The sequence below is a fragment of the Gossypium hirsutum genome, chromosome D04, assembly GCF_007990345.1.
Source record: "Gossypium hirsutum isolate 1008001.06 chromosome D04, Gossypium_hirsutum_v2.1, whole genome shotgun sequence".
NCBI lineage: Eukaryota > Viridiplantae > Streptophyta > Magnoliopsida > Malvales > Malvaceae > Gossypium > Gossypium hirsutum.
In genome coordinates, this window is record NC_053440.1 from 14909229 (window position 1) to 14981317 (window position 72089).

The 72089-nt window shown below is 34.5% G+C and overlaps 4 protein-coding genes across 4 annotated transcripts in view; all 4 read right to left on the minus strand.

The window, feature by feature from the left end:
* The window catches only part of LOC107948573 (potassium transporter 4), a 5262-nt gene extending 2002 nt beyond the window's left edge, over nucleotides 1-3260 (minus strand). Inside the window, exons 1-7 of the mRNA XM_016883177.2 lie at nucleotides 3027-3260; nucleotides 1980-2220; nucleotides 1641-1886; nucleotides 866-916; nucleotides 478-738; nucleotides 316-368; nucleotides 1-100 (exon numbers count right to left, since the gene is read on the minus strand). The exon at nucleotides 1-100 is cut by the window's left edge and continues 15 nt beyond it. Of these exons, the coding sequence (XP_016738666.1) occupies nucleotides 1-100; nucleotides 316-368; nucleotides 478-738; nucleotides 866-916; nucleotides 1641-1886; nucleotides 1980-2220; nucleotides 3027-3080 (1006 nt within the window). The 5' untranslated portion in view covers nucleotides 3081-3260. The remainder of the gene's footprint in view (nucleotides 101-315; nucleotides 369-477; nucleotides 739-865; nucleotides 917-1640; nucleotides 1887-1979; nucleotides 2221-3026) is intronic.
* A 15957-nt stretch (nucleotides 3261-19217) lies between these two features.
* On the minus strand, nucleotides 19218-20714 carry LOC107962087 (uncharacterized). Its single transcript, XM_016898359.1, has 3 exons — nucleotides 20680-20714; nucleotides 19729-20475; nucleotides 19218-19647 (listed from the first exon to the last, which is right to left on the minus strand). Exons 1-3 carry the CDS (start codon nucleotides 20712-20714, stop codon nucleotides 19218-19220), a joined length of 1212 nt encoding a protein of 403 aa, XP_016753848.1.
* An 11379-nt stretch (nucleotides 20715-32093) lies between these two features.
* Nucleotides 32094-32765, minus strand: LOC107962004 (uncharacterized). Its single transcript, XM_016898249.2, has 2 exons — nucleotides 32375-32765; nucleotides 32094-32140 (listed from the first exon to the last, which is right to left on the minus strand). Exons 1-2 carry the CDS (start codon nucleotides 32763-32765, stop codon nucleotides 32094-32096), a joined length of 438 nt encoding a protein of 145 aa, XP_016753738.2.
* Nucleotides 32766-34658: 1893 nt separating this feature from the next.
* Nucleotides 34659-41836, minus strand: LOC107961842 (uncharacterized). The gene is made up of 2 exons (XM_041092032.1): nucleotides 41489-41836; nucleotides 34659-40548 (listed from the first exon to the last, which is right to left on the minus strand). Exon 2 carries the CDS (start codon nucleotides 40159-40161, stop codon nucleotides 38947-38949), a length of 1215 nt encoding a protein of 404 aa, XP_040947966.1. The 5' UTR covers nucleotides 40162-40548; nucleotides 41489-41836; the 3' UTR covers nucleotides 34659-38946.
* Nucleotides 41837-72089: the final 30253 nt, after the last annotated feature.

Below are 72089 nucleotides of genomic sequence, written 5' to 3' on the forward strand. Positions count from 1 at the left end.
AAAAACTGTTAAGAACTTTTTGTGGGTTTCTTGACAAGAACGCAGCCTGACCCATGTATTGGACAACCAGACATGGGTATACTACAAATGCAAACGCAAGCTGCAGAATCAGGAAAAATTATCAGGTTTCTTCCTCATACATCAGTCAAAACAAAGGTTCATTATCAAGTTCTACAGATGTAGCTTAATATGGCAAGAGGATTAGACATGTATGTCAAGAGAATAGAACACTTTCACCTTCAATCCAAAATTTACTATCACGTGCTAGGAGTGGGAAAAAAGAGAGAATACAAACAAAGGAGGAACTACACTCACCCTAATTGATAAGGCAGTGAAATGACCAAGGTCTGCAAACATAGCTTCGGTGCCTGATGAAACCCAAAAATTGCACATGATCACTAACTCAAACCAACAACCATCTAAGTCAATTAAAATAAAAGTTATGCTGTAATCTGTTGATATTCAAATGCAACCTACCAGTTACTGAAAGAAGGATCCCTCCTAGCGAAAACCAGCCATCTTTACCTGTCTCTCTAAAGAACTTGATAATATAATATGGGGAAATTGCACGAACAATCTTTGGGTTCCAAAATATTATGTTGTACAAGCCAATGGAAAAAATTGATACCAGCCAGATGATCACAATTGGTGCAAACATAAAAGCTACCCTGCGTGTTCCAAAATGCTGCAGGGCAAATAGGCCCACCAATATGACACAAGCAAGCACGACAATTTCACCTAGGTTAAAAAATAAAGCCAATTCATTAAGCACTACAGGAAAAACGAAACATCAAGAGAACTTGTGAACCCAAAACTTAGTAGAATTAATAAAGGAAAAGAAAACCAAAATTGAGAACTGAATTACCACTAGCTAATTTCTTTTCAGTAACTTGAAGTCCTGAAACTGATGACAGAACTGCAAACATAGAAACATTTAACCCCTTAACCATTGGAAGAGAGAAATCAATTAACACAGCGAGTTGAAGACAAAAGGGCACAAGTACAGCAACAAAACAGAGGGAAATTTTACTTAGATGATGAAATATCAGAATCTGACAAACAGGATCCACCACGAACATATACTATAGGCAGGAGGATTCGTGCAAACACTTGACAAAAAGAGCAAATATGGAAGTCCAGGATTGCACTGCTATGCTCATGAAAGTATTTGTGATGATCGGTCCCCATAATTAGATCATTGGAGATCAACTATGTCAATAGGCACATTGAATGAATCAACATAGTTGTGAAAATCCTAACACGACATGCAAAGTTGCCACACTGATTGCATGGTCTGGCAAATGGTTCAAACAAGAAAATTGAGGAAAAGCATTGGCTTCACCATCTCCTCTAGTTTTGGGTCATATAGTTGTTGGATTTTGTTTTGTTCATATGCAAAATCCAGCAGAGCTCTTCATCAAAATTTCTTCTCAAGCTCAGAACCTTAATCCACAATCATTTACTAAAGTAATGTAATAAAAGCTAGCATCAATAGCTTTGCTTATTGTCCCACATGCCACATATGATAAAGAGGAAATTCCAAGAAAGAAAAAGTATTAAAACTTTATAATCCACAGCCACAAAGATGTTAACCTAAGAATTTGCAATATTAAAATTTAGTTAGCCATATAAATATCTACCTGATATTGCTGGAGTGAGCACACCATCACCTATGACCATAGAAGCACCAAAGAGTACCACAACAAGAAGGGCTGTCCTTAACGTTTTATGCTTCTCCAAAAATCGCTTCAATGGAGAACCAGTGGCCACCTGCATCGAGGGCCCATATTTGTAGGCGGAGAGTTCTTCATCAGCTGCTTGCTGATTGGGAAGCAAGCTAAATTTTGCATGCCTACAAAGCAGCGAGTAAAGAGCAAAAGTGCCACCTGATAAGAAATCATGTAAACATGATGTTAAATGGTTAGCCAAAGTTTTATAGGAGAGTAATATCCATTATGAAACTTAATGATTCACCACACCTTCACCGCTATCATCTGCACCCAGCATGATAAACACATATTTAAGAAGGGGTATCAATGTAAGGGTCCAAAAAATCAAGGAAAATGCTCCAAATATTGCATCTTCATTCTGATGATCCTGCAAGTTCCCTATGAACGTGCTTGAGTAGACATAAAGAGGTGAAGTGCTCAGGTCTCCATACACCACCCCGAGGCTCTGGTATGCTAATATTAGGTTCCTGGAGAGATTGACCCATGAAAGCTGCAAAAGTGATTCAGGTACTTAAACAATTTTGAGTTTCAAATAAAAAACAAATGATAATACCACGATTAATGCCGGAACATACCTAGACCCAAAACTCCAGCAAAAGCAGTGGTCAATATAGAAAATATTGAGTAGAAAAGGAAATATCCTTTTTTTTATATTAAAAGAAAAAACAAGAATTAAAGAAATTCAGGGCAACATTTGATTTTACTAGGAATTAACACCAAAGTGATCATATGCATGTCATATTGGTTTTCAAAATGCGTTTTTTGATAACAGTGGCCATTAGATCAATGATTTTGCTGCAGTGATTTACATGTATAAGACACACTGATTGAACTGGAATCCAGAAATTGGTTTACTACGTATAAGTACAACATTCTAGCCAAAAAAAAAAAAGTGACCTTTATTCAACCTTCCGATAATAGAGGTGCGGATCCATGAGGAGGATAAAAAATATTTGAAATTTATGTTATAACTATATTATATCAGAAGAAAAGGTTGAAAGAAAGAAAGAAAAAAGATGACATGGAAAGTAAAGTAATCTGAAAAAAAGGCAGAGGTTGGGTTAGTAAAAAACTAAAAGCCTAATAGAGTGACGAAGCTACTAGAGCAGCTTAATTGAATTTGAAAGTAGAGCTGTGACAGAGAGAAAGAGGTAAGTTAAAAACAAGGGAGATGCCATCAAGATTGTAAAGCATCGGAAACCGAGCAGATCGCAGATAAGAAATGAAATGAAAATTGAAAACCAAACACACAAGAACAAGATTCAAAAATCTTAAAATAAATAAATGAACTCTAACCGAGGAAGGATTTCGCGGAGGAGAAGGAATCGAAATTCCTGATTCCGGCCCCATTGAAAGCAGGCTCAGAGAGAGAGTGTGTGAGTGTTCTTTCAATTATGCGGCTCCCTAATCCTAATCCTAATCCTAATCCGAATCTCACCTCCCTCTATTTTTAATTTCATCTTACATTTCCATCTCCATTTTTATTCCATCTTATCTAATGAGCGTCCCTTCCAAATAAATCTAAAACTGCTTATGGTTCATTTATCTGGTCTTTATATGTTATGATAATGACTTGTCTCATTCAATGACTCCAGTCCAGTAGTGGTTGGTTTGGTTGGATGGACTTGTACTCTTTTCCTTCTTAATTTCCTTTTTATTTATCTCTAACGAAAATCTAGTAAATAAAAAATATCACATTCGAAAGATACCTACTCAATGTTCAAACAAAAAAAAGATACCTGCTCCTTCATTAATACTGCTTTTACTTTTTAAAATTTTTTTTTATAATATCTTATAAAATTTTTACCCTACTGCTTTTTAAATAAAATTTAAAAATAAATTAATATTCTTTTTTATTTTTTATTTATGCATGTGCCTCTTTACTTTTATATGAATGAAAAATTCATATAAAATATATTTATTAAAAATTTACTTAAAAAATAAATAGAAAGAGATTGTTAAATTCATGGTCTCTTACTTAGATTTAAATCTTATCGTATGTTAGATTTTATAATTTTAAAAAAAACTTTTAAAAGATAGAAAAAACACTTTTATAATTATATAAATTTATGAAAATAATAAATTTTTAGTTATTTTAAATTAAATTAATGCTTGATTAACTTATAATATCAACTCAATCAGAAATTTAAATAATAATATATATTCATTTTTCTATAAGATTATAAGGCTTCCTTTTGGATGCTCGTTTGATCTCATTTCAGTGCGTTTGGAGGACTTTTTGGCTGAATCGCACTGTACCAATCCGTTTAGATTGTAAAAAGTAGAACGATTGGAACATCACTCAACACACTGACCACCAATTTCTCCACCGGAGCTTTATGCTCTAGTCAAATGTTCCAACATCCCATTGGTGGTCATTTTTCATTTTACGCCCTTACTCTTATTTTTTCTCCATTTTACTTTTTTTTTGTTTCTTTCTTCATTTTACCTTCTACTTCAATAATTTTGTATTTTCATTTGTGAGGTAATTTTATTAATTTAAAATAATAAACATTTCCCCCATTATTTTATAACAAACTAATATACGTTATTATCAAAAAGAAATTTTAATTTACCATTTCTTGAATTAACTACTTTTAGATTATTTATTTTAATTTTTAAAATTTAATTATTTTGATTTAAAAATGTTAAATTTTTTTATTTTATATAATAAAATATCAGAAGATACATTTTAATATTTTATTAAATGAATTTATAAATTCACATATTTTAAATAATTTCGTAAAAGTAAAATAATTTTAAAAACTTCTATTATATATTATTTCTAATCTAGTGTTCTTAATAGTCCTTTTCTATTATCATTTCACCGCTACAGCTACAATATCCAATCTTACCATTGCATTAACTAATCTCACCACCACCGCTGTTTTTAACCTCACTGGAGTTAAACACACCGTCCATCCAAACTAAGCCTAAGTACCCAACTTCGAATCTCACCAAATGCAATTATTAGGTGTGAGTTTTTGATCTCATCATGTATAGTTATCATAAGTGAGCAGCCCAGCCTTGGGGGTTGTTTCAGGATGGAACTGCCTAAGGTTTAGGGTTAGAAGGGGTTCAAAAAAAAATATTTTTTCAGTTTTTAACATGAGAAAAAAAAATTTCAAACTAAAATAAATTAATTAAATGCCTACAGCTTTCAATTTTTCACCTTAAATGCTTATCTCCTAGGGCATTAAATTTTTTTCAGCTTTTATTGTATTACATTTTATAATTTTTTTAAAAGGATCCAATTTATTGTTTCACCTAGAGCCCAAAAATATCGAAAACAAGCCTGTAAGTGAATTTAATTCTGTAAATAAATTTTATTCGAATTATTCTTAATTCTTTATTTTATGTTTTGTATTGATTTGATATACTTAATAGTTATTCAAACATATATTTATAGTTATATTATTATTGTAGTTGTAAAATTAAAATTTAAAAAAGGAGGGGGGGATTAACTAGAGTACAAGACTACATATTCAAGTAAGTTATTGACCATAAAATTGCAATTATCGACTCTTCAAGGACCGAAAGCGTACACCACGGCCTTGGTATGTGGCCCTCATCCTAAACCAAAAAGCAACTTGACTTTGTACTTGTAGTACGAATAAATAAATAATGGTTAATTATTAAAACTCCTCCAATTATTATTCAAAATTTAAAATATTCTATCAATTAAATCCTTCTATCGATCTAATCATTAGTTTGGATATTAAACATATGTACAAATCTAACATGAAACATATTTAAAACATATAAATTTACTACATGAATAATTTGGACATGACAAGTTTAAAAAAAAAAAAGAAATCCCGATGGCACTATTCATTAGTTTAACACATTATATCCAAACTGTCAATGAAGAAGGTATACAAATATTTACAATCTAATCTATGTGTTTTAAATATGCTCGATTTTATAAAATGTAAGGTGAAGGAAGGATCTGACTGATACAGTACAATATATTGAGGACTGAAGTGGAATATTTTGAAATATAGAGGCTGATTTAAAATAAGACAATAAATGAATATATTCCCACGGTTTGGACGCGGGACATGAGAAAGTAAATCAAAAACCCAAGAAGTCAGACATGAACAGGCAGGGCCTAGGAGAGGTATTATTATTCATTAGCATTTTAAATTTTTAATACGTGTTACGTATCAGCATGAGGCAAGAAGGCAGGCTTATGTAATCTCAATGTATAAGTAAAATCAATTGACTTGAATTTATTAATATAAGGACATAGTCATGCACACCAATGGGGGTGAGGATGAAATACTAGGTATGATTCCATTTTTTTTTTATCTTTGTTTCTATTGATTTATGCCTTATCTATATTTTATATTCTATAATCATCATTATTGGTCATTTATAAAAAATCATATTTTACTCATTAAAATTGGTCGCTCATCCGTTAATAGTTGTTATAATCCTAACAGAAAAATGAAACGACACATTAATTCATAGGTTAATATCCAATTCGATCCCATAACTAAAACTAAAAATTCACTTTAATACTTTTATAACATTTTTAACTGTAATTCTAAAAAAAAATTAAAAATTGTATAATAAACAAAAAAAATTGTAAATATTTGAACATTGTATCGCGGCAGCTCTCGCATGCATTGCTCGTACTCATACCGTGGAGGAGCCCTTAGTGAAACAGAGATGATAAATAATATACAAACAAGGGGAAATGGAATAGGCAGATGAGAAAGAAAGAGAATTGAATTTAAAGGCAGAGAGGGTTGTGTTGATTGCCTGCCTCAGCTCAGCTCTAATGAATTTAATTTTAAATCAAACAATGGAAGAGCTAAACTCAAGTTGGTAGAAGATTTGTGGTAAAAATTCATAATTATGTTTCTCAAATATGGTAGTGTGAAGTTGATAAAGCCTTGTCTGGTAGTGTTTACAACATAACTATATAAATATTCTTTTTTCATATGTAACTATGTGTTTTGTTTATTTATATATTTTGTAGAAGTTTTTATTTTTTACATAATTATAATTTTAAAAAATATTTTTATAATTTCAAAAAATAAACAATAAATTTTCAGAATTTTTAATATTTTTTTCAGAATTATTGTTAAAAATGTTGTAAAAGTACCAAATTGAATGTTTTAGTTTTAGTTCAGGGATCAAATTAGATATTAACTCTTGAATCAATGTGCCACCTGTAATGACCATTAACAAACGAGTGACTAAAAAAATATAAGTCGATAATTTTAGTGACCAAAATGTAACTTTTCATAGTTTAATGACAAAAAAAATTACCAAATTTAGTGGTCATTTTTATAGTTTGCCCTTTTCATAATAGAAAAAAGAGTAGGTTTGATGCGATAAAAGTACCAAGGAAGCCCCTGTACTTAGGGGCGGATTGCATTTTAGCTCTTCTACTTAAAAAATGTGTAAATTAGCCATTATATATTTCGAAACATGCAAATTAGCCTCTCCGTTAAAATTTTCTATTAAATAATGCCGAGGATTTTTTTGAAACCATTTTTTTGAAAAAAACAAAATTTTTAGGTTGTCGACTTTAAAAAAAATGAAAATTGGGAGTCGCCACCAATCTTTTATTAGGGCGTGATTGGATCACCTAAAAACAGCTTTGGTCTACAAGTTTAGAAAACGGGTTCGGGAGTCAATTACGTACGAGGAAGGATTAGCACCCTCGTAACGCCCAAAAATTGGTACCTAGTTAATTAATTAATGTTTTAATGTCGAAAATTTGAAAATATAATCTTTAAAAAAACTTAAAACGTTGCGTATTAAGACCCTTCTCAATTTAGAGAAGCAAAAATGTCACACCCAATGCGTTAGGGCACAACATTCTAATTTCCTCCAAAATGAATTGGGCCAAAATACTAGTGCAATAAAACTTTAAAAGAACATCCACTTATCCAAGATTTAAGAAATCACACCCAATACGTTAGGGCACGATTCCTCTAAAATCCCAAACTCGGAATATTTCCTTTACTTTAAAAGAACATCCACTTATCCAAGATTTAAGAAATCACACCCAATACGTTAGAACACGATTCCTCTAAAATCCCAAATTCGGAATATTTCCTTTATTATTTTTAGAAAAAAAATCTTCATTTCGAGAAATCAATGCGTCACATCCAATACGTTAGGACACAACGTGTTGAATTCCCAATAATGAACTCTTATTTTTGATTAAAGAAGAATGCTCGAATGTTAGATTTAACGAGAAAATCGAAACCCAATACGTTAGGGCTCAATTTTCTTGAAAACCCTAAATACAAGCATTATCCCCATTTTGAAAAAGTTTGATTTTAAAGATCGAGTAAAAAAATGTAATGTTATGCTACATTAAATATATATTGCGATAATAAATACTACGATAATGTAAATATATGAACAAATAAATAAAATAATAGCATGCAAAATATCAAATAAATGGGCAAGATAATAATAAAAATTATGTAATCCTAAATTAATAGACAAATGATTGAAATAAACAAAAAAAAATGTATACATGTACCCATAAAAATATATAAATTTAAAATAATATCAAAATTAATTAAATAAAATATGTGTCTATAAATATATGAAAAATATTAGTTTTTAAGGTATAAATACCTAATGTACCCATAAAAATATGTAAATTTAAAATAATATCAAAATTAATTAAATAAAACATGTGTCTATAAATATACGAAAAATATTAGTTTTTTAAGGTATAAATACCTACAAAAGAAACATATTTATATATATAAATAATAATTTCAAAAAAAATATCAGAAATACTGATTTTAAGAAAAATATGGAAAAAGGACTAATTTGGGTCGCAAGTAAAAAAATAGGGGTGAATCCGCAAATAAATAAAGTCTGGAGGACCAAATTGAACGCGCGAATTACATAGAGGGGCTGGAAGGAAAATTTTCCCTTCTCCTCTAAAACGGCGCCGTTCCAAAAGGATTAAATTGGAATTTAAAATAAATTAAAGGTCAAATTTAAAAAAATAAAAAAACCTAATTGAAAATATGTTAAAAGGCGGAGGGGCTAAAAGCGCAATTTGCCCCTTCGCATAAAAACACGTGGACCCTAAAGTGGATCGGGTCGGACTCGGGTAGGGCACTCAAAACGATGACGTTTTTGTGCGTCTGGAGGCTTTCCAAAACGGCACCATTTTGGTACCGTATATATGCTTCCCTTCCTCCAAAAAAATCATTTCAAAACATTTTCAAAAAAAACAAAAAAAAAACCTTTTAAAACTCTCTCAACCCCTCTGTCCTCCGGCCATTGGCCGGTCACCGGACGGTTACCGACCACCGATCTCCGGCGCCGGCACCACCGTCTGCGGTGGCCGGGAAAAGGGAAAATCTCTCTTTTAGCCTTCTCAACACCCTTATGCCTGAATCCGGGCTTAAATCTTGCGAAACAATAAAGAAAGAGCCCCTAAAAGCAGAGAAACCTTTCGGCTTCCTGTCGTCAATCCTCGGTGACGACTTCCTCAGCCATCCACAACGGTTAGGGCTCGAAAATAGGTTTTTTCCTTCCTTTTATACTTATATTATTTATATAAATAATAAAAAATAGATATAATCGGAAAAATAAAATAGAAACGCAAGTATCAACCTTTATTCGCTTATGCCTCCGTTTGTGTTGTAAAAATAGGGCCTTTTTTATTGATTTCGAAAAATCGGATCCCGTTACAGTGTGTTTATGGCTTTTTTATAGCCAAAATAAGAATAAATCAAATCCAAAATCAAAAGAAAATCTGTTTGATTTGCAAATCTTTGATTTTCTTTCCTTTTGTTGTTTGTTTCCTTGCAGGTGAAGGCGATCGGGAGAGGCGGCTGCGGCGCAAGGCTTACCCCAGAAACCCTAGGGTTTCTGAAACTGCTTGGGGCCTGGGACTAATTTTGGGCCTCTGTTTACTTCATTTTGGGCCCTTATGGCCTATTTGCAATCGGGCTCTGTATTTATTTTATTTATTTGGGGCCGGGTAAAAATTAGGCATTACAGCTGCCTCTCTTTGCTCGTTATCGTGTAACGGGAACAGAGCAAAGACTTTAAAACGCCCGATTTTGCCCGGTCATTCTAGATCTTGGAATTCTTCTTTTTCAAGTAACCTCATTCCTTCCTACTGCATCTTCAGAGGTATAAGAATTAGTGCTTCAATCTACTCCTCTACAACTTTAAGGAAATAAGACTTGTAGCTTCAACCTTCTCCACTGCTGCTCAGGGAGACAAGGCTTGGTGGCTTTAATCTGCTTCCCACTATCTTGGAAAGATAAGATTCACCGTATTTGATCTGCTCCACTGCAACTTAGGGAGATAAGATCTATAATCTTCAACCTTCTCCGCTGCTTCTCAGGGAGATAAGGCTTGGTGGCTTAAATCTGCTTCCCACTATCTTGGAAAGATAAGATTCGCCGTCTTCGATCTGCTCCACTACTGCTTAGGGAGATAAGATCTATAATCTTCAACCTTTTCCGCTACTGCTCAGGGAGACAAGGCTTGGTGGCTTAAATCTGCTTCTCACTATCTTGGAAAGATAAGATTCGCCGTCTTCGATCTGCTCCACTACTGCTTAGGGAGATAAGATCTATAATCTTCAACCTTCTCCGCTACTGCTCAGGGAGACAAGGCTTGGTGGCTTAAATCTGCTTCCCACTATCTTGGAAAGATAAGATTCGCCGTCTTCGATCTACTCCACTGCAACTTTAGGGAGATAAGACTACTGGTTATCGATCTATTCTCTAGGGAACATGACTTGTAAAAACTTGTTCTATGAACTTAATTATGCCTAGAGATTAGGATGTCATAATCAGAATGAATCAAATGTTCCTAACTAGACGTGTATGAATGACATTTGAATGCATGCAAAATGTCATTTTTCGAGAATTATCATTTCTGCTTTGTCGTTGATGCTTTTTGCTTGGCTGATATCTCCAAAGAAATACTTAATCAAATTGCCTCTATTGTGCACTTTTAAAGCACAACCCTTTAGAAGGCAGAATTTGTACTACATTCCTTCCACCATAACTTAAGAGTAGGAAAATTTGACTCTTCTCAATCTTCTCCTATAGATTATGAAATTTGTTTACACCACTCTCAGGGTGTCCTACCAAATGCTCATGCCCAAATGAAGAGCTTTCTTTCCATAGGGGATTTCTTCCTACCTCCCTCCAGACTTCTTGCTGTCTCATTCACTATCCAAATCTGAAAAGGCGGTCTTAATTTAGACTTTTGAATCCTGGGGCGTTCTAACCAATAGTCCTGTTTCAGGTTACTAAATTATTTAGAAATTCCCAAAGTAATATACAAAACTTTTTTTGTGAAAGTTTATTAGTCCATCAATCATTATTCTAATGCGACATGTTTGCGTAAAAATAAAAAATACTGAGTAAGAGATGAATTAATTCAAAAATTTATTGATAGTAAGTGTCCTGAAAGAAAAAAGTATTCAAGAACAGCGAAGAATGAAGTTTTTTACAAGAACCAACAATCTTGGTACAAATATTATAAAGGCTAGGTGCTTTGGATATTGCCGCTTGAACTTCTCCGTGCAAGCTAAGAACCATTCTGAACTTAACATGTGTTTAGGGGATCTACAGTACTTTGTCAATGCCCCCAAGACGTCGTACATCTTTTTATTGTTGACTTTAGCGAAGCAAGATCACCATATGCCCCCAATCTGACAATGTTTGAGCCGCCCTTTTTAGGTTTTCAACTCAAGCCCCCTTTGGTCTTAAGGTGCCCTTTTCGGGTTTTCACCTTGGCCTCTCCTTTTTTTTTTAGAAATCAGAGCGCCCTTTGCGGGTTTTCACTTTGATTCCTCCCTTTCTTCAAGTGAAATATTTCTTAACAGAGTCTGAATTTACAGGATTTGGAAGATTTTTGTTATCCATTTCACTCAAAATCAAAGCGCCTCCAGAGAAAGCTTTTTTTACAACATAAGGTCCTTCCCAGTTTGGCATCCATTTCCCTCTGAAATCTTTTTGTAAAGGGAGGATCTTTTTCAGAACCAAATCCCCTTCATGAAATTCTCTGGGACGAACCTTCTTATTATAAGCTCGCATCATTCGCTTCTGATACATTTGGCCATGACGAATGACTTTTAATCTTTTCTCTTCAATCAGGTTCAGTTGATCATACCGAGATCGGATCCATTCGGCCTCATCCAATTTTAATTCGGCCAAAACTCAGAGAGAAGGAATTTCAACCTCAATGGGTAACACTGCCTCCATTCCATAAACCAACGAAAAAGGTGTTGCCCCAGTAGAAGTCCTGATAGATGTTCGGTAAGCAAGAAGAGCGTAAGGTAACTTCTCATGCCAATCTTTATAAGTTTCAGCCATTTTCGCCACGATTTTCTTGATATTTTTATTCGCCACTTCCACTGCACCATTCATTTTAGGGCGATACGGTGATGAATTTTGGTGTCTGATATTGAACTATTCACAGACTTCTGCTATTGTGTTGTTATTCAAATTCAACGCATTGTCTGATATGATCCTTTCAGGCATTCCATATCGACATATGATCTCCTTCTTCAAAAACTTACTGACTACTGACTTCGTGACATTAGCATATGAGGCTGCCTCTACCCACTTAGTGAAGTAGTCAATAACCACAAAAATGAAACGATGTCCATTAGAAGCCTTCGGTGATATTGGTCCAATGACGTCCATACCCCACATGGAGAAAGGCCATGGAGAAGTCATAACATGAAGAGGAGAAGGAGGCTCGTGCATTTTATCCCCATAAATTTGACATTTATAGCATTTCTTGGCATGATTGATGCAATCTCCTTCCATAGTGGACCAGTAATACCCGAATCTCATAATTTGTCTAGCCATGGTGAATCCATTAGTGTGCGTTCCACAAATACCTTCATGGATTTCTTCTAAAATTTCCTTAGCCTCTACAGTGTCCATGCATCTTAACAGTACTCGATCCTTTCCCTTTTTGTATAGGATCTCCCCATCTAAGACATAATCAATAGCTAGTCTCCTCAATATCCTCTTATCATTCTCCGTTGCCTGATCAGGATATTCGCGATTCTTTACATATAGCAAAATATCTTGGTACCAAGGACTATTATCTTTCTCCACTTCTTCAATGCTGTAACAGTGGGCTGGGATCTCATAAATACTAATTGGAATGGGCTTCATATCCTCCAACTGATTCACTTTAATCATGGAAGCTAAAGTAGCAAGAGCATCAGCCATCTGATAACAGAAGGTAATGTTGTCAAACTCTTCGATCAATCCCAAAACCAATCTTCGGTAACGGATCAATTTAGGATCCCTCGTCTCCCATTCCCCTCTTAGCTGGTATATTACCAATGCTGAGTCTCCGTACACCTCTAATGTCTTGATTTTCCGTTCTATGGCTGCTCGTATACCCATGATGCAAGCTTCATACTCAGCCATGTTATTAGTGCAATCAAAGTCTAATTTACTGGTGAAAGGATGATAATCTCCATTCGGAGACACTAGGACTGCCCCAATCCCATTGCCTAATGCATTCGATGCTCCATCAAAGTTTAATCTCCAAGAATGATTCTCTTGGGGATCCTCTTCAGCATTCGCCACATACATCAAATTTTCATTCGGGAAATCAAAGTCTAGAGGCTCATAATCTTCCAGAGCCCTGCTAGCCAAGAAATCTGCTATCGCATTTCCCTTGACGGCCTTCTGACTTACGTATACGATATCAAACTCAGAGAGCAAGATTTGCCATCTAGCCATTCTTCCATTCAATGCTGTTGACTCCATCATATACTTCAAAGGGTCTAATTTTGAAATTAGCCAAGTCGTATGATAGAGTAAGTATTACCTCAACCTTTTGGTCGTCCAAATCAAGGCGCAACACAATTTTTCAATAGGCGAATATCTCATCTCACAATTAGTGAATTTTTTGCTAAGATAGTAAATTGCCTTTTCCTTCCTTCCAGTCGCATCATGTTGACCCAGCACGCATCCCATGGAGTTGTTGAACACCGTTAAATACAAAATCAAGGGTCTATCTGGGTTGGGTGGTGACAGAATTGGGGTATTGGATAAGTATTGCTTTATCTTTTCAAAGGCTTTCTAACATTCTTCATTCCAGACATCAGGGTTATGTTTCTTCAAAAGGCGAAATATGGTATCACATTTCTCAGTCAACTGTGAAATGAACCGAGCAATGTAATTCAGTCTTCCTAAGAAACCTCGAACTTCTTTCTAGGTACGTGGTGGCGATATATCTCGTATTGCCTTGACTTTGTCTGGATCAATCTTGATTCCTTTTTCACTAACTATAAAGCCCAACAATTTTCCTGACCTGGCTCCGAAAGTGCACTTTGTCGGATTATGCTTGAGCTGAAACTTTCTTAATCTTAAGAACAATCTTCTCAGGACCTGCACATGTTCATCCTCTGTTCTGGATTTGGCAATCATATCATCAACATACACCTCGATTTCTTTGTGCATCATGTCATGGAACAAGGCTACCATGGCTCTCTGATATGTTGCTCCCGCGTTCTTTAATCCAAATGGCATCACCTTATAGCAAAACGTTCCCCATAAAGTAATGAACGTAGTCTTTCCCATATCTTCTGGATGCACCTTTATCTGATTATATCCTGAGAACCCATCCATAAAAGAAAACAACGAAAATCCCGCCGTGTTATCCACCAGAGTATCAACATGTGGCAATGGGAAGTTGTCCTTTGGGCTTGCTTTGTTCAAATTCCTGTAATCGACGCACATTCGTACTTTTCCATCTTTTTTAAGGACTGGGACGATATTGGCTACCCACTCAGAATATTTGACCTCCTGTAAAAAACCAGCATCAAACTGTTTCTTAACCTCCTCTTTTATTTTGAGCACTATATCCGGCCTCATTCTTCTGAGCTTCTGTTGTACTGGTTTGCAATCTTCTTTTATGGGTAAGCGATGCACTACAATGTCAGTACTCAATCCAGGCATATCCTGGTATGACCATGCGAAGACATCTTTGAATTCATGGAGTAATTCAATGAGGTCTCATCTTGTCTTTGCGAGAATTTCGGTTCCAATTTTCACCTCATTCCCTTCTTCCAAGCTCACAACTTCTACTGACTCTTTGTGAGGTAGGATTTACTTTTCCTATTGTTCCACCATCCTCGACAAGTCCAAAGATAAACCACCCTCTTCATCACCTTCAAAGTCACGCGATCCCTCTAAACACACATTTCGTTCAAAAGGGCACTCTGAGCTCGTAGCAGTGTCATTCACGTCATTGATATACAGAGACCTATTATGGTTACAAAAGAATGTATGAATTTATGTACAATTATTTATATAATGAAAGAATATATTTAGGCGTATGGGAAGAATGAAAGAATATTTACTCGAAACAATTGCAAAGATGTATTTTATTAAAATAATGATTTTTAAATATAAGCCTATTTCACAAAGGAATTCTTGTTATTTCTAGGCTAAAACAACAAGTTTGTTCTGAATATTACTCTGAGACAGTTCTAAAAACTTTAGGTATTTCTTCCGTAGTCCAATTGTCTAGAACACTTCTAGGCTCATAAGAACGAATGTCTAGCCAACTTCTCTCTTCATTCTCATGCTCATAAATGGCATTAATGTGCATATTTCCCAACGTCTCCTCGATGCTTTTCTCAACCGATTTCCTACTCTCCTGATGAATAACTCCTCCAGATATGAAATTTTTGGATATGTGGGGAATTATCATTGGCTCCCACTTAGCTTCTTCCCCATTTAAACGCGCCCTTCTTCTTTCCTGCCTTTTCTCTATCTCCTTCATTTTCTGTCCTCTATCTGGCTTGTATCCTAAGCCAAAGTTATCCTGCTTTTCTATCAGCACCGGAACCTTAGTTTTCCCTTGAAGATATCTCCCTAGCCCTCTTCCAGGTAAAGCTTCTCTTCCTACCAGCAATTGTAAACCCATCTCTGTGGTTTTGGATAATTTTGGAACCAAAATTTTGCTCCCTTCAGGAACAAATGCCACATTTACAAACTCCAAAGATCAAAATGAGCATTCAACTGACTCGTCATTGGTCTCCACATATGGCATCTCATTGGATACAGCTGCTATTATATCCTCTTCGGCTTTTATTGTCACTAGCCGACCATCTGACACTAACTTCAACATCTGATGTAATGATGACGGTACTGCCCCTGTTGAATGTATCCATGGTCTTCCTAATAAGCAGTTATAGGAAGGTTTGATGTCCATCACAATAAAATCTACCTCATAAACTGTTGGACCAATCAGTAAGGGTACCTCAATTCTTCCCATGACCTTCATTTCTGTACCGTCAAATGCCCTCACTACATTTTGACACGTTTTCATGTGCGAACTGTCTTTGGGTAGCCTGTTAAGTGTGAATAATGACAATACGTTAAATGCTGACCCATTGTCAATCAGTACTCTTGGCAAAATACGCCCCTTGCATCGTGCAGTGATATGCAAAGCTTTGGTAGATCCCATGCCCCCAGAAGGTATTTCATCATCATTGAAAAATATGAAATTATCAGCACTGATATTATTGACCAACTGATCTAGCTTACTGACGGAAATATCTTTGGACACATAGGTCTCATTTAGCATCTTCATCAACGTATTTCGATGTACTTCTGAATTCAAGAGTAAGGACAGTACAGATATGCGGGTCGGTTGTTTATGCAACTGCTCAACGACATTATACTCACTATGCTTTAAAAATTTAAGGAATTCCACAGTTTCTTCCTCCTTCACTAGCTCAACTACTTTCCCTTTTTGGTCCTCTATTATAGCCTCTTTCATAGACTTTGGATTGGCACTCACACACTGGCTCTTTGCAGTCTCTTTTCCTGGGACAGTCGTATTGCACTCGTAGTTCCATGGGACCTTCTTACTGTCTTGGTAAGGAAAGGTTGCAGGTTTCTTTATTATGATCCTTGGCATTGCTGGTGTTCTCTCCTCATCCTTCTTGGGTCGCGAGATAATGACCACAGTTTGCACCACCCTTGGAACCTTCGAAGACTCTGATGTGCAAATGCTCCCCTCCTCCTTAACTTCTTCATAAAATTCCATCTCCTTATTATCCATCAGGTCTTGAACCAAGGCTCTGAATTCTGTGCATTCCTAGATTTCATGTCCCTCGTCGTGATGGAACTCACAGTAATTTTCCACTCTTTCGAAGCTTCTTTCTGAACTTGAGACGATCAATCCCCTTCTTACCATATTTTTCCAGACCCACCTCAAATGAATTTTCACCTCTGATATGTCCTCCTTGATCTTTCTACCCATGCTCCCACCTATCATGTTTACTCCATTATCATTATGATTAGGTAACGGATTCTCTGTACTAGGCGAATCATCCAATTTAACCACGCCCATGCTTATAAGCCTTTCTACCAGCTTCTTGAACGCCGTACAATGTTCTATAGAATGCCCCACAATTCCCGTGTGATAATCGCACTGTGCGCTCACATCGTACCACTTGGGGTATGGAGGTTGCAGGGGTTTTAAGTGGTGAGGGGCAACCACGTGTGCATTGAATAGATTCTGATATAGCTCCCTATATGACATTGGAATTCGTGTAAATTGAAGCTTTTCTGTGTTTTGTCTTGTGTCAGATCTCTGCTTTGATGATCCCTGCTGGTTAACAGCCATCTTTCCCGGTTGATTGACTATAATCGTTTTTGAATATGAACTTATGTTGTTAACCTCGTTCTCCTTCTTCTTCGAAGCTGACCTTCTGCTACTTTCCCCAACATCTATTTTCCCGCTTCTGATGGCATTTTCTATCATTTCCCCGTTCATAATTATGTCAGAAAAGCTTTTGGAAGCACTCCCTAACAGATACGTAATAAATGGGGCTTTCAATGTATTAACGAAAAGCATCGTCACCTCTCTTTCTAGAAGAGATAGCTGAACTTGGACAGCAACCTCCCTCCATCTCTGTGCGTACTGCCTGAAACTTTCACCAGGCTTCTTCTCCATGTTTTGCAGAGTAATTCTATCAGGTACCATGTCAGTCACATGGTTGTACTGTTTTAAAAATGCCTGTGCTAGATCTCTCCATGAATTAATCTGGGTACGGCTTAGTTGATTGTACCATTTGGATGCAGCCCCTGCGAGGCTATCCTGGAAGCAATGTATCAGCAACTGGTCATTATTAACATATCCAGTCATCCTCCTGCAGAACATAGTAATATGGGCTTCGGGGCTACTAGTCCCGTTGTATTTCTCGAACTCTTGGCATTTTGAACTTGTGAGGAAGTACCAGACCTAGAACCAAGCTCAATTCTCTAGCATCAATTCCATGGTAGCTCTCAGTACCTTCTATCGCTCTAAGTTTTTCCTCCAGCCATTTATATTTTTCCTCGAGCTGTTTCAGTAATTTATCATTCATTTTCTCGATCGTCTCGTCGAAGTCTGAGATAACAGGATTAGCAAGATTGTCTCTAGCTTGGAAGTTTATTGGTGTTTCAGTATCGTCTTGAGACTTAATAGTGACGGAGGATTTGCACGGATATATCCCTATTTGTTGAGAAGTAAGTCCTGAGGAATAAACAGGTCCCTCGTTGTCTCCTTCTTCAATGTTGGCCACCAAGCCCTTTCCTTTGTCAATTCCTCCTGTTAATAACTGAGTCAACTTAGCCATCATACTCCCTTGAGATTCCATTATTTTATCCATCATCTTTTGTTGAATCTTCTCTAGTTGCTCATTCATTTGCTCTTGCATTTCTTTCTGGAACTGTTCTAGCCTTTGGTCCATGTCTCTAGTTTACGATCGAGTACCGTAGCGGTGTTCGGTTGATTGGTTGGTTTCCAGATTAGTTGAGGAGTGATTTGAATTAATTAGAATCGTTTAATGTTTTTAAATGCATATGAAGTAATGCAAAGCATGAATGCAAAAAGACGTCAATTTTGATTCAATTCCATATAAGAAAACCTTACTAGAAAGCAAATCTCTTTACATAAAGCGAATTACAAATAAAACTTTGCCCTAGTACCCAGAACTCTAATCTTCCTAAGTAACAAAGCTAATTCTTGCCCCCGATTCGATTCTAATTCATAGTTCATACTCAGCATGTCAGCCTGTACTGCTAAAGTCTGTACGTAATCAGCTACTTCTCGAATCTGGACCACGGCTTCCTCCATAAGATGATCTCTGCTCCTAACCTGACTCTGAAAGTGGTGGAGCTGTTCATTATTACGATTTTCGTTTACTTTCAAGTGCTTGATCTGGATCTCACAATTTTGCAGCACCGTTTCTAGCTCTTCGATTCTTTTCTTCATTTCGTCAATCTTGCTTAAGCTTGCTTTTAACTCTATCATAGAGTTTCGGCTTCGATACTGACGAAGAGATCTTTTCAACACAATCACTCTATCATTTAATTCGCCCTTTTCCTTCTGGCTTTCTGACAAACTCTTTTTTAAAGCCTCATTTCGCCTTTGGATCTCTTGAAATCTCTGTTCCCATCTATCGGCCTTGTCCTTTTCTTCTTGGATTTCTGCTCACCACTGTTCTGATATCTTTCCCAGCCCAGCAGTTCTTATTGACAAACGCAACTTTTTATAATCCGTCTTTAGACTGCCCAGTTCCTCATCAGCCTTGTTTTTCTCTTTCTTCAACTTCTCATTCTCAAGCTTCTGAACATCTATGTCCAATCTCAAGTTCGTCTTTTCCACCTCCATTTGCTCTATCTTTTTCTCCAAATCCGTGTTCTTCCTCTCAAAATCTCGTCTTATAATTTCCAATTCCGAAGGGATGACTCGCAAATGCTCTTCTATTGACTGGCCGTCCTCATGATTTAACTTAGGTGTGTTACCATTAATCCTCCTAGCCCACCATCCATAGTACTCAGGAGTTGTCATCAGCCCCACAGCCAACCTCTCCATTCGGCGAGTCTGTTTCCACGCATTGGACATTTTTTGAATCTTCTTTCTATAACCATCATCTTTGTATGAAAATTCACAATCAGCTATCCCTTGTGTCGCAGGTATAAACTGCCTTGACCTATATTGCCTTAGCACCAATAATGGGGCATATCTGATAGCTCCCCAAATACCCAATAAAGGTACCCAATCGAAATTACCACACATATATAGGATCTCATCTGGAAGCAACCAAGGAGCTCTCCACTCAACATCTTCCTCTTGAAGATTTTGAAGGATTGCCATCCATTTTTCCTCCGAAATGTCATCCCTCCTCGGCGTAGCAACTATTTCTTTTAGTGGTGAATAATTTTCAGAGAAGACCCGATACAAAACTTTATCCACCTTCCAAAAGTGACTGTAAAACCATACGAGTAGAAGCTGCGCACATCCGATAAATCTACCCTCACCCGTCCTTCGGCATGCACTCAATGACCTAAAGGTTTCTGCCAAAATTGCCGGAATCGGTGAAACCTTCTTATCAAGTCGATCAAATAAATCGGTGACTGCTTCGTCCACATGCTCCAAGGCTTTAGGGAAGATAACCAAGCCGTATATACTTAAAGCGAAGATATCTAACCTCTTTCTTACGTCTGGGTGAGTGAGAATTGCATCCTTCAAGCTCCTCCAAGGAATGCACTTGCTGTCCCCATTTTGCTTAACTCGTGCAGTGACCCACTGCTCACTCATCCCTGTTATTCCTATCAACTTCTTTGAAAAGGTTGGCACATCCACAGCTCTCGAGTAGACCCTATCCACTTGAAACTTTGAACATCGGAGTAAAGCCACATACTCCTCTACCGTAGGTACCAAATCGAGATTCCCAAACGTGAAGCAACTGTAAGCAGGATTCCAAAACTGGGCGAGGGCTCGAAACAAATGTTTGTCTACCTTCACATCAAGCAAATAAGGCAAGTCCCAAAAATTGTCGTAAAATAACTGGCTAACATCATTGTTTCATTGATCCCAATTTTCTTTCAACTCCTGCAAATTGTTTTGAGCCACACTGATGCGAGTAAAATCCCATAATTCCGATACATACCCATCGGCCAGGCTATCACCCTTTTCTTGTTGCATTGTTTCAGACCAAGTTCGGACAGCCGCATTCTATCTAGCAACCGAATCTGAACTGACGCCTTTTATGATGAAATGAAATGCCATGTCATGCAAACAAAATAAAGCACAAGAGTCAGTATCCAATACAAGCATATAATCAAGGAAGAGTAAAACGTCTATTAGGGCATCTATTAGGGTTTAGTGTAGTTCTACCTACGGCAAGCTTCTAAGGCTCATTATATGCGGTTTGGCTCTAAAGTAAAGGTACCCAAACCAGCAGATTCCTTGATCCTCACCCATTATAGGCTCATATAGATCAAGTTCGGTTCAGGGGGACACATTTTCCCTATGACTATACGGAGATGAAAATCTCACGAAGGCATAGGTACCGATGTATCCAGAAATCGATCCCCTATCCTATATGGAGGTGAAAACCTCACGAAGGCATAGTTTCTCACTCCCACTTAAAAGGGTAAAAACGTTCAACTCATGAAATGTAGAATGCAAACAATATTTAAACAAGAAGATAATGAATGCAAAAGGATGTCATGAGTTTTTTTTTAAAAAATATTTTCTTGACCATAAGACAAAAATTAATCAACTTTGTGGCTCGACTCTCTTAAGTTCCCAGTGGAGTCGCCAACCTGTCGAAACTATTCTTTTGAAAAAAAACAAAATTTTTAGGTTGTCGACTTTAAAAAAATGAAAATTGGGAGTCGCCAAGCCTTGTCTGGTAGTGTTTACAACATAACTATATAAATATTCTTTTTTCATATGTAACTATGTGTTTTGTATATTTATATATTTTGTAGAATTTTTTATTTTTTACATAATTATAATTTTAAAAATATTTTTATAATTTCAAAAAATAAACAATGAATTTTCAGAATTTTTAATATTTTTCAGAATTATTGTTAAAAATGTTGTAAAAGTACCAAATTGAATGTTTTAGTTTTAGTTCAGGGATCAAATTAGAAATTAACTCTTGAATCAATGTGCCACCTGTAATGACCATTAACAAACGAGTGACTAAAACAATATAAGTCGATAATTTTAGTGACCAAAATGTAACTTTTCATAGTTTAATGACAAAAAAAATTACCAAATTTAGTGACTATTTTTATAGTTTGCCCTTTTCATAATAGAAAAAAGTGTAGGTTTGATGCGATAAAAGTACCAAGGAAGCCCCTGTACTTAGGGGCGGATTGCATTTCGGCTCTTCTACTTAAAAAAATGTGTAAATTAGCCATTATATATTTCGAAACGTGCAAATTAGCCTCTCCGTTAAAATTTTCTATTAAATAATGCCGAGGATTTTTTTGAAACCATTTTTTTGAAAAAAACAAAATTTTTAGGTTGTCGACTTTAAAAAAATGAAAATTGAGAGTCGCCACCAATCTTTTATTAGGGTGTGATTGGATCACCTAAAAACAGCTTTGGTCTACGAGTTTAGAAAACGAGTTCGGGAGTCAGTTACGTACGAGGAAGGATTAGCACCCTCGTAATGCCCAAAAATTGATACCTAGTTAATTAATTAATGTTTTAATGTCGAAAATTTGAAAATATAATCTTTAAAAAAACTTAAAACGTTACGTATTAAGACCCTTCTCAATTTAGAGAAGCAAAAATGTGTCTATAAATATACGAAAAATAATATCAAAATTAATTAAATAAAACATGTGTCTATAAATATACGAAAAATATTAGTTTTTTTAAGGTATAAATACCTACAAAAGAAACATATTTATATATAAAAATAATAATTTCAAAAAAAATATCAGAAATACTGATTTTAAGAAAAATATGGAAAAAGGACTAATTTGGGTCGCAAGTAAAAAAAAACAGGGGTGAATCCGTAAATAAATAAAGTCTGGAGGACCAAATTAAACGTGTGAATTACATAGAGGGGCTGGAAGGGAAATTTTCCCTTTTCCTCTAAAACGGCGCCTTTCCAAAAGGATTAAATTGGAATTTAAAATAAATTAAAGGTCAAATTTAAAAAAAAATAAAAAACCTAATTGAAAATATGTTAAAAGGCGGAGGGGCTAAAAGCGCAATTTGCCCCTCCGCATAAAAACACGCGGACCTTAAAGTGGATCGGGTCGAACTCGGGTCGGGCACTCAAAATGACGACGTTTTTGTGCGTCTGGAGGCTTTCCAAAACGGCACCGTTTTGGTACCGTATATATGCTTCCCTTCCTCCAAAAAAATCATTTCAGAACATTTCAAAAAAAAACAAAAAAAACCTTTTAAAACTCTCTCAACCCCTCTGTCCTCCGGCCATTGGCTGATCATCAGACGATTACCGACCACCGCACCGGCCGCCGATCTCCGGCGCCGGCACCACCGTCTGCGGTGGCCGGGAAAAGGGAAAATCTCCCTTTTAGTCTTCTCAACACCCTTATGCCCGAATTCGGGCTTAAATCTTGCGAAACAATAAAGAAAGGGCCCGTAAAAGCAGAGAAACCTTTCGGCTTCCGGTCGTCAATCCTCGGTGACGACTTCCTCGGCCATCCACAGCAGTTAGGGCTCGAAAATAGGTTTTTTCCTTCCTTTTATACTTATATTATTTGTATAAATAATAAAATAAATAGATATAATCGGAAAAATAAAATAGAAACACAAGTATCGACCTTTATTCGCTTATGCCTCCGTTTGTGTTGTAAAAATAGGGCCTTTTTTATTGATTTCAAAAAATCGGATCCCGTTACAGTGTGTTTATTGCTTTTTTATAGCCGAAATAAGAATAAATCAAATCCAAAATCAAAAGAAAATCTGTTTGATCTGCAAATCTTTGATTTTCTTTCCTTTTGTTGTTTGTTTCCTTGCAGGTGAAGGCGAACGGGAGAGGCGGCTGCGGCGCAAGGCTTACCCCAGAAACCCTAGGGTTTCTGAAACTGCTTGGGGCCTGGGACTAATTTTGGGCCTCTGTTTACTTCATTTTGGGCCCTTATGGCCTGTTTAAAATCGGGCTCTGTATTTATTTTATTTATTTGGGGCCGGGTAAAAATTAGGCATTACAATGACAACCTAGATATTACTAACTATCTTCGAAAAAACAAATACAACTTAAATCTAGGGACTAAAAGTGGGTTTGGATCGGTGGTGGGGTACGATTTGGTTCGTTTAACTAACTTTTTGTTTCACGCTATAGTATCACTATAATATCTAATCTCATCGCCACCGTTGTTTTCACCCTAACCGCAAATAAACACACCGCCCATCCAAACCCACCCTATGTATGTATCAACCCTAAAAAACCATAAATATTACTTAATATCTTCCACTAACAAAACCACTAATAATTTTTGTCAAGTAGCATTTTCTTTTAAAAAATATTTATTTTTTTAAATATAATATTTTTAATAAGTATTGTTTTAAATATATTTTTCTTTATGTTAATTATTTTTTTAGTCTTTTTTACTCCATAGTTTTATTGAATCGAAAGAACTACTTTTTTTGCCTCTACATTTTTACAATAAATATTCTTCAACAGTAAGTAAATAGATCCAAAATAAATAAAATGATGTTAATCCGATGATGGACTAATTATTATTGTAAAAATTGGTGAATACACCAACTATCATTAAGAATTTCATATTTGAGCCAAAAAACAAGAAAAGGGTGAAATACCACAAAGAGAAAGCATATGTACAAAAAAAAAAAATTGTATAATGGGCATGTGCTTTCTTAAACCATCCATAAAAACCATATTTTATCTTTTCTCTAAAGTATTGATACCAAATGATAGTAAGTAATGCCCTAAAATTTGAGTTTTTATTACTAAGTTGTGTTGATGATTATGCGTCTGCTTTTGTGGTTGTGTGCTTTGTTTGCTCATTTAAGATTTGAGGTTTGAGTTACATAAACTTTGTTAATTTCTTTATTTGAACCATTGGTTTAGGATTCTTTATTTAAGTTTAATTTTGTACCTTTTGTGTTAAGAATGAGCCTGCTGGTTCACTGGATAAACATTTGCCTATTCTTTGGTTCCATGTTCGAGTTCTTGCGTTTGCAACAATGATTTATGTTTTTTGCACTTTTTTGTAAAACTGATCTAAATTTTTAAATGGCATTTTCCCTCTATTGATAGTTAGATGTTCATTTTGTTTCTTCCTATTTTTTTTATTTTTTTCTTTAGTTCTGTCCGTCTTACGTAATTGCTACATTGGGTTGTGATATTGCTTACTCCGGTATGTTTTAAGGTAATTGAGTCAGTTATTTCCATTTAAAAATGTTATTGTGCAAATTGAGGAAATTCTTCAAAAATCCCGAGATGTGTGATAATTAGAGGTACTCATGGGCTGGGCCTAGAAAAAAAATTCGGCCAGCATCCTAGGCCCGGGCTCGGCCTGGCCCGAAATATGGGCCTGAGATTTTGTCTAGGCCCGGCCTGGGAAAAAATTCCTAAGCCCGAGCCCGGCCCGGCCCGACCCATTTTTTTAATAAAACACTAAAAATTTATTTTAAAAATAAAAAATTTTAAAAAAAGTATTTTAAAAATATTTTAAAATAAAAAATAAAAAATATATTTATTATATTCGGGCCGGGCCGGGCCCGGGCCAAAAAAGTGGTGCCTGAGGCCCGACCCGCTTTCTAAACGGGCCTCATTTTTTGCCCAAGCCCATATTTCAGGCCTATATTTTTACCCAAACCCTCCCATATTTCTGGCGGGCCGTCGGGCCGAGCCGGGCCGCCCGACCCATGAGCACCTCTAGTGATAATCCTGTTGTTTGTTGTGTTTTGATGCGCTAGGGGAGACTCAAGAGACGCCTAACGCTTCTCACCTTACTTCTGAGTCGAAGGTTTCGACTAAAATTGACTGTTGTTACTTGTGTGTTTGTGAATGTTTTATTGAATGAGATGTTTGGAACTTGTTTAAGGCTTGGAATTTACATTTGAGTGTTTCTACAGCGTCGTGTAACAGGTGGATATCGAAACCCCTTTTCTATATTTTTTTGTCAGAAACGAGATTGTTGATGGCACACGGGTTGCCACACGAGCGTGTGTATAGGCCGTGTGAGCCACACGGACGTGAAGGAGGCCGTTTAGTGGACCGTGTAACTCTCTGACTTCGAATTTGGGTCACACGGGTAAGCCACATGGTTGTGTGCCAGACCGTGTGAAGCCACACGGGTGTGTGAGCCTAGAAACAGAAATTTTGTCAAAGTTGTAGTTGATGTGCGGGGAGAATGTAAGCCATCCATAGGATGTGTATGAACTGAACTGAATTGTATGATCTATTTAATCGTGAATATTAATGAATCTGGATATCGATATGAGTTAGATATTAATGATATCGACACTTTGTTATACTGGAAGTGTGTGATCGTATCTACATCTGAATTATATATATATGTCATCTATTCTGCATCTGCATGGGGCAGGAGTTATGAATTGAAGGAAGTGTTCTGTACTGATTTGGTGGTCAAACCACCCATAATTATGTTTGATCTGGTAGTGAGACTATAAACATTGTAATGTGTCATACCGACACTATGAGGTGTGTAGGGATGGATGGGTACTATATACCTATTGGTGTATAGGGTGGGTGGAGATAGTGTGTAGCGATTGGGGTAGGAAATTGCATCTGTATCTGTATTCGTATTACATCTATATTTGTTACTAAATTTGTATTACACATGCATATGTAACTAATCCGCTACTAATCAGGACTGTTTTGTGTTTGAAACTATCTTGAGTTATTAATCTGAATGACAAGACTGAGTTGCTATTTGAACGCTCAATAATATCTGAGCTATTATGCATAAGCTAATATGTTTATGCTATAGTTTAAGCTGCAACACGCTAACTATTTTGAACGAATTTCAGGGAACTCTTACGATTAAGCGGCCGGCGGATGAGGGGCTCAGTCATCTATCAGACTTATTATATATATGTGTATATGAATTTATGTATTTGATTTCGTATTTAAGTTTCAAAGATTTAACTATTTTTCAAATAACGAATGATTTTATGACTTAACTACGAATTGAAAAACTCATTCTAAGTACGACTTTATTCTGGTAAGTTAGTGTGACGTTCTAAACTTGGCCTTCCTGTCTATGTTGGGTTTAAAGTGTTACATTTAGTGGTATCATAGCCAGGTTTACAACACTTGGGTTGTGTAATTGGGCTTTTGTGTTTTAAAAAAATGTGTTTTAAATAAAATAATTTTGTATAATGAGCTAAATAACTAGTTTAATAAATGACCGAGTCTCTGGTGTTGTGCTTGTAAGTATCCTTTCTGATATGATGCGTGTATATTGTGCAATGATAATTGATTTTTTGTTAATTCCGCAACCTGAAATAAATTGATATGGGAATATTGGATTGATCTTTGCGTTTCTGACATTCTAAACACTGAAAAGTATGTGTTCATGAGGAAGTCATGGAAGAGGGTCACGTGGGCGTTGTGAGGGAGCTCGAGTTGAGTCATCCTTCATGGGTAGCATACCCGTTTTAGAGACCAGCGAGACCATTGGTACTCCTACTGTTGAGGTAGAGTGTCAGACTATGCCAGTTGAGGACGATTCTGTGTCCCAAGCGATGTTACAGGTGTTGGAGAGGGTCGATGGGACCTGTAATTGACCTGGAGTTCGAGGGTTGATTACTGAACGGATTTGATCGAATGACATCTAATTGTTTAGAGACATTACTAGAGTCACTCCTACTGTTGCTGAATACTGGCTTGAGACTACCGAGCGCATCATGAATGAGATCGACTATACACCTATACAAAAACTGAGAGGTGCGATATCTCTTATTTAAGACGAGGATTACCAATGGTGGTTGACAGCCGAGCAGGGTACCTAATCTGAACTGATTACTTGAGATTATTTTAAGAACTCGTTTTAGGGTAAGTACATGAGGGCCAGCTACATTAAAGCTCACAGATGTGAGTTTATGAATCTGGTTCAAGGGGAGAGGTCTGTAGTTGAGTACGAGATAGAGTTTTTGAGATTGAGCAGGTATGCTCGAGCACTGGTCCGACTGAAGATGATAAATGCATAAGGTTTGAGGACGGACTGCATTATGACCTGTGTGTCCTTATAGCTCCTTAGAGGGAGCGAGTGTTTGCGTTCTTAGTTGAAAAGACCAAAACAGTAGAGGAAGTCAAGCGCACTAAACATGAAAAGAAAGACCGAGAGAGAGCATAGAGTATGGTGAGGAAAGATTCAAGTCCTTCTGGTTCTATTCAGCACCTCAAGAAACTAGCTAGAATCGACAGACCTCCTAAGAATGAGGCGTCAATTGCTTTTACTTACTAAACTTAACATACAATCATTTTTCACGAAGCGTTTGCAATACAATACGAAAATGCTCGCCGTGCTCAGTTTCAGTCTTTGAGTAGACAGAATATCATCGATGAACACTACTACAAACTGATCCAAATACAACTAAAATAATCGATTCATTAGGTCCATAAATATGGCTAGAGTATTCGTTAAACTAAAAGGCATAACAAGGAACTCGTAATGTCCGTAACGATTCTTGAAGGTTGTCTTAAACATATCCGTCTCCTTAACTTTGAGTTGATGATAACCAGAATGGAGATCGATCTTGAAAAACACCAAAGCTCCATAGAACTGATCAAATAAATCATCGATTCTCTGAAGTAGATGCTTGTTCCTGACTGTTACCTTATTTAGTTGGCGATAATCAATACACATTCTCATCGTATCATCTTTCTTTTTGACAAACAACACTGGTGCTCCCTACGAAGACACACTCAGTCTAATGAATCCTCGATCGAGAAGCTCCTAGAGTTGAGCTTTCAGCTCATCAAGCTTCTTTAATGCCATGCGATAGGGTGCAATTGACACTAGATCCGTTTCAGGTAGCAAATCGATACCAAACTCAACTTCCCTATTCGGTAGTACACCTAGTAACTCATTACGAAAGACATTTAGAAAATTTTAAACCATTCAAATGTCGTTAACAGATACCTTAACTAAAGCAGAGTCAGAGATAAAGGCAAGGTAGGCTTCACATCCTTTTCGGGCTAATTTCTCAGCTACAAAGGCGGAGATTACATTGGTAAGATAATCTCGTCGTTCCCCTAACATCACTGTTTCGCAATTCTCTTCTGTTATCAAACTAACTCTCTTAAAAGCACAACTGAGACTAACTTGATGTTCGACTAGCCAATCTATTTCCAAAATCAGGTCGAACTCCCTGAAGGTTAGTTCCATCAAATCAGCAAAAAACACAACCCCTTGAACCTCTAACGGTACCCGTCGATAAACCTTGACTTTGAATTTGGGCTACACAGTGATAGCTGTCGGTATGACTACCGAATTAAATCCACTATTCAAACAACACTAACTGGTAATATAGGGTAAATAGGGAATCATCCCACGAAGAAGCTTGTAATAAATCTATTTGAAGAGATTCGTAATTAGAATAATGTAAAATGCATGCGAGAAGGAAATAAATGGGGGTTTATGCTTCTGCGTTTCCTAATTTTAAGTAATGAATAAATTTTTGCTAAAGTTGTGAAAGCTTGGAAAATTATCAAATTAAAGAGAGAAATTGCTTAGTTATCGACGCGTTAATCCACCTAGCACAAGTCCTTTGCGACCTTAAATTATTCTAACAAACTAAATCAGCAGCAATGCTGAAAAATCAATTACGAAGTGACTTCCTATCCCTAATAAATTATTCAATTAGAGAACATTCGTAATTGAAAACCTACCTTTAATTACCTCTGTGTCGACTTATTAAAGGTACCTATAGTATTTTGGAGACTTCGCCTGACATTAACCATAGAAAATCCACCAACGACTTCTAAAATTAAATCCGAAGTTGTCTTAATTAGCTACGGGCCAATTAATTATCACTAATTCTAAGCTTAATTAAGAAATTCGATTTCTCAATTAGCACATAAATGATTATAAGAAAAATTCCCAAATTAAAAAGGTGATCAATCCAATTGACTTAGAAAAATTCCTTGGGCGATAAAAACAAACAATTCAAGAATGCCGAACTCGAATTTAGAACAAAATAAATCCTCAAATCACTTGTGCTCGATTTTATAAGTGTCTAACTAAGCGTAAGAAATTTAGCCACTCATAGCAAGTAAAACAAAACCAAAATCAATTATAAACAACTTGAATTACATATTTAATCTTGGACAGAAAAAAATTCCTCAAGTCGTCGAGCTTCCCTTCTCTCAATCAGCTGAAATTTTGGGCTGCTACTTCAACTGCTTGGTCGACCTTTTCTGGTTCAATTTTAGAAATTTTGCTTGCTCGAGTTCACGCCTTTCTGCTCTGTTCTTCTCTGCTTTTCTTTCGACCCTTTTTTTCAGCTGCTAGTCACCTCTATTTAAGGAATAAATAATAACCTCCAGTAATTCAAAACAAAATTTGATCTTATCCCCCTTTTCCTAGCTGAACTCGTCGCATAAAAACAGCTTCAGCTTAGTAGAGTTTAACTTTAATTTAAACTCTTCAAGGCTGATTTGACTTCCTTGATTCAATTAGAGTTGGCCACTGCTAGCAAGAAGGAAATTGAGAGAATTAATAATAATTCCCTTGCTGATTTTGTCGCATGTTCGGCCTCCTGTACATCCAATTGGACCGAATTTTCCTCTTTGTCCTAATGACTTTTGTGGTAAATTTGGTCACTTCAATTTTATATTTTGATCATGTTAATTTAATTCTTCAAAACCAGCATGTCAGCAACCTTCATCCAGCAGTTTTATTCATGAAAATTAATTCTAAATTGAGCTCATAAGGACATCAAAATGTTCCTTACCTGCACATGAAATAAAATTAACATTAAATTGTTGAATTGGAGTGAAATTAAATTATTACGGCATGGATGTATTTAATCAATTTAGGCTGAATTATAACTTAATTGACCAACAATTAATCAACAATTTAAATAATTTAATTGAATAAGTTAAGCTCAAAATTGAACTTAACAAACTCCCCCATACTTAAGTTATTGATCGTCCCTGAGCAATTAAGTCGAAAAAGTGAAGAATCGAAGCAAATAAAAGCATGATAAAATCTAAAACAAACTTAAGTCGACTCATGAATTGTTGCATCTTTCATGCTTGGAGCAAATTTTGGATTCATTAATCCTGAATTCTGGTTTGTAAAAAAAATCTGCTTTAAATCCACAACCAATTTCAAAGTTAATCAAATTTTAAGAATGCTTCCTTAATCAATCCTTTCCAGGAAAAATGTTTAACTCATATCACTCAATGTGTTTAATATGCTACTCTCAAATTGAAATCGACAGTAATTAACCACCATAGGCTTGCTTGTCCATCTTACCTTAAACATAATACATAAACTTCATAAATATAATCGAGGCTAAATAAAGGTTATAATGGGGCCAAGGTAATGTTTTAAGGACGGGAGGGTTTAATTTGGATGGTGGAGTTTGATCCCTTAGGCTAGTAAAATCATTCGGAAGTCACCAATCTTTCTTGTCCCCCTTTTTTCTCTGTTTTTTTTTTCTGTTTTTGTTTTAAGAATAGCTGACAAATCAACCCCTTATCGGTTCCATTGTCGTACCACCTAATTCAGCCATTCCATTTTATTTAGTTTAATGAAAAAAAACTGCAATTTACTGATCTTTCCCCAAGAGGATCAGCTTCTTACTTCCAAACTGAACTTCCAAACTGAATTACCTAGTCTAAGAAGTTGAGTTGATTCAGGCTTTGGTTTAATTTCTAGAGGTAGATAAAAACAAATTAGGAAATTAAGGGTTCAAATTGGCTAACTAATTGGAATGTCAAGGTTGACTTTTATGAGTAATCGTGGCTTAACTCCTAATGCCTCTTAAATCATATTAATGTAAATCAAATGTATTACTAGACTTAATAATATCTAAAGCAAGTTCTAGAGTAATTGATAGTTGATAACAATAATCACACATGAATGAATAATAACCTCTCAAGTTGGCATGGATGTCCCAACTTAACTCTCTAGGCTCAAATTCCTCACAAGGACCACATGATTGATCAATTAAACAGACTAACTTTCGATCCAACTCTGATTTAAGAGCATAACTTAAAACATAGAATTTGTCTTTTTCTTTCGAACCAAAATCATTCAATTTGAAAACAAAATTTAACCCAACCAATCTACACGCAACAATAAAAAATCAACTTGAATTCGGAAAGTACAATTTATTCAAAATTTTATTCATGAAATTTGCTAAAAAAACAAACATCAAATATGTTAGAAAATCAATAAAATGATTCTCCCCCATACTTAATGTGTGCATTGCCCCTAATGCAAAAGAAAATTAAAATTTAAAATTTAATTAATGGAAAGAAACAATAATAATGGAAAAGATAAAAGAAAACTTCCCTAAATATGTGGGTTGCCTCCCACAAGCGCCTTTGTTTTTAAGTCGTTGGCTCGACATTTCAAGTCCTCATGGATCCTCAAGATTGATCTCCTCCATCCAAGCTGCTTGCTCCCCTTCATAAAAATGTTTCAACCTGTGACCATTTACTTTGAAAATTTTATTAGTATCGAGGCTTCGAATTTCGACTGCCCTATGATGATGTACCTCGGTTATTATAAACGGTCCAAGCCATCTTGATTTCAACTTACCGGAAAATAGTTTAAGCTTAGAATTAAATAATAATACCTTTTCTCCTACCTTGAATTCTTTGCGAATCAGCTTTGAGTCACGAAATGCCTTCGACTTACCTTTGTAGATGACTGAATTGTCATATGCCTCCAAGCGCAGCTCCTCCAACTCCTGTAACTTCAATTTGTGTTCTTCACCTGCCAAAATATAATCCAAATTGCATTGCTTAACAGCCCAGAATGACCTATGCTCAAGCTCCACGGGAAGATGACACGCCTTCCCAAAAACAACCCTGTAAGGCGACATCACAATTGGCGTTTTGTAAGCCGTTCGAACAGCCCACAATGCTTCATCTAACCTCTGGCTCCAATCTTTCCTATTTGGTTTAACAATTTTCTCTAAAATTCCCTTAATTTCCTTGTTACTACTCTCGACTTGCCCATTTGTTTGAGGGTGATAAGTCGTCGATACTTTGTGGGTGACGCCAAATTGTGCAAACAAAGCTTTCATGTAACAACCCGATTTTGACCCTAATCGGAATAGTGGTTTCGGGACCACAAATCCGAGTCCTAAAAATATTTTAATATTATTTTCTATAATTTTTATGTGTGAATTTACTTGTGTGAAAATTTCATGATTTAATTTCGTCGTTTGAGTGTCCGATTAAAAAAAGGATTAAATCGCGTAAAATAAAAATTTTGTGGTCATTTTTAAAAGGGCTGAATAGTGGATGTTCTTTTAATATGGAGGTCTTATGTGGCAATTAATTCATTTAAATGCTAGTGGACGGCATTAAGTGATAGCATATAGTTTTTATATTATTAATATCAATTATAAAGGTTATAATTATGTATATTATATTATTATGTTATAATAAAAATATTATAAGCCATCATCATTTTATTTTATTTATTCTTCATCTTTATGACCGAAACTAAACAAAAGAAAAAGAAAGAAGAACCTAGCTACATTCGGCCATTTTAAATTTTAATTAAGGTTAGTTCTTTGTTCGGTTTTTGATAATTTTTACGTTTTTGATATCGTTGTTTTGTGTTCTTCAAAACCCATGCTTAAATTTTGTGAATTGATGATGATTTTGAAATGTGCCATTGATGGATGTTTGAGTTTATGATGTTAGTTGATGAAATAAGAAATATATGTGTTAGATTAACATGTTTTGTCTTGGGATTTTTGATGAATTTGAGTATTTAGGGCTAAATTGTGAAAAAAATTTTTTGAGGGACTAAAATACGAAATAAATGAAATGCATGGACTTGTATGAGTATAATGAAGTTTCAGCCTAACCATAGTATAGTCAAAATTTGAATGTTTTGTGTTTTGTGTAATTCGGACTAAATTGTGAAAAATGTAAAATGTTAGGGGCAAATTTGTAATTTTCCATTTATGTGTTTTTGGATTAAATTGAAGTTAATAATATTTAAACTAGCTCATTTTGAATATGTTTAGATCAAGAACCAAAGAAATCGGAGCTAGATCGGGGAAAAACCAAAATCGTCGACTAATTATCCGATTTCAATTTTTCATTGTCCGAGGTAAGTCTGTTAGCAAAAATTCATGTTATCAAATCAATATATATAAGTATATTTATTTTATAATTAATGAGTTATAATTACAAGTATAAAATTTATATTAGTTGATGTGTGAATTTCATACATATACATGTGATGTTCGAATAGGTATGTATATAAAAGTATAAATTTTTGGATTCAATTAAAAGTTCAAATGTTATGGTTGTGTTTATATAATGTGCGAATATATATATATATATGCGTGTGTAATATATATATATATGGATCGAATAAGTTTGCATATACATGTATGATACCTTATATGGATTTGGGAATGAAATTATGGATGTATATATATTAGATTCGAATTTGTATGAGTATACAAATATAAATTCATGCTTTGATTATGAGTACGTAATTATATATGTATATGATAGACTCAAAAATATATATATATAAATGTATTCGGTTGAATCATTGAATTTTCAAGTTTGGAATTGGTGAATTGAATCAGGTTATAAACCTAGCAGGCTAAGTGCCGGTGATCTTAATCAGGCTATAAGCCTAGCAGGCTAAGTGCCAGTGATATGAATCAGGTTATAAACCTAGCAGGCTAAGTGCCGGTGATCTGAATCAGGCTATAAGCCTAGCAGGCTAAGTGCCGGTGATCCGAATATGATGAATTAAGTGATTCTAAGCATTTGGTATAAATATAGATATGATTTTATATGAAATGGATGAATGTATGAACATTGTTTCAAGATGTTGATGAGTATTTAATTGTTCGAATCTTTGTGATTAGTGAGTATGTATATATATATATATCTCGGATGTCATGAAAATTGTTGGATATTTATGTGTGCATATGTAGGCATTCGGCATAGGTGGATATATAATTGTATGCATTTGGCATAGGTAGATATAAGTGTATATATGTATGCATTCGGCATAGGTGGGTATAAGTGAAAATGTGCATTCGGCCTTTATAGTTTATAAGTATAAAAATTATGCTTTTGGTATATGTAATTGAACAATTATATATAAATGGATCCGATGAAGTACGAACAACAAGTACTCTAGAAATCTGTATATGCAGATAATGATTATGTTAGTAATTTGATTTTATGCATATAATGTATATACCTTTGTCCGTTATGTATATTAGTTAAATATACATTCTTTTAGATTTAAACGAAATGACTTAATATAGAAATGCTTGGTTAGTAATTATATTTGATATTTGTGATTTCGATAAATTTACTTAAATAATTATGTGATTCTTTGTCTATCTATTCTTATAGATTTTGGAGACGCGTTACGAGCTCGGGGATCATCAGCATAATCTATCACACTATCGACCGTCTTTGGTATTTTATATATTTTGAACTCGAACCTATGGCATGTATAGTCTAGTTAATATGTTTAAATTTTTGGGATATGTGAATATGAGCCATGCGAAAATGGCTTATCTCTTTTCGTTTTGAATTTGATATTAACGAATATGTTTTAATGCTCTATTTCCTATGCTTAAATTCGGTTTAGTTAAAAATGGCTTGATCATTATGTTTAAACTTAGTTTTATATATTCTAGGTTGAATGTTCAATGTGATTAATTTAAATGATTCGACCATGGTATAAGTCTATTTGTATAAATGATAATTAGTATGATTGATAACTTGATTATATTTCTTGATTGGTTACATCATGAATAAATTATGAATTAGTTTGTATTAGTAAGTTTAAAACATAGTAAAAATGCTTGTAAGTTTTTATTAAACAATTCGGCTAAAGAGTATGAAAGAACATAATGTATATTTGATCATGATCTAACCTTAATTTGAAGTGGTGTTTATGCTGTAAATTGGTTAAGGGATGAGTTTCGGTTGTGCTATGATATTGAATTGACGGATATGTATGTTTTGTATCAAAAATTGGTGTGGAAAAAAAAAAGGTTGTGTTTGTTTGGTAATGCCTCGTAACGCTAATACGGCGACGTATACGGGTAAGGGGTGTTACATTTCAAGGTTCTATTACAGAAATGTGTTCCCTTGTCACTGATTATAGCCTTTGGTACTCCGTATCTATTTAAGATGTTAGTCTTAAGACACTTCACCATAGTTTTAGCATCATCGGCCCTAGTTGAAATGCTTCTACCCATTTCGACAAATAATAAACACACACAAAAATGTATAGATAACCGAAAGAAGAAGGAAAATGCCCCATAAAATCAATACCCTATACATCAGAGATATCACAAACATAAAAATTATGTAATGGAATTTGATTTTTGCTACTTAAATTACCGGTTTTCTGACATAAGGCACAATTTTTGCAAAATGCGTATGAGTCCTTGTGAATAGTCGGCCAAAATAACCCACACTCAAGTATTTTATGAGCTGTTCTCTTAGGTCCGAAATGTCCCCCACCTTCTCGAGAATGACAAAAATTAAGCACCGATTCTATTTCACTATCATCGACACAACGCCTAATTATTTGGTCACTACAAAATCGCCAAAGGTATGGTTCTTCCCATAAGTAAAATCAGGCTTGACTTCTAATTTTTTCTCTCAAATGTCTAGGTGCATTCGTAGGAAACTGTCTAGTCACTAAGTAGTTCACTATGTCGGCATACCATGGCAAATTACTAGACACACTGTAAAGTCTCTCATCGGGAAATAAATCGCTCGGTTCACTCCTCATGTCCCCAGTCTCTATCCTACTCAAATGGTCAGCCACAAGGTTTTCTCTACCCTTCTTATCTTTAATCTCTAAGTCGAATTCTTGCAAAAGCAAAATCCATCTTATTAATCTGGGCTTAGCTTCTTTTTTATGCAACAAATATTTAAGAGCGTTATGATCAGAGAAGACAACGACTTTGACTCCTAACAAGTACACTCTGAATTTCTCTAAGGCAAAGACTATGGCGTAGAGTTCTTTCTCGGTCATGGTGTAATTGCACTGAGCTGGGTTTAATAGCTCGCTAGCATACCTAATAATATAAGACTTCCTACCATTTCTCTGTCTTAATGTTGCACCAATAGCCCTATCACTAGCATCACATAGAATCTCGAAGGGTAATGCATAATTCGGTCCTTGAATGATAGGGGCCGTGATCAATTTCAATTCATCAAAAGATTTTTTACAACTCTCATTAAATTCAAATGCGACATCCTTACCTAGCAATGCACACAAAGATGACGATATTTGCGCAAAATTCTTGATGAACCGACGGTAAAAACCTACATGTCCCAAGAAGGATCGAATTCCTTTCACAGTACTTGGATAAGGTAGATTTTTAATTACCTCGACTTTGGCTTGGTCGACTTCTAAACCTTTAGCTGAGACGACATGCCCCAACACTACACCCTTCTCAACCATGAGATGACATTTTTCAAAATTCAATATCAGATTAGTCTCAATGCAACGCCTAAAAACTAACACAAGATGATACAAACATTGATCAAATGAATCACCATAAACAGTAAAGTCATCCATGAACATCTCCATTAAATGTGAAATAAAATCTGAAAAAATGCTCGTTATACCTCTTTAAAAAGTGGCTGATGCGTTGCACAATCCGAAAGGCATTCTCTTGAAGGCGTAAGTTCCAAATAGGCAAGTGAAAGTGGTCTTCTCTTGATCCTCAGGTGCGATGGGTACCTGTAAATAACCTGAATAGCCATCTATGAAACAAAAATGTGAGCAACCAGCTAACCTTTCTAACATTTGATCCATGAAGGGGAGGGGGTAGTGGTCTTTTTTAGTGGCTTTGTTCAATTTCCTATAGTCTATACAAACCCGCCAACCGTTCTGCACTCTTGTGGGAATCTCTAATCCTTCTGCGTTGGTAACTATTGTGGTTCCTCCCTTATTAGGTACAACATGAATTAGACTTACCCATTTTGAATCGGCTATAGGATAAATGACATCGGCTTCCAACCATTTTAAAATTTCAGTCTTAACTACCTCCATCATTGGTGGATTCAATCGGCATTGGGGGTCTCTTTTAGGGATTGAATCTGGTTCTAAGGCTATCTTGTGAGTACATAAAGTCGTACTAAGCCCCTGAATATCGACTAGTGTCAACCGAAGGCTTCTTTATGTTCCCTAAGTACTCTAAGCAGCTTGGATTCTTGCATTTCGGTTAAAGCATTCGACACTATCAATGGTAAAGTTTGATTTTCCCCCAAATAAATGTACTTTAAATTTTTGGGCAGCTCTTTTAACTCCAATTAAGGTGGTGAAATCAATGAAGGAATTTGCTTACCAGTCACCGTAAGGTTAAGGAGGATCGGCTTGAATCGTGTCAATTTGGGTGAGTCTAATGCACAAACTGAGTCAATTAAAGAATCAGAAACGATAAATTTATGCTTATCAATATCAAAAATGCCTTTAGCTAGAACGCTTTTCAACTCGTCCTCATCCCCTAATTCATAAACATCTTGAACAAAATTATCAATTACATCAAGAGTAAACACGAAATTAATATCAGTGGGATATCTCATAGCATCAAATATATTAAATTTAATTATCTCACCATCAAATTCCATAGTTAAATTCCCTTTATGCACATCAATTTTCGTTCTAGTAGTCTTAAGAAAAGGTCTACCTAAGAGTAATGGCACATCAATCGAATTATCATTAGGTCCCATGTCTAAAACATAAAAGTCAACCAGGAAGACTAACTCATTTACTTGCACTAGAACATCTTCTAAAACACCATCAGGGTAGGCATTACTCCTACCTGCAAGTTGAATTATCAGTCTTGTGTCTTTTAATACACCTAATTGAACCCTATCGTAGATACTCCTAGGCATGACATTTATAGAATCTCCTAAATCAAGCATAGCTCTATCAAGTTTAAGGTCTCCTATCTTTCAAGGTATCAAAAACATTCTCGGATCTTTACATTTAGTAGGAAGTTTCTTTTGAAATACCGCAGATACATTTTCGCCTAAGCTAATTTTCTCATTTCCAATTAATTTCCTTTTAGATGTGCATAATTCTTTCAAAAACTTAGCATATCTAGGCACTTGTTTAATTGCATCAATCAATGGAATATTAACTTGTACCTTATGAAACGTCTCAAGGATTTTGGCATTGACGTCGTCTGATTTTTCCTTCCTCAAGCGCTGTGGAAAAGGAGCTTTCGGCTCGTAAGATCACTGCTGGTTATTAACATGTAAATGTCCTTCTTTTTTAGGCTCAAAGGTTTGCGCCTCCCACTCAAGATTTGCTACATCGCGCGAAACAGTGGACTGTGGTGGATGCGTTTTTTCTGCCTTTCTTGGGTCAGCTTGTGATGATTGTGAATCAGCCTTTGGCATGGCTAAATTATCCTCTGTTCTATTACCAAATCGAACGCTTTTTACCTCAATCTCACTCTCCTCCTTGCTGTTTTGGACCTTTTTCAGTATAGGTCTTAATTCCTTCCCACTTCGCAAAGTTACGGCACTAACATTATCCCTTGGATTCGCCACTGACTGTGAGGGCAACCGGTTATTTACTTGTGTTTGCAAATTCCCAAGGTTGACGTTGGTTGATGAGACTCTAGTTTGCAGTTGCTTAATGGCTGTTTCTAAAGCTTGGAATCTACCATCGGTCTCTTTCTTTTGGTTAGATATCATCTTTATCATTTGTTCAAGCATGGTATGGGTCTTGGTTTCAGCACTAAGGTTTTGATGGTTTGGTTGTGACATATTATATGGTCGGGAATTTTGCTGCTCAAATCCCAGAGGTGTAGCTCGGTTTTGATAACTGAGATTTGGGTGGTCTCTCCATCCCTCATTGTAAGTAGCCGAGTATGGATTATACCTTCTTTGATTTGGAAAGACGGCGTTAGCTTTCCCTTCCTGTAATGTCGGACACATATCTGTGGTATGTCCTTCTAAACAACAAATGCCACATAGTGAAGCTTTCGCATTACCTCCAGTTATCAACTTACTTACCATAGCCGTTAAATTAGCTAATTGAGCCTCCATCATACTCGATTGGCCCTCATTCATTCGTTTACCCAAGTCGGACCTCCTGAGACCGAATTGCTGTATATTCTGCACCATATTAGCGATCAAATATCGGGCTTGCTCCGGAGTTTTATCAACCAGTGCACCTTCGCTCGCTGCATTAATCATTCCTCGATCTTGTGGCGTCAACCCCTCATAAAAATATTGCACTAAGAGCTGTTCACTAATCTGATGCTGCGGACAGCTCGCACATAGCCGTTTAAATCTTTCCCAATACTCATATAGTGACTCACCTACCAGTTGCTTAATTCCACAAATTTCCTTCCTAATTGCCCCTATCCTTGATGTCGGAAAAAAATTCTCAAGAAAAGCTTTATGTAACCCCATCCAAGTGGTGAATGAACCTGGCGGCATATAATATAACTAGTCCTTCGCCAATCCTTGTAACGAGAAAGGAAAAGCTCGGAGCTTGACTTTTTCCTCTTCAATGCCATCTGGCTGCATAGTTGAACAAGTAATTATAAATTCATTAATATGTCGATAAGGATTAAATTTTGGCAGCAAATTCAAGAATCCCGAATTAAGCTTTAATAGCCTATCAAGGGCGGGATAAGTGATAGATGGTGGTTGTGCAGCCAAGTTAGGTACAGCCATTTGCTTCAAGGTCTGGTTGGCCTTGTCGATGTCCTCTAAATCGTTAGGTTCAATATGTGATTCGGCTTGCTGATCGGTAATGTTAATAGGAAACTTCGATGTTCGTCGTCCGCTCCTTAATAACATATACTAAAGGGACTAATCTACCTGCATAAAATAAAAAAAAACAAGAAAACAAAATGAGTCCTGAAAATCAAATAGATTTGACTACGTCGCTTCCCCGGCAACAGCGCCAAAATTTGGTAGCTATCGGTACGACTACCGAATTAAATCCACTATTCAACCAACACTAACTGGTAATATAGGGTAAATAGGGAATTGTCCCACGAAGAAGCTTGTAATAAATCTATTTGAAGAGATTCGTAATTAAAATAATGTAAAATGCATGCGAAAAGGAAATAAATGGGGGTTTATGCTTCTGCGTTTCCTAATTTTAAGTAATGAATAAATTTTTGCTAAAGTTGTGAAAGCTTGGAAAATTATCACATTAAAGAGAGAAATTGCTTAGTTATCGACGCGTTAATCCACCTAGCACAAGTCCTTTGCGACCTTAAATTATTCCAACAAACTAAATCAGCAGCAATGCTGAAAAATCACTTACGAAGCGACTTCCTATCCCTAATAAATTATTCAATTAGAGAACATTCGTAATTGAAAACCTACCTTTAATTATCTCTGTGTCGACTTATTAAAGGTACCTATAGTATTTTGGAGACTTCGCCTAACATTAACCATAGAAAATCCACTAGCGACTTCTAAAATTAAATCCGAAGTTGTCTTAATTAGCTGCGGGCCAATTAATTATCACTAATTCTAAGCTTAATTAAGAAATTCGATTTCTCAATTAGCACATAGATGATTATAAGAAAAATTCCCAAATTAAAAAGGTGATCAATCCAATTGACTTAGAAAAATTCCTTGGGCGATAAAAACAAACAATTCAAGAATGCCGAACTCGAATTTAGAACAAAATAAATCCTCAAATCACTTGTGCTCGGTTTCATAAGTGTCTAACTAAGCATAAGAAATTTAGCCACTCATAGCAAGTAAAACAAAACCAAAATCAATTATAAACAACTTGAATTACAGATTTCATCTTGGACAGAAAAAATTCCTTGAGTTGTCGAGCTTCCCTTCTCTCAATCAGCTTAAATTTTAGGCTGCTACTTCAACTACTTAGTCGACTTTTTCTGGTTCAACTTTAGAAATTTTGCTTGCTCGAGTTCACGCCTTTCTGCTCTGTTCTTCTCTGCTTTTCTTTCGACCCCTTTTTTCAGCTGCTAGTCACCTCTATTTAAGGAATAAATAATAACCTCCAGTAATTCAAAACAAAATTTGATCTTATCCCCCTTTTCCTAGCTAAACCCGTCGCATAAAAACAGCTTCAGCTAAGTAGAGTTTAACTTTAATTTAAACTCTTCAAGGCTGATTTGACTTCCTTGATTCAATTAGAGTCGGCCACCGCTAGCAAGAAGGAAATTGAGAGAATTAATAATAATTCCCTTGCTGATTTTGTCGCATGTTCGGCCTCCTATACATCCAATTGGACCGAATTTTCCTCTTTGTCCCAATGACTTTTGTGGTAAATTTGGTCACTTCAATTTTATATTTTGAGCATGTTAATTTAATTCTTCAAAACCAGCATGTCAGCAACCTTCATCCAGCAGTTTTAGTCATGAAAATTAATTCTAAATTGAGCTCATACGGACATCAAAATGTTCCTTACCTGCACATGAAATAAAATTAACATTAAATTGTTGAATTGGAGTGAAATTAAATTATTACGGCATGAAATGTATTTAATCAATTTAGGCTGAATTATAACTTAATTGACCAACAATTAATCAACAATTTAAATAATTTAATTGAATAATTTAAGCTCAAAATTGAACTTAACACACGGGCATGTGTCCAGGCTGTGTAACTCACTGACTTCGGATTTAGGTCATACGGGCAAGCCACAAAGGCATGTGTCCTGGCCGTGTAACTCATTGACTTCAGATTTGGGTAATACGGGCAAGTCACACGGCCGTGTGCCAGACCGTGTAAAGTCATACGGGCGTGTGAGCCTGGAAATGAAAATTCTGTTAAAGTTGTAGTTGATGTGCAGGGAGAATGTAAGCCGTCCGTAGGATGTGTATGAACTAAATTAATTTGTATGATCTATTTAATCGTGAATATTAGTGACTCTGGATATCAGTATGAGTTAGATATTAATGATATCGACCTTCTGTTATACTGGAAGTGTGTGATCGTATCTGCATTTGAATTATATATATCTGTCATCTGTTCTACATCTGCATGGGGCGAGAGTTATGAATTGAAGGAAGTGTTCTATATTGATTTGGTTGTCAAACCACCCATAATTATGTCTATCTGGTAGTGAGACTGTAAACACTACAATGTGTCATACCGACACCATGAGGTGTGTAGGGATGGATGGTATTATATACCTATTGGTGTGTAGGGTGGGTGGAGATGGTGTATAGCGATTGGGGTAGGAAATTGCATCTGTATCTATGTCCGTATTACATCTGTATCTACTACTGAATTTGTATTACACATGCATCTGTAACTGATTCGCTACGAATCAGGACTGTTTTGTGTCTGAAACTGTCTTGAGTTATTAATCTGACTGACAAGACTAAGTTGCTATTTACGCTATAGTTTAAGCTAATATGTTATACATAAGCTAACATGTTTATGCTATAGTTTAAGCACCAACACACTAACTATTTTGAATGAATTTCAATGAACTACTACGACTAAGCGGTCGGCGAATGAGGGGCTCGGTCATCTATCGTACTTATTATATATATGTGTGTGTGAATTTATGTCTTTGATTTCGTATTTAAGTTTCAAAGATTTAACTATGTTTTTAGATAATGAATGATTTTATGACTTAACTACGGATTGAAAAACTCGCTCTATGTATGACTTTGTTCTGGTAAGTTAGTGTGACGTTCTAGACTTGGCCTTCCCGTTTAGGCTGGGTTTAGGGTGTTACACGGAAAAACAATTTGTTTAATAGGCATGTGCTTTCTTAAACCGTCCATAAAAACCATATTTTAGCTTCTCTCTGAAATATTGATTCCAAATGATAGTGAGTAACGGATCAAGATCAAATTGAAGTTACTTTAAACGAGGAGTAAAAAACAAGTTAATACTATTTAACCCAATTGTAATATAAACTAAATCCTTCTTAATTATTTTTAAAAAGTATTTTTTATGGAGGTTTTGTTAGAACCGTAAAAACAAGATCTAATATAAACTTAAAACTGTAAACTAGGATCTGTCATATCAAATCATCAAGAATAAATCAAGAACAAAACTAGATGTGGGCGTACCTGAATTCATCAATTTATTGAAATCTACGGATCTTAGGGTTTTGATCTTCCAAATTAGCAGACAAGTAATCTATAGAGAATGTGGCTCTCTTTTCTAAAGATTGGATATTAGAAAAGTTACCCTTGTGTTTAATTTGGGGACCATAACCCTAATATATAATTTTATCACATTAGCCCTAATTTCTAATCAGCCCATCATCAATTAGAAATTAGTTACTAGAGTATCTACACATATTTGACTCATACTTTATTTATTAAAGCCCAATAAATCTTAACTAAATTATATCACTTTTAATTTGGCCTAACCTATTATGATAGTAAATAATAACATGTAATTATGTCCATATTTTCCAACAGGTTTAGGTTATGAATTCTAGTATTATAATATTGTTTTTATAAAAAAAATTGAAAATGTACTTTTTTTGAACCATTACTACAATGACTGTGTATTTAGGGTCTGTTTGATTGACGGAATTGATTTTCCGGAAAATCATTTCCAACTTTTCCAGCGTTTGATTGGCGGAAAACATTTTCCATTTGGAAAATGAACTCCAAAACAAGGGAAAATGGGTTACATTTTAGGGAAAATGTCTTACCCTTTCAATTTCCGTAAGACATTTTCCGTGCTCTCCTCTCTATCGCCTCCTTCATTCCTTCCTTCATTTCCAGTAGAAAACTGCTTCTGTTTATCGATTTTCCAGTAACTTGTTTTTTTAATTATTCAATACTTGTTTTTTTAACACAATTACAAATAATTTATTTGATATTAGTTTTTTTAATTTATAACGATTGATATTGTAGCTTAATAATTGAGTATTATCATAAATAAATCATTGCAATATATGTAAAAATAATTTAAAATATAAAAATTTATTAATATATATTAATATATGTAAAAACAACTTTTCCGAAAAATATTTTCAAAAAATCTGCCAAGCAGCAGAAAATATTTTACACAGATTCAATCAAACACCAGAAAATATTTTCCAGTAAATCATTTTACAGAAAAGTAAAACATTTTCCAGAAATCATTTTACGGAAAATATTTTACTGGCAATCAAACAGACCATTAATTTCAAATATATGATTTGTTTGTTAATGTATATCTTTTGGTACACATTTCTTTCCATATATTATATGTTAGAAAAATATTTTTATCATTAAATTTGAATTTTTTTTATGAATGAATTATTTTTTGATTGGAGATTTTATTTTTCTGATAATTAAGACTGATGATGAAATTGTTAAAGATTGAATTTAAATTCTCACGCCACAACATAAATATTCTTATCATTAGGGGAAGAGGTTGTTAACATTATTTGATAGGAGATCGAGTTTAACTCTATATGCATGGTTAATAGATAATCATGTGTCTCATTTATATATATTTTTATTTTTTTATAATATTAATTAAGGGCACTAGAGAACCTCTTAATTCCACTTGTAGACTTAAAATTTTATCACTTGTGTATTAAATAATTATTCAACATGAATTTAAAATTAACCTATAGATAATTATTTTGTCCACGGCTAGTCAATGATGCCAAATGTTATTTTTAATTATTTTATTATTATTTTACAACATTCAAAAAATAAATAGTATCATCCTAGACCTGCTCATAATTTTTTTTACTCTAGTAGCGATGTACAAGATAATCATCCTTAATATATAATTATTTCATAGATCCATCTTGTAATTTATAAGATACAAATTGCCATGTAAATAGTTATCACTTTCTTTCTTTTTTTAGCGTATTTGGATAATTATAATTAAAGGAAAAGAAAGTACGAGAAAGTTAAAGAAAGTAAATGATATATTTATTTCTTATTTTAATAGCTAAAGTTGGCTAAATTAGCATAATATGTTCATTTTTTAAAATTAGGCCTTTAGGTCGTTTTTAACTTCAATTAGGGAAATAGACCGTTTTAGGAGAGAGAAATTAAAAGCGCACTGGGCGCACTTTCAGCACAGGTGGCAGTAAAGCGTATCCAGCTGGACACGCTTTCACTTTCTTTCTCTAGAGTATTTTGAAAGTGTTTAGGGCTTTCGACTAAAACGGCGGAAGTTCTTAGGTAGTTTTGAGGGGTCAAGGATGTGACAACGCGCTTCAGTACACATACATTTCATATGTCATGGCGAGATAGGACCATCCCTTAAGGAACCCATCATTGGGAAATTCGATGTCGGGGTAATAATGCTTGATATGACTAGGGTTGGAAGTCTAGGTGGAGGTCTCAGTCTACGACCGTGATGCGGTCATGAGTTCAAGTATAATCGGGGCCTCGGTGGCAGTTGTTACGTGGTTAGGAGGTCAAGCATTTTAGATACCCTCAAATGATGCCTTATAAATACCATACCCAAGATTAAGGACATAATCATAGGGAAAAGCTCGGGGGATTTCGTTTGTAATCAACATGATTTTTTTCTCTATTTCCATGAAACCGATATCTTTAACCTTTCATTCTTGTCCGAAGGCTGACACCGAGGTGGACACAAAAGGGCACTCAAGTGGAGAGCGGATATTCTGGCACAGTAGAGGTCAAACTCGGGTCAGCCTGGCAGCAGTTATAGATATTAATAGGTTGTTTAATAACGACAACCATCGTCGCCCCGAAAAGAACATCATCTTTACTGCACCGCAACAGCCGCTCCTCGTCTGAGAGTCCTCTTGCATCCATGATGATGCCGATATTAGACTAAGAAGGAAGGTTAAAGGTTTGATGCGATAAAATTACTAGGGAAGCCCCTGAACTTAGGAGCTGATTGCATTTCGACTCTTTTACTTAAAAAAGTGCAGGTTAGCCCTTATACATTTTGAAACGTGAAATTTAACCTCTCTGTTAAATTTTTCTATTAAATAACGACGCAGAATATGTCAAATTTTTTTATGGGTAAACTATAAAATGGTCACCTGGCTATGCCTTTTGTTCTATTTTGGTCACCCAACTATTATTTTTTTTTGATTTAGTCACTAAACTTTTTGAAATTAAATATTTTAATCACTCTAAGCTGACGTGACCTTTTTTTATTGGTCTAGTAACAAAATAGCCATCTAATATGTACATATTCTATCAATTTGATCCTAAATATAAAAAATTCAACAAATTTAGCCCTCAATGTTTACAAAATTTTCCATTTTAGTTCTAATTCTAAAAAATAATAATAAATTTGGCTCTCAACATTTAAAAATCTGTCAATTTAGTCCTAACTCTAAAAAATAATTTTAAAAAAAATTTTAATTTTTAGCCCTTTATAACCCATCGGCTAACCCATGTGGAATACTAAAATAAGAAAAAGAGTATCCTCTTTTAACTCACTTGCAACAATTTTTTTTACTACAATTTAGGCTTCATACTGGACCAAACCAATTGATTTGGAACCTATCTAAAATAACTGGTTGCATTACTACCCGAAAAGATAACGCTTTTAAGGCCTTTATTTTCTTTTGGACCTTATTTTTGTGTGTGTTTTATCTCTATTTTTTAGAGTTATTTTGCAAGTGACTTAAAATATGGTACTCTTTCTATTATTTTAATAACTTACATGGGTCAGTTGTAGGATGACAAAAAAAGCCCGAATCTGATGGGTTTTGAGCCAATCCGACTCGATTGGGTTGGGTTTTTTTTATTGAAGTCCAGGATCGGGCCGAGGTGGGTTAATTTTTAAAAATAGTTGAGTCGGGGTCGAGTTTAGAATGAAACCACCCACCCCGTCCCAAGATATTTATGAAATTACTCTAGATACATTTTTAATATTAATTAAATTTAAAAAATCCCTAAAATTTATTACTACTAGTCTCATTCCACAGCCTCTATACTAGTTTCCTTTCACCCTATAAGGTTATCTTCTTAATTTAATAATTTATTAAAGGAAACTTTGTTCCTTCTTTTTCTTCTATTATGTAATCACAATATGTGTTTAAATAAATATTAGCACACAACTTCAGAGATAAATCATTAAGAAAATATAATAAGAAATGGTGTCAAAACCTTTCATTTTTCTTAAAAAGATTAATTAATCAAAATAAAAAAATAAAATCTGGTCGAACTTGATCAAAGTTAGGTATACTATTAATTTTTGGTTCGAGTTTAGAGCAAGTTAAATTTTTTTAAAGTTGAGGTCAGAGCGGGCAAAATAAAGCCTGCCCTGCCCCGTTGCCATCACTAGTACTAAAAACTTTTAGAGTTAAGAGTAAATTGACAGGCTTTGTAAATGTTGAAGGCCAAGTTTATTGAATTTTTTAGAATTGGAAGTAAAATGACAAATTTTGTAAACATTGAGTTCTAAATTTGTTGAATTTTTTTTATATTTAGGATCAAACTGATAGAATGTGTAAACATTAGAGGGCTAATTTTGTTACTTGATCAATTTAAAAAAAAACCCACATCAGCACAAAGTGACTAAAATATTTAACTTTGAACAATTTAATGACTAAATCAAAAAATTAGTAGTTAGTAGACCAAAATAGAACAAAAGACATAATTAGGTGACCGTTTTTATAGTTTACCCATAAAAAATTAATTTTCAGCATGGAAACGTCTTTATTTAGCAAAAAAAAAATTAACAGAGGGTCTAATTTGTATGTTTTGAAATGTATAAGGACTAGTTTGCCCTTTTTTTAGTAGAGAGGCTGAAATGCAATCTGCCCCTAAGTACATGGGCTTTCCTGATACTTTTACCTGTTTAATGCAAAAAAATAAAACAGTGAGAGAATGCCTAGAAGAATAAAGAACATGTTTTGGAGCTTTAAAAAATCACTTTCAGTGAAAATGCATCCAGTTACGTTTTCCAATATTTAAAACGCACCAATTAAACTATTTGATTAACGGTTTTCATCATTGACTATTATTTAGCTGACATGACTCTTAATATTGAATCAGCCATTGCGATGTTGACATAGTAGTCCACGTCAACAAAAAAAAATATAAAAATAAAAATAGTTAAAAAAATGAAACTTATAAAACTTTTATTGAGAATTCAAGTTGAAAATAAATTTAGATAAAAGAATGTTTTAGTCTTTTTAAATCTAGACATCCATTTATCTAGGTTCAATTTGAACTAATTATAGACATTTAAAAAATAATTAAAATTATAAAACATTATAAAAATTAAAAAAAGAGAGAGAAATTATAGTTCTTGCTTTTTTTTATTTATTTATTTCACAACATTGAAATCTCATCATTTTTTTATAAGTGTTTAAAGTTTTTGTTGTTGTTTTCTTATCTAATTTACTAATAATGGCATTGATGTTTGATATACTTTTAGGGTCATTTTCTCGATTAACTATTAACTTTAATGTAAGATGTTATACTATAATGTCAAAGAACATAGTTATTGTTACGATTAAACATGTGCATAAAATAGAAAATAGAAATTTATAATAAATTTCTTAGTACATATGGTAAAGTACAAGGCTTTAAATAATGTGGATTTATCTATTGTGAGATATCAAGAAAAGCAAAAATCATTATTTCTTTTTATAAATTTTTACAAGTTTTAAAAAAATTTATAATTTTTTTAAAAAAACTATAATTTAAAATATTATGTCTAGAATAAACCTAAATAAATTGATATTATACCTATATGGCTCGAGCTCACCTCGCGTGCTTGTGACTGAAGAGGATCACCTTATGAGTTAAGACACATGTCGCACAAGATCTTGAGAGCCAAAACCATCGAGACCACATACCTATCATAGATAAGATATTATCATTCACACATCGGAAATATCTAATCTCACCACCCTCGCTGTTTTTTTACGCTGATCGCAAGTAAATGTACCGCCCATCCAAACCCATCCTAAGTATGTATTAATCTTAAAAAACCATAAATATTACATACTATCTTCCACTAACAAAACAACTAATAATTTTAGTCAAGTCGGAATTTTCTTTTAAAAATATTTATTTTATTTTTAATAAGTATTGTTTTAAAATATATATATATATTATTTGTTTAGTCTTCTTTACTCCATAATTTTATTGAATTGAAATAACTACTTTTTTTTGCCTCTACATTTTTACAATAAATGTCCTTCAAAAGTAAGTAAATAGATACGAAACAAATAAAATGATGTTAATCTGAGGATGGACCAATTATGATTGTAAAAATGGGTGAATACACCAACTGCCATTAAGAATTTCATATTTGAACCAAAAACAAGAAAATGGTGAAATACCATAAAGAGAACACATATGTACAAAAAAAAGAATTTGTGTAATGGGCATGTGCTTTCTTAAACCCCATAAAAATCAAATGATAGTGAGTAAGGGATCAAGATGAGAAAAAAAAGAGTTGATATTTAGTATAAACTAAATCCTTTTTAATTATTCTTAAAGATTATTTTTTATGGAGGTTTAGGTTATGAATTCTAGTATTATAAAATGTGAAATGTACTTTTCTAAACTTGAATCATTACTACAATGACGGTGTATTTAACATTATATAATCAAATATATGATTTATTTCTTAATGTATATCTTTTGGTACACATTTCTTTCCTAATATATTAAATTAATAAAAATATTTTATCATTAAATTTGAAACATTTTTTTCATAACATGAATAAATTATTTTTTGATAGGGGATTTTATTGTTCTGATAATTAAAATTAAGGATGAGATTGTTAAGGATTGAACCTAAGTTCTCATGCCACAACATAAATATTCTTATCATTAGGCGAAAAGATTGTTAACATTATTTGATAGGAGTTAAAATTTTAATTAAGGGCACTAGAGAACATCTTAATCCCACTTGTCGAGTTAAAATTTTATTGGTTGTATATTAAATAATTATTCAACATGAATTTAAAATTAATCTATGGATAATTATTTTGTCCACGGCTAGTCAATGGGGTAAAGAAACGCCACAAGTAAGTTTAAGATGGTACCAAATATTATTTTTAATTATTTTATTATTATTTTACCACATTCAAAAAATAAATAGTAATATCCTAGACCTGCTCATAAAAGATAATAATCCTTAATATATAATTATTTCAAAGATCCACATTGTAATTTAAAAGATACAAATTGACATGTAAATAATTATCACTTACTTACTTTTTTTAGCATATTTGGATAATTATAATTAAAGGAAAAGAAAGTAGGAGAAAGTTAAATGATACATTCATTTCTTATTTGAATAGTTAAAATAGGCTAAATTAGCAAAATAAGCTAAAAATTTTTAATTAGGAATTTAGGCCGTTTTTAACTTTAATTAGGGAAAAAGGCCGTTTTAGGAGAAAGAAGCTAGGCATGCTTTCCGCACATATGGCAGGAAAGCTCGTCCAGTTGGACGCGATTTCACTTTTTCTCTCCAGGGTTAGGGCTTTTTTTAAGGTTAGAGTTTTTAAGGTTTTTGGTTTTATTAGGGTTTAGGGTATTTTGGAAGTGTTCAGGGTTTTTGACGAAAACAACGAAAGTTATTAAGTAGCTTTGAGGGGTCGGGGATGTGATAATGCGCTTCAGTACACATTCATTTCATATATCATGGCGGGATATAACCATCACCTGAGGAACCCATCGTGGGGAAATTCGGTTTTGGGGTAATAATGCTTGATATGACGAGGGGTGGAAGTCTAGGTGGAGGTCCCAGTTGGCGACCGTGATGCGGTCATAGGTTTGAGTATAAACGGGGCCTCGATGATGGTCATTACACGGTTAGGAGGTCAAGCATTTTAGATACCTGCAAATGATGCCTTATAAATACCATACATAAGATTGAGGCCATAATCATACGGATTTCCGTTGTAATCAACGTAATTTTTTCCTCTATTTCTAAACAGTCGGTATCTTTAACCTTTCATTCTTGTTCGAAGGCTGACACCGAGGTGGACACAAGAGGGCTCTCAGGTGGAGAGCAGATGTTCCGACACAGTAAATGCTAAACTTAGGTTAGCGCAACAACGGTTGTATTTATTAATGGGTTGTTTAATAATGACAATCGTTGTCATCCCGAAAGGAGCATCACCTTTACTGCACTGCAATAGCCACTCCCTGCCTAAGAGTCCTCTTGCGCCCATGACGGTGCTGACATTAGAATAAGGAAGGTTAAAGGTACCAGTTGCCTAGAAATGGAGAAAAAATTTACACCGATTATACTGGGAAGCCCCAGAGTTTTTTCGTATGAATATGCCCTCAAACTTCTGTATGGTATTTATAGGGCATCAATTTTGGGCACCTGAAAAGGTTAAGCTCGTGGTAATGTAACGATTGTCAATTGGTTCCCTCGTTATAACCCGATCCATTACTGCATAATGGCCGTCGATTGACACCTACACATCGACTTTCACCCTTAACTATAGAAAGAAAAATCACCCCATAACCGACTTCCCTAAGATAGACTTTAGAGATAATGATCCCATCTCAACATGATATATGAAATGTATGTGGCTCGGAACCTTATCGCATCACTGACGATTCAAGAATACCTCGAATGTAAACCAAATATTTTTAGCAACCGAAATTTTTAAGACCAGAAAATGGTTTATAGTGGAGGAATGGAGAGGATTGGGGAGAAATTATATGACTGAGGGATGATGAAGCTTGGTGTGTGTGAGCTTTTTTATAGCCACAAAGAAAGGTTTGTTTGCAAAGAAAAACCTTGAAAGCGCACTGCACAAGTGATGAACATATTCTAAACGTGTTTAAAGTGTTCGAATTACTCGAAGCGTCAAACTTTTCATGTCAGGGAATAGAAAATTTGTTAGAGAACTCAGCTGGGGGAGCTTCCTCTAATAAATTTTATTTTTTATCAGAGTGAAAGTACCTTTTCAGATGCCTATAGAGCAAGTTATGCAGTGCAAAATCTCTTCCCCTCCTACGGTGCTGTGACGATCAATATTTCCTCTTCGGCCAAATTTACCTACTCTTTGCCTCCGGTGGTAGCAGATACGGCTTGTCGATAGCTCTAAACCATGTCAAGTAATCATCAGCTGCCGTCATGTTTGTTGAGAAAAATGGTTCACGAGCGGGTATGGATTCCATCCTACGATCCCAAGCCTGGATATGCTCCTTGTGCTTCTCTACCCAATCCTTGTCGTTCTTCCCCCGTATGTTCATCTTGTGCAGTTCCTTCATGTCTCGCGGTGGTTGTGGATTGCGTTGCCTATACCTAAACTATCGTAGAACTTGGTCCAATTCGTGCATCTCCACTGTTGTGTACACTATCAACGACACCTTCATATCCCACATCTCCTGATTTGCCAACACTTCCAGCGGGATGCAAGATATGTTCTTGGGATCAGCATACAGATCCATTCAAATTGAAAAGCAGAATTGTAAATATCGTTACGTACGAATTTTTTGAATCATTACGTAATTAATATTGGTTCGAAAAGAATAGGTAATTAACCTTGGTTTCTGAGCATTGATCTAACATCAGCCTAAAGTCTTCTAACTCATCGACCCATGGTTTCACCTGTACAAGTGATATATTAGTCGAAACATATAATAAATAAAAACATTTAGTGCACATAGTACGTATTTATTGATAAATGATGTTTACCTCGTCACCAACAGGAACATGTATAGGTCGACCACTCTGGGATGTAGAAATGGTATTCGCCACTAGGCCCACAACTGTAGCAGCAACAGACAGCCACCGGTCAACATTTTATCCAACTGTGTTACCCGACAAAGCTCTCAGTATAGCAAGGACAACATGAAGGATCCCCAATTTAGTTTTGCGCATTCACTGAAGTCCGTTAGATGTAGAAACCACCTTACGTGCACCAAATTTCTAAATTTATCGGGCATTAAAATGCCTCTTATTAACCTCATGATGAATGCTCGGGCGTATTGTTGTATAACGTCCTCCGTTGCATTGTCAAGAAGCTTATCGAAATTTCTCCCCAACCAGTTGATCAATATCTAACCGCATTCGAACCTGTTCAAGACCTTCCCCAACATCAGAGTCCACTTTCCCCTGAACCACCGTTGATCCCATGATGATTGGCCCATCCACCGGCAGACCGAGCTATAACGCTACATCCTCGAGTGTGATTGTACACCCGTCGCATGGAAGGTGGAAAGTATGTGTTTCAGGCCTCCATCTTTCCACCAATGTGCTGATTAGTGTGGGATCAAGTTTGCAACCCCCTTACATGTGAGACACATGTAACAATCCAGCCTATTGCAGGTACCCACGAATTTCAGGGATCAGAGGCTTCCTCATATTATGTATGAACGCCTTTAGCACACGATCATCTGCCTATTTATAACATAAAAATATTTAGATTTGAAAAGACGAGGGTAAGAGATAATTGATTTATATATATTTATAATTTTTAAATAGAATTAAAGTTAAACAGATGGAAAGTATAAAAAATTAGACTAAATTTATTATTATATCAATTAAAAATATGTTACTTGATTTTTTTGTCATAAAATTAATTATAATATATGAAATTAGATTAAAGAGACAAATGCAATTACTTAAATTGTAATTTTGTCATTTTTTATAATTAGATGACAAAAAACTATAATGGACTCACTATAATTTTTTTTAAAGATAATGCAAAATTTAAGATATGGAAAATATATTATCACCACAATTTGGGGTATTGATTCCATGAGTAAAAAGTAAAAAATAAAATAAAATAATAAAAAAATATTTAATAAATAGATTATGTCACATTCCTGATGTGACTGAAAAAAGTATGTAATATTAGATTTTATCACATACGTAATATGAATGAACAAAAATATTTTATATTAAAAAAATATACTTATTAAAATATATCAACAAATGGTTATTAGTGGAGTGGTAGGAATTTTTTATATGAATTTGTAAGTTATGTGTTTGATTTCCAAATAATATTTTTTAGTTGTTTTATTTGAATATATAAAAGTATGAAATATGAAAATATTTTTATAATAATATTAATTATCCTTTAAAATAAGTGTATTTTAATAATTTCATAATTGAGTTGGTGTCGAATTGACTCGTGACACCAAACGTTTTATATATAGTATGAATATATAATTTATGAAAAAAGACATGCTAAAATAACAAAGTTTAGAGTAAAGTTCAAAAAAATAAATAAAGTTTAGAGTACAAGGATTTGGTGTGTTATGTTAAAATTTCAAAATTTAGGGTCCACTGTTAACATTATTAAAACTATTCTATTAGATTTAGGTTCATTATAACGTCATTTTTTAGTTACATTGCTACTAAGTGAGTATTTTTTTTTAATTCAAAATGTGACACCAACCAATTTAACAAAAAAAAATTAATAATGCTATTAGCCTGAATTTTGAAATATGAAAAATAGAGAGATTAAATTTCTAAAAATAAAAGTATAGTCACTAAATTCCAAATTTGTAAAGAGTACAATGACTTATAATATATTTTAACCTCAAATTTTATCATTACGGTTTTAAATATTTTTTAACTAAATTGTTACTTATGAGATCAACTCTCAAAGAGTTAATAATATTATGGATGAAAAGAGTTGTTTTGGGGAAATTATTTCTTAATAATAAGAGAAACTTATAGTAAATATTATTTTTTTTGGGTAATTAAAAAACTCAAAAAGAAAGAGTAGATAATTAATTTTTGTTGGAACATTTTCAGATATTTATAGTGCTCTAATAACTATAAATGAATGGGTGTAATTAATCAAAAGTTAAATCTTTTGGTTATTTGTCAAGAGTTATATCACTTGATTTTTGACAAAGAATTATAACTATTCAAACAATATTACTTGAATAGTTATAATGTCAGATGAATAATGATGTGTCTTTTTAAAGATGTTATTATTCATAAAGGCACTTACTGAAAGATGCCTCTATGAAAAGACATGAAAATTCCTATAAATATGAATGAAATTTCCTTTGGAAACCATACCAGCAAGTTCTAAATTCTATCTTTCCTCCATCTCCTGATATTATTAGATTGTTCTATAAAGAATTACTACAAAATTTCATCAGTGCTTGGTGGACTATTTTCATCAGTGCAAAACGCAAATAGTCATCAGGATTTATTGTATCCTTGAGGTTCATTTTCTTGAAACTCATTTGCATACCGAGTATAGGTGGGGGCGAATAGAACCTTAAAGATAATGGCTTGATACACGCCTTAGAGCCTTGTCTTATTTCTTTGTTTTCTGTTCGAGTTGTTGTTCGTGTTTCATACATGTGTTCGAGATTTTCCTCATCTAAGTTTTTGTACTAACAATTTAAGGTTCTAATATCATGATAACTACTACAACACATGAAAGTGGAACACTAAGGGAGTTGGCTTCCAACTTTGTCAAACTTGATCGGTTTGATGGTGGCAATTTTCGACAATGGTAAAGAAAGATGTACTTATTATTGTCAACTTTAAAGATTGCCTATGTTTTAAATACTCCAAGACCGGAAGAGAATGATAAAAAACCTGTTGCTGCAACCCGAGAAAGGCAAAAATGGAACAATGCTGATTACATGTGCATAGGCCACATATTGAATGGTTTATTTGATGGTTTGTTCGATAGCTACCAAAACGAGATCATCGTTAAGGAATTATGGGACAAATTGGAGACAAGATACATGACCGAAAATGCTACAAGTAAGAAATTTCTTGTCAGTCATTTCAATAATTATCAAATGATTGATGGTCGTTCTGTTATGGAACAATTTTGTGATATAGAAAAAATGTTGAATCAGTTTAAGCAATATGATATGAAAATGAATGAAATGATTATTTTATCCTCCATAATAGACAAGCTTCCTCCATATTGGAAATACTTTAAAATAAGTCTAAAACATAAGAAAGAGGAAATATCTCTTGAGGTTTTGGCAAATCATCTTCGTATTGAAGAAAGTATTGAAACCAAGATCAGAACCTAGATTCTGAAAATGCCAAAGTGTATGTTATGGTGGAAGTACAAACTACTAAACTATCCAAGAGAAAGTTCATACAGATTGCTAAAGCACCTAAGTTCAAAAAAAAAGGGGGGCTTATCTTACCACTGTGGCAAGCCGAGACATTTGAAGAATGAATGTCGATTCTTAAAGAAATCTTCTTTTAAGGCTGATAATAACAAAAAGTTTGTTTCCATGATTTCTGAATTTAATATGGAACAATATGATAATGCATGGTGGATTGATACTAGAGCAACCAAACATGTATGCAAAGGCAAAAGCGTGTTCACAAAGTTCAATTGAAGAGATGCCTTGTCTTGGGCATTGGAGTGGATGGCTCCTAGAAAATAAAGGCATAAATGTGACTAACTGGACTGACAGTACATTGGACAAGACCCAAGCAGAGTAGATCCTGAATCCGTTTATGGGTTTATTCACTTGTGACATTCATAGTGTGGCATACCTAAATCCTGAATGGATGGTGGACTATATATGCGTGACTTGTACACTTTGATGTAAGTAAAACATTAGTTCAAAAAGATAAGGAACTGAAAGTCGGTGCATTGGGTGTTCAACTTCTGTAGTATGTAGCATCATTCACAATAGTGGAATTTATATCCCAAAACAAGGGTAAATGATATCCTCTCCTTGGCATTACATGGTTGATGAAAAGTAAACGTGGCCATGTGTCGTTTGTCTTTGTGATGGATGACGTGATCACTATTTGATAGTGATTGACTTTTCATGAAGGGAAATGTAATAGTTAACATGAGGTAAAATAGGATCATATAGGGAGAACGAATATTATCCTAAAGAGATCAAGTGCATCCTATAAGTATAACACACTTATGACAAGGTCATTGGATGAGCACTAGGTAGTTGCTTTTGTAATTGTATGTCTTTGGGGATAGGGGTGTTTAATCGGTTAACTGATAAGTTACCTAACCCGAACTAGCATTAGCCTAATTAACCAAACTTTTTAAACCTTTAACCGTTAATCGAATCAATTTTTTTAAAAAAAATTAACTGAACTGAACAAGACCTTAAACATGCATTAGGAAGAGGTCAGGACTAAACCGAACACATAAAATTTTACTGAAATTTAACATTTTTCGAAGTTGCATAGGTCACACACCTGTGTGGTCAGGCCGTGTCCCTCACATGGCATTAGACACGCCCGTGTGTCTAGGCCGTGGCAAAATAGGGCATACATACTGACTTGATCATAGGGCCAGTCACACGCCCGTGTGTCCAGGCCGTGTGGCACAAAATTAGGCTTGGATTAAGCCACATTTCTTCTCCTACTCATGCATATCTAATCCACATCATTGTGTACCATTTCATGCATACCTTATCCAAATCATACACATAATCATATTTTCAACAAATAAACATGCCTCAAAGTCATTCAATATATGCTTTATAAATACATAACTCGAATCATTTGCACATAACCTTAATGGTATTTGAATACCAAATAAAAATCGAACATTTTTCTTCATAATTCTATATATGCGCATATTAAACCAAATAAATCATATCACATGACTTTTTGTCCATTAGCATACGTAACATTAACAACTTCACAAAATTTTCAAGTATAACCTTGTTTCAGCATTATAGCCTAATGCGCATTTCACCATACCAAATCAATTACATAGTATTCGAATATTTCAAGTATAGTCAATCATATTTCATTTCAAATACCGTGCATATATCAAAATATCCATTTGTATACATCTATTTTATTAACTTAAGCATATTCGCATTTTAAGACAAAACAAAGCATGTTATACGGCCTAATATTCACCAAACATAAAACCTTATCAAAAGTGCCAAATACCATAACCGAAAATACAACCGCTTTTATAACACATTTTGAAATCAAGTCTTAAACCAACAACTTGACCTTTTAATACCGAACCACAAAACAACCATGTCATAGGCGTATGAATTTATTTTACCTATCATTAGTTGAATATAACATACATCATATATCATAATTTATCTCACAAAATAACTTAAGAAATTTCTATCATTCACAAATCAATTTATAAGGAAATTTATACTTCAAAACATAGATCATTAATAAGTCACACCAAATAGTCAAATTCACATAGCATAGCATAGTCATTACACAGCAATTATAAACATGTACTAACCTTATCATCTAACCGATTCATTAACCATATTACCATCACTCAATCTTTTAAGCTAAATATACTATCTCATAACTTAACATTAAAACAATATATCAATTATAGTTACTCAAATGACCATCAAGCATACCCAAAATATAATTATCATTTTACCACATTATCAAGCCACATTATGCCACTTTTTCATGCTTCCAAAATGAGTTAACTAATAAGCCGAATATACATCTTACTACCCTTCCTCATTTTCGAATCATATAACCAACATTAGCACCATGGTCAAGCAATTTTTGCATGGCTATACACGTACAACTTTCAAACCAAATATATCAAAACTAGCCTATACATGCCACATACCCAAAAGCTCAAAGCTTTGATTTATCGAAGCGATAACTGGATAGTGTGATGATGTCTCCAACGACTTCCAACCCGAGCAAGTCTCTGAAAATCTATAAACATAAAAAAAACGCACGGAGTAAGCTTCGAAAGCTTAGTAAGCCATAAGCAAATAAATTATCTCAATGATATCATAATTCAATTTAAATAGGCTGAAATTAACAAATCTCAACCACATGTACATTCATCATACTCGTAAATTTATATGATCACATTAAGTACTTTACTTACTTTCACTTTTCATACACGAGCATATCGTAAGCTTTTTATATCGATTCAAGCTCGTAACTAGTTCTCCAATGCTCAATTCAATTCAGCACATATAACACACATACTTTCAAATTTAACAACATTTATTTACTTATGAAATTACCTCGTACGGACATGAACGAACCGGACGACTATTCGACAATTTTTTACTTTTCCCCAATCCAAATCCGATTTCCTCTTTTCTTGATCTAATTCAATTCAAATTTGGCTTGTTTAATAACATATTCATTTAATTTCATCCAAAAATACATAATTTGGGCATTTTTCCTTTTAACCCCTAACATTTCACATTCTCACAAATTAGTCCCTATTTCAAAATAACACAAATTACTCAAAATTTCAGCAAACCCATGTTAGGCCGAATTTACCTTAGGTCCTTAGCAGCCCATTTATTCAATTTATTTCACAATTTGACCCTTCAATTTTCAAATTTCACAATTTAATCCTTAATACACATTTTTATCAAAAACCACTTAATTAAACATAATAATCCATTAACAAAGATTTATTTTTCATCATCAAACAACAAATTCATCACATTATCAAAAATGGAAAATCTCAAATTCATCATCAAATCCAAAAATTAAAGTAGGGGCTAACTCGTAATCGAAACAACGATCTCAAAAACATAAAAATTATCAAAAACCGAGCAAAACACATACCCGAATCAAGCTCCCTAGGTGCCGAACTTAAAGGCTTCATCCATGGCTTCTTTTCTACTTAGAAATCGACCAAAAAGATGATAATAATGGCCATTTTATGTTTTGTTTTATTTAATTACATTTTATTATACAATTACCATATTAACCTTAAAATAATAATATGAAAACCATATAATGGTTGTCCACTACCATCCATGATAATATTAAAAGGCCAAATTTCACTTTAAGGACCCCATATTATAAAAGCCATAACAATATAGCACTTTAACAAAAAGCATGCCACTTTTACATTTTATGCGATTAAGTCATTTTATCAATTTAGACATTCAAACGGTAAAATTACTTCACGAAATTTTCACACATATCAAATAATATGCTGTAAATTCTAAACATAATATTAAATAATTTTACAACCTTGGATTTGTGGTTCCAAAACCACTATTCCACCTAGGGTCTAAACCGGACTGTTACAGCTTCGGCATATGCTGAAACTCTACCATCCTAGATTGTCTTCATTACGGAGACAAAGTTAGATTCAAGCCGAATGGAGAGGGTTCGTACAAAAGGGGTTTCTTTAATAGTATTGATGTGGCAGTGAGGGGAACTAGGGGAGGGCATAGCTTTGGATGGTGTTCGGGAATTTCAATAAGTTTAAGGATTTTTTCGAAGAATCACATCAATGTGGAAATTTAAGAGAATACAGATAATGCGAAATGGAGGATGATGGGGTTCTATAAGTGCCTTGCCACTAGAGATAGATTTGATTCATGGATTCTCTTACGAGTGTTTAGACAGGATCAACGTTTTCCCTAGCTATTTATGGGGACGTTAATGAAATTCTATTTTTTTTAGAAGAAAGGGGTGTGCACTGGGATGAAGGTATAGAGGAATTTAGGACTGCTTTAGTAGATCGCTAGTTACAAGACTTGGGTTATGAAGGGCCTTGGTTTACATGGGAAATAGAAAACTTCGTAGAGAACAACATCAGAGAGAGATTGGATAGGGGGTTGTTAGCTAGTCTTGGTGGGAAAAGTTTCCTAACTTCTCCTTACAGCATCTATGAAATTTGTTTTCTAATCGTTGCCCTTCGCTCGTTATTGTGGATCAAGGGGACATATGGTAAAATCAGCATGGATTTCGGTTTGAGTCATGTAGAAAGCTGGAATACTCATGTGAGTCGAAGATTAGTCAGTTGTAGTACAGTAGCGTGGGGACCATTCCCTAGCTCCTTGCATGTTTATGCATTTGTAACATCTCATACCTAACCTGAATGCCGAACTTGAGTAATTGATGTTATGAAAAAGCTAGATCATCGATAATCACTTTACTATACACAAAAATCTAATATTTAAAACATCAATCACGTGTAAACTAATATACATAATTAAGTTTTAGAACTCAAAAAGGATATATTAATGAACTTCAGTCATATAATAGGATTAAATCTCAAAAACAATAAGTTTTAACACTTGAAGGGAAACTTTCGTAGTTGGTATCGATGCCTGATTGATACCTTTTTAGAAAAACTGATACCAAATTCAATTCTATTTTCTTTGAAAAGCAATGGTATCGATAATTAGTTGGCGGTATCGATATTTTATGAAAAATATCGATACTCAACTGAAAAATTGATACCATTCTGGCATTCTGTTTTCTTTGGATATTGTTCATTTGGTCAAGTATCGATACCAAATGTCAAAGTATCTATACTTAGTCTAATAGTGGTAAAAATCTTACCTTAACAATTTCAATTCATGCCAAAAAGTCACCTTACCACAAAGACGATAATTTATCCATCCAAACACCTAAATAACTAATTAATGTGCCCTCATTGACACCACATCTCAACCAACTAACAATTCATTACCTTGGCTAAACTTCCATGCTATCACACTAGACCACATCTAGCACACATATAAGCTAACAAACTTACCATTTGATTCACACATCTATATCACTTGTGCTTAGGTTGATACCAAACATACATGCTTTAAAAGCCATAAAACACAACCAAAGCATAGGCAATTCAAGTTAATAACACAAACCATTATGCATCACTACATAGTACTGTAACTCCTATTACATGCGATATAAGCCAAGATGTATACAACATCTACCAAAAGGATCCTCAAATAGTGTGATTCTTCGAGTTGATCTGATCTCCCAACTTCCACCAAACGTAATCTACAAAGAAAGAGATAGGACTCGAGGAAGCTTACATAAAACTTAGTAAGGTCATCGTTTATACGATAAATTTTACCAAATTAAAAATAGTAACTCAAATAACGAGGTTATTAAACGAGTTCCTGTAAATCACAGCTCACACAAGTGAGTAATGTCTAACATTAGTACAAATCAATTCTCTACAATTGAATAACATTCAGAGATCGATAAACAATGCCTGGTGAACGATGTACGAATACGATTACATGGTTAACCAACCATAACACACCAGACGCTCTTACGAGCCAATCCAACCGATAACACACCTCAGCACTAAGTGCCTAGCCCGTAAGCCAACATCTACCCCCGTAACACACCAGAAACACTGTGATATAAGTCGATAGTCCACAATAAATGCAGGACCTTAGTCTATTCAGTGAACAGAGGATATATAGAAATCATCGTCACATCTCATATCAACCTCGTACCACACGCAAAATAACCTATTAGCATGCCAATCATACTCTATCCTACGTTCGTCCGGCTCAGGATTTATAAACAGAAAACAGTGTTATCGTTTCGTTCCATCAGTTCTCATTTAAAAGACATCATTTGTATTAATGAATATTCAACAATTTAATTACATCTAATATGCATTTAAAAATGTATTAGAATTAAACTAATCGAACTTACCTAATTAAACTGCAGCCAAACAAGGTATAGGGACTATTATATAATTTTTTCTTGTCTTTGATTTTCAGCTCGTTCTTGATCTAAATTAATACTTTCATTCAATTAAATAATTCCAAGAGCTAAATTAACTCATTTTATGCAATTAAGTCTTTTTGGAATTTTTACAAAATTACCCTCAACATTTTACTTTTATGCAATTTAACCATTTTTATTCAAATCAAAGCTGAGTCGAATATCCAAGGGACTCACAACAGTCCATAATTGCAATTATTTCATATAAGGTCCTTATAATTTTATCACTTTACTAATTGAAACCTTAAACATTAAAATCATCAAAAAATACTTTACAAAATAGTTCTATCTAACAATCAAGCTTAATAATCTACAACAAAGCTTCAAGAATAGACTAAACTTATCAATGGCACAATCATAATATTTATTATTTTTACAAATTAGTCCTCGAGTTAGCTAGAGCAAGCTAATACGAGCTCAAAGATATAAAAATCATTAAAAACGGGCGTGAAATACATACCTAATAGAAAACCCTAGCTAGGTCAAAGCTTGCTCTCCCTCAGCAATGGTGTTTTTGATTTTTGCAAGAAGAAGATAAGAAAAAAATGATAGTTTTAATATTTTGTTTATACTTATTATTTTACTAATTACCATTCTAACCTTTTAATTTCAACTTAATAGTTTACTAGAACATGTCCATAATTGTCCACTATAATTAACTAGGGTATAATTGCCATTTAAGGAGGGTTTAATTACACAATTAGTCCTTTAATTATTTTAAAATTAATAAAATAGGCTTAGTTTTAATTTAACCCTAAACTAATTAAGACTTAATAAGCAAATAAGCCAAACGCTATTGGGTCAATCATGTCCACCACCACTTGGACTTTTTAACCATGGCTTAAACACCATTTTGGTACCTTTACTATTTTAAATCTATTGCCACTAACTTTTACTTCTTTTACAACTTAATAAGTTTTAATCAATTAACTATCTAAATGATAAAATTTCTTAAGCAGAATTTAATACGACACTTATGACTTCATAAATATTAAATAATTCATATTTTATGAATTCACTCATTGGAGTTGTAGTCTCGAAACCACTATTTCTGCTTTGATTGTAAAATGGGCTGTTACAGCATGGGATTGAAAAAATGGATTGAGCTGTTAAGTAAAAGAAAGGAGGGTAACACAAGAAGGTTACGTGGTCGTATTTCATCCCTTAACGAAGGTGACAGAGATGAGGGAAACCTTTCAGAATTTCTGGGTGCTAAATTGGAGCTGAAAATGGAAATTGATTAGGGAAAATGTTATGGAGACCAAAGGGCACAAACAAACTGGATGAAAATTAGTGATCGGAACACAAGCTTTTTCCATAGGTTTGCGTTTCAGCAGAGGCGTACAAACATAATTAAAGGGCTAAAAAGGGAGATGGACAATTTATTATAGACAACAATGAAATGAAGGCTATTGAAAGTGAATATTTTTCTGATATTTTTTCTTCGCAAAGTGCTAGTAATTCTAACCATATATTGGAATGAGTGCATAGGTGCATTACAGATGAGATGAAAATTTTCATTACAATAAGATATGAATGGCAGGAAATTGATGGTTTCTTATTGTAATGAAATTTTTCATCTCATCTGTGGGAAAGATATTGGGTATTTTTTCTTGATGTTCTTAATGGAGGTACTTCTTTACAATAAGATATGTAATGCTGGTTTCTTTTTGAACAATATTGGCACATTGTGGGAAAGATGTTGGGTATTTTTTCTTGATGTTCTTAATGGAGATACTTCTTTAGAGGATATAAATTTAACGCATATTGTTCTTATCCCAAAAATTACAAACCCTACTAGGTTGCAGCATTTTAGACCCATTAGGCTATACTTGGTCCTATATAAAATTATCTCAAAAACAGTGGCAAGTCGATTTTAAAAAGTGTTGAATTCTTGTATTGATGAGGCACAGAGTGCTTTTATTTTGGAGAGATTTATTATGGTCAAAATACTTCTCACTTATGAAATTCTGAACGTGTACAAGTATAAAAGTATTAGCAAGAGGGGGTACTTTGCCCTTAAACTTGATATGAGCAAGATATTGAGTGGATTTTATTTTACATTGTCTTAGCACGATTTCTTACTCTTTGTGTTAAATGGAAAAGTGAGAGGGATTATTTCACTAAGAAGGGGGCTTCGACAGGGGGATCCCTTTAGTCCTTATCTTTCTCTGATTTGTAGCAAAGGACTGTTTTCCCTCATAAGATAAGCCACAGAAAATTGAGCCTTGATTTTAAAGCATATTCTGAGGTAATATGAGAGCTCTTTCAGGCAATGTGTTAATTTAGATAAGTCAGTAGTTTTTTATAGCTCCAATGTCCAATAGGGGATCAAGAGATGAATTTTGGAATTTTTAGAGGTTCATTCTTCTTTAGATTCAGAGCAATATTTGGGCTCCCCAATATGTTGGGTCAAAATAAAAGGAAAGGTTTTCAGGTTTTGAAGGATCGTATGAGGAGTCGTAATAATAATTGGTGCATTAGGCCCATTTCTCAAGTGGAAATAAGGTTTTTTTTAAGAGCGTTTTACAGGAAATTCCTAGCTTCTCGATGTTATGTTCCTTATTACTAGTTTGTCTATGTTCAGAGTTTGAGTATATTATTGGTCATTTTTTATGGAAATAATATAAGGTAAATTTGGGTATTCATTGGTGTGATTGGTTGAAAATGTGTGAGCTTAAGGAGAATGGCGGTATGGGATTTAGGAGTTTCGTAAAATTTAACATTGCTCTTCTCGCAAAGCAGGATTCACAATTGATGATAAATCAAAATTCCTTATTAGTACAATCTCTAAAGGTGAAATATTACCCAAATATTAATTTTTTGTGTTAGAATTTAGGTTCTTACCTATATTATACTTGGAAAAGCATATGGGCTGCAATAGGCTTGCTCCAAGAGGGCTTATATTGGCACGTGGGAATTGGATCCAAAATTAATGTTTGAACCGATGCATGGGCTCTTAGGTTGGTAGAACATAGAATTCAACAGCGTGTTGATCTGTCATAAGTTTATATGGAAAATTAGGCTTTCTCGGTATACTTGAGGAGCTTATTTTCAAGCAAAATAATCTTTTTCCATAGTTTTACATAATTTTTTTTATTTTTAGTTAATAATTGTAAATGCCTTGTTTTTGCTCATTTTGAGACCCAATTTGGCAAATAGTGCCATTTGGAGCCCTAACATGTGGTTGAGTGACGTAAGGATGTGTTCGAGGTTAAAAATGAGCAAGAACGACACCAAAGGAAAGTGTATTACAATATCCAAACCTTAGAATCGTGAAACCTCCAATAGACTCGAAGATTGGAGACCACCCTTCAGTTGTTCCACGATATCTACTTTTGGGTATCGCGATATCCACCCTCCAAGAACACCCTCAAGTTCAAAACTTTCCGAGGTACCGTGATATCCTTTTCTTTGGTATCGCAATACTGATATTGTGAAGGGACAAAATTAGAAAAAAAAAGGGTAGTCTTTGTCCACCCGAACCACCAATCAGTGAAGGCACGTTCAAGGGTATTTTGGGTACACAAAATGGGTCAGAATAGCTGTTATATACCCGAAATTTGGCTGAAAAAGAAAAATGCCACATTACCTTAGTTTAGGCTGAGTTTTCTATAGGTTTTCTCTTAGCTTTTCTTCTCCTTCTAGGGTTTTTTTTATTTTCATTTCGTTAGCTGTAGATTTTACATTTCTTAGCAATTTTTCTTTTTGTTTTAATTATTCTTAGTGTTAGTTAAGTTAGTTATCATTGTAGCTTAGGTTTATTTGCATCTTTAGTCCCTATACCTTGATTGTAAGACATATTCAGATTTAGTTTAATATATTTCAGTTTCTTTTACTGTGTAATTGTTAAATTTGCTCATTTTATGTTAATTACTATATATTTTCTTGTTGAATGCTTTACTTTACATGTCTTTTACATTTTCTTATATAAAAATAGCAAATGGAGGCCAACTATGTAGGGAATAGAGAATATAATCCATACTTCAACACCTATAACCTGGGGTGGCATGTTCTTAGTTGGGGAGGGAACCAAAGAGGTTCCTTCAATCACGGAGCCCAAAAATTTAATCCTCCTAGACCCAATACACACCATTTAGAGCACCCCTGAAGCAAGAAACAAAACCCGTTTATAGTAGCAACCCTCCATTGTCGATTAGGGTAAGCAAGGTAGAGGAAGGTTTGCATGTGGTGCAAGTCGATGTGCGTCAAATTCGTGGTCAACTAGACCAATTTTTGCAATTGTTGCAAAACAATTTAACCTCTAGCATACCTAGTAATACCGAGCTAAACTCGAAAAGGGATGGAAAAGAAAATGCCAAGGCAATTACTCTTAGATCCAGGGTTACGGTTAAGGAACCAATCTGACCAATTAGTGGGGAGAAGGAAGTGAGTGAAAAGGATGAGAGCACCCGCACTTCTAGTGTTGGATATGGGGTAAAAGAGAAGGACCTGAGAGTGAGCCCACACAAACTGAACAGAATGATAGAACTATTCCAATACCACAACCAAATCCAACAGTCATACTCTTTCCAAGTACACTAGCAGAGCAGAAAAAGCGAAACAATAAGGAGTTTCTAGACTTCCTTAAGATTTTTAAGGCTTTGAATGTCAACCTCCCATTGCTTGAGGTCCTAGAAAAAGTGCTAAATTATGCCAAGTTCCTTAGAGAAGTGATGTCTAATAGAAAGAAGACAGGGAGAGAAGAGTGATTCACTCTTAATGCCAAGTGTAGTGTTGTCGTGTCTAGAAGAGTCTCGCCAAAACTCAAGGACCTCGGTAGTTTAACCATTCCTATAGAAATTTGTGGTGTAAATTTTGGCAGGGCATTTTGCGATCTTAGAGTGAGTATAAATTTAATGCCCTTGTCCATCTATCGTAGGTTAGGTTTAGGTGACCTTAGGAAAACTTTGATAACCCTTCAACTAGTTGATAAGTCCCTAGTTCACCTAATGGAGTTTTGGAGGACGATTTAGTGAGAGTTGGTCAATTCATCTTATCGGTTGACTTTATAGTGTTTGAATTTGAGAAAGATTTAGAGATATCAATTCTACTAGGTAGACCATTCCTAGCTACCTCTAAGACCACCATAGATGTGAGAAAAAGAGATATGACGATGGAAGTAAGTGGAGAGGTAGAAACCATTAGGTGTGCGGAACCCGAACCTAAGGTGAATGAAGTTTCTCTTAATAGTGAGCTTGAGTGCCAAGCCATTCAGGTAGTGTTCGACCATGCGACTAACAATGTGAAATACTTGAAGTGGTTTATGTTTGCAGGTTCGAGACCGAGGATCTGAGGCATTCGAGTAAGAAAATGAGGCATCGTGAAGAGACGATCAGTGAATAACTCATCGGGTTGAAGAAAATGAGACATGTGTTGGTGTTCGGGTCTTTGTGCAAGCATCACTATGGGGGTGTTACATATTACCCCGAGAGAAATTTTTAACTTGTCGCATGTAGTAATTTAACAAAAAATTTATGAATATTTGGATTATTGAGCATAGACTCCGCGTACTTTTCGCATTAAGATTAAGATTTTAAATTATGATGGTTTCATTTTAAACTTAGTAGGTTAGATTTTTTAGATCTGAGAGAAGATTTGAAAATTTTGAAAGTATTTTGGGGTTTATTCAATGAAAATGTGATACCTAAGAGAGGATATCGTGATTTCTCGAACAATTTCGATTAGGGGCCAAAATTTTTCTAGGTATCGCGATATCAAGCCTTTGGTATCGTGATACCCATGGAATTTCAAAAGTAAAAAAATTTTGGTTCTACACAGTGGTATCGCGGTACCCAACCCTCAGTATCGCGATACCTTAGACACAATAAAATTTGAAGGGTCTAAAAGCAGGGGATATCGCTATATCCGTCCTTGGGTATTGCGATAATCGTGTTTGGTCAAGCGATACCTAGTTTGGGTATGTCACACGCCAAGTTTGGCGAGTCTAAGATTTGGGTGTATAGTAGCTAAATAATCTATCTAGCAAAGTGTAATCCGCCCAATTTCTTATTAAGGCGTATACGTGTAGGCGTATAGTAATTGTCATATAAGCAAGTAAAGATTTTATTCAATATATTTTGCTATTTAAGAGGAAAGAATTTGTAAAGAAAAAGGGGTTAATTAAGATATAAGTTAGCGCCAAAGGTATAGCGCACCTTGTTTGTATAAAGTACTGTGCTCGTTAGGTTGTAAGGTAACTTGGTTAGGAACCAAGTGGATGGCCTGGTCTGATAATCATAAATGCAGGGAACTCATTTATGACTCACTCAGAATTTTTAGGCCATTAAGTAAGACAAGTTCTCGAAATATGTGCCACTTGTTAAGTTCCACAAAGGAAGATGGGTCATATTTATATGTGTGAGAAGGGTTTTGAAAGAGCTTCTTATTCTTCTTCTCTAATACTTTTTCTTAAGTCTAATTTCATCACTTACTCATTAAGCTAAAAGCTATAGTTCTTTTATAATGAGTAGTTATTCCATCTCAGGGTAAGTATTATAGCTTTGCATGTTAAGTTCTGACTGAGTAAGTCTATATGGTGTATTTGAATAGTAATTTGTAAGAGCAAGGTTTTACATAAGGTTGTCAGCGATTGAAATGATAAGTAAAACTATATGTATAAGAATTGTAACAGTGAATTTATGTTCTCTAAGCAATTATTGTTGTTGGTTCGGGAAGGATGTTTAAGTTTGGAGCTTAGAACTGCAGTAGGTGAGAATTAGGAGAGTCTCTACCCTGACTCACTTATGTAAAATTTTTTAAGTAGAAGTATTTTTATGTAAAGGATGATATATATGTAGTAATGGGTAAATGTATGAACATAGTAAAGAGGAAATCAGTGTTATGATGATATGTATAAGGTTCTATTGAGGAGCATGATGATTGGTAAGAGTGCAGGTAAAGTTTGTGACGCAATAAGTATAAGTCAGTTAGGAATGTGATCACAGTTGGGTAAGTAAGTAATAAGAAATGTCCCATTGTGAAGCCTTTGTTAGGGCAGTTATATTGCTAACTAGATTAGCTTATAACATTATGAAAACAAGTGTAAGACCATGAGGTAGAGACCTATGGCAGCTTAATATGATTTGGAACCATTCATGGTGTAGCCTCTAGTAAGATGTAGATTTGAATGGCAGATCACGATACATGAATGTGTATAATATCATGTGGTTATAACCCATGGAATGATATGTTTGTATGTATGTTCATGGTGTAGTCTTCGATAATGTGTAAATCGAATTGGTAGATCACGATACATGAATATATGTGTAAGTCCATGTGGTTGTGACCCATGAAAAGATATGTTTGCATGTTCATGGTGTAGCCTTCAATAGTGTATGCACAGAAATGGCAGATCACAATACATGAAATTATCTATAAGTCCATAAGAGAGAAACCTATGGCACCTTCTGTAAGAGACCGCTAGGATAATAAACACGTGATTCTGTAAGTTACCCTTGTGGCGTACTCTGTTTGGCCCTTATGGAATGTTCTGCCAAGATTGTTTGATAAAATATGCTCATTTATCTTTAGGATAAATTATGGGTAAATTCTGATAGTTCTGTATTAAGTATTTCCAAGCTGAGGTTATGATATTTCCGATGTTAAGGGTTTGACAAGATCTGTGATATAATTGAATAAGTTTTAAGGGGTTTTCTTGAAAAGATATGTGTATATGTATGTTAAGAAGGGTATCCGCCATAATGATATGTTAATATTGAATATGATGTTAGAGTATGCCCAAAGATCAATCATGAGATGGTTGTAATAACATACTTGATTTATCATGTTTATTAATATAAGGTGTTACCATTATTATTTCAGTTTCTTTTCTGTGTGTATAAATAAACTGTTTTATAATAATGTCCTGAGAATAATATGATTATTCTTAAAAGGTCCTTAGTCAAGTATTATTGTTGGCTAGGACAACAATAATGCATTAAGACTAACATGTAGTTGATTGATGATAAAGAGTTGTCATTGATACGGAATGTCAAAATCGATGCATGAATATATGTGTTAGAGAACAACATATTGGACTGACCTGTTATGAGTATGTTTCTTGGATTATTATGTAATTGTCACAACATTACTTATAGTGATTAATATGTATATGATTCTCAGACTTGAGATCATCATAATCCCAACATCGTGAGTTGTATACTTTGATACAGTCAAACGTACACCGTAACTGGTTGTTCTATAAAGGCTGATGTTGGATATACCATGATCTGTGTAAAGGGATATGGTTGATCAATATAGGATGAGTCCCTCCTACATAATGGGTGTAATATCTTAGACCACTTGATTAAGTGAGACTCGAAATGCATGGCCATGCTCAAATTAGCTGATATGAGATGTCATACTTATTTGTATATCATAGTCTACTTAAGATATCAATGAACATGGAATGGACTATGCAAGTGTGACTATTCCATGACTTGTGTCCAATCCAGAGATAAAGGACTTAAGGATTATTGCATGAAAGGTTAATCATAAAAAGGTTATGTCGAATCATGATTTCTTGTGACTTAGGTAGCAATGATGCATTGCTAGGTGCCACTCATTGTTTGTAACATTAGAATCGTTCTAGTATTACTGCTAACGTTACAAGAACCTACGGGGTCACACCCTATAGTTGAAATCAATGGAATAAAACATAGTTGGTATTGTGTTTGGTTGTCGCTTAAATTAAATTAATTATAGAATTAATTTAATTGGGTAATCAAATATCGAATACATTATATGTACAAGGTTGTTGTATGCATAATGAGAACATGAATTTGGTTCGTATATAAATTCAAATAAATATATAGTTTACCAAAATCATTATTATAACTAATGTAATTATAATTTTCAGTTTAAAAACATTGTTATATTTATTTAATTTCTAGAAACCCTAAAAATAGATATAAAATCCCGTTTTTTCTTTGCTTGGTGGGTCTAGCAGCCGTCAAAGCAAAGTCTTTTCCAAAACAGTTTTGGGGATTCCTTCTGTTCATTGTCAACTGGGTGGATTACGTAGAGGCTAGAGTCACGATAGATTGCGGCTTGGTTCGATAGTAGATCAGATTACTCGT

Bases quoted from the DNA above. Each gene is read 5' to 3' on its own strand.
- LOC107962004 (XM_016898249.2), bottom strand. From the start codon at position 32,765: ATGAAAGCTTTGTTTGCACAATTTGGCGTCACCCACAAAGTATCGACG. The intron at 32,141-32,374 runs GTAAGTCGAAGG...ATTTTTATGAAG, and splicing joins CAATTCAGTCATCTACAAAG to GGGAGCAAGCAGCTTGGATG.
- LOC107962087 (XM_016898359.1), bottom strand. From the start codon at position 20,714: ATGCAACAAGAAAAGGGTGATAGCCTGGCCGATGG. The intron at 20,476-20,679 runs GTATGTATCGGA...TCCTGCTTACAG, and splicing joins GGTGATAGCCTGGCCGATGG to TTGCTTCACGTTTGGGAATC. The intron at 19,648-19,728 runs GCAATATAGGTC...TGATGGTTATAG, and splicing joins GCCCCATTATTGGTGCTAAG to AAAGAAGATTCAAAAAATGT.
- LOC107961842 (XM_041092032.1), bottom strand. From the start codon at position 40,161: ATGCCGCCAGGTTCATTCACCACTTGGATGGGGTTACATAAAGCTTTT.